Source organism: Camellia sinensis, chromosome 14 (assembly GCF_055761805.1).
Source record: "Camellia sinensis isolate YWXY chromosome 14, ASM5576180v1, whole genome shotgun sequence".
Taxonomy (NCBI): Eukaryota; Viridiplantae; Streptophyta; class Magnoliopsida; order Ericales; family Theaceae; genus Camellia; species Camellia sinensis.
Window position 1 is genome coordinate 7,739,991 of NC_138974.1, and position 72,089 is coordinate 7,812,079.

At 33.6% G+C, this 72,089-nt stretch overlaps 2 protein-coding genes across 2 annotated transcripts; one reads left to right on the plus strand and one right to left on the minus strand.

Annotated features, from left to right (window-relative positions):
* Positions 1 to 3,922: 3,922 nt before the first annotated feature.
* LOC114278652 (lignin-forming anionic peroxidase) lies at positions 3,923 to 6,004 on the minus strand. Its single transcript, XM_082905806.1, has 4 exons — positions 5,555 to 6,004; positions 5,239 to 5,427; positions 4,797 to 4,959; positions 3,923 to 4,610 (listed from the first exon to the last, which is right to left on the minus strand). Exons 1-4 carry the CDS (start codon positions 5,765 to 5,767, stop codon positions 4,177 to 4,179), a joined length of 999 nt encoding a protein of 332 aa, XP_082761932.1. The 5' UTR covers positions 5,768 to 6,004; the 3' UTR covers positions 3,923 to 4,176.
* Positions 6,005 to 24,419: 18,415 nt separating this feature from the next.
* LOC114292649 (thymidine kinase a-like) lies at positions 24,420 to 26,369 on the plus strand. The gene is made up of 3 exons (XM_082905807.1): positions 24,420 to 25,305; positions 25,561 to 25,705; positions 26,065 to 26,369. Exons 1-3 carry the CDS (start codon positions 25,193 to 25,195, stop codon positions 26,077 to 26,079), a joined length of 273 nt encoding a protein of 90 aa, XP_082761933.1. The 5' UTR covers positions 24,420 to 25,192; the 3' UTR covers positions 26,080 to 26,369.
* Positions 26,370 to 72,089: the final 45,720 nt, after the last annotated feature.

Genomic DNA, 72,089 nt, shown 5'->3' on the forward strand with positions numbered 1-72,089 from the left:
GGTTTACAAGATATAAAATATGACCAACTAGATCAAAAGATGCGGATTTGAGATTTATTGGTGCATCCCCCAAGAAATAAAGTCAGCAATCAATTCTTAAAAAATTAAGGATAAATTACATCAAAAGTCATTATATTTTACTTCATATTATTCTAATCTCTACATTTTTAATTGACTCAATTTTGACCTTTAATTTTAAATTTTGTGTCAATTTGGTTCAATGATAATATTGTTAGTGTTTTTTAAGAAAATTTATCACAAAATTGGTTGAGGTTAACTTACTAAGTTTGATAAATTTATAATTTTGCCTTTAAAAATATGGCACATGACATTTATGTGCATATTTTTCATATAAAAAAAATCTAAGAGTTATAAATAATTAGATCAAATTAAAATAAAGTCATAAATTAATGGTCGAAAGCGTGCTAATTAAAATTACCGTGACTAAAATGACACAAGAATCAAAATATAGGGACTACCATTGTAATATATCCAAAAATTAATGAAATGGATTATTTTTTATAATAACTTTGTTTATTTGCTATCACCGCCTTATTTGCAACCTCCATAATTTTAAAATTATATAATAATTACTCATTATTAGTAGTATATATCATTGTGTGAAAAAAATTGAAGAATTGATACGTTTATATATTTGGGATTATTTTCATTATTTATGAATTTAATTCGGAGTCTAGTTCAATCTGATTTATTCTATCCACACTTTTATGAAATTGAGTTAATCCAAATATTGAGAATTAATTTTTACTTTCTTAATCAAATGTTGAACTATTTATTCTTTTGGACATGAAATCCCATTCAATAATATAAAATATCTCTTAAATAGTATTAACACCATGAAATATTATAATTTGTACATGTAAGAACTCTTTTAAAGAATGTCTTGTTGAAAGACACGTTGTAAAAGACAAATGTCTTATTGTAATGCAATTTCTCCCTCACGTACCATTAAAATTTGGAACAAAAAAAGATCATATGTAAAATTATAGAGACCAAAGAGAAATGACATAAAATTACAATGACCACTAGTATAATATATTCATATACCAATAGTCTCTGTAGTTTGTTTTGAATTTCATTTTGATCTTTTTAATTTTGCACGTGATGTTTTTTCTGTTCAAAATGCTAACAACACTGATGGGGAGATCACATTGGAACAAAATTGAAGTGTAAGGACCAAATTATTTAAATTGAAACTACGATAGCTAAAATGAAATTTTGTTCAAAATAGAGAGACTAGTTGTTTATTTACCCAAGAGTTTTGTCAACGAGTGCTCTTATGCTGCATTTGATTAGAGAATTTGGAAAGAGATTTGGAAAAAGAAAGGAAAAAAGTGTGTGAAATTATGTAAAATGTAGGTAAATTTTATTCACATTTCACTTACCTTTTCCCTCTTCCTTTCCAAATCTCTTCCCAAATCTCTTAATTAAACACAACGTTAGAGTATTTGTTCAAAATGCTAACAACACAAATGGAGGGATTGCATTGGAACAAAATTGAAAATGTAAAGACTAAATTATTTAAATTGAAACTACAATAATTAAAATAAAATTTTATTGAAAATAGAGGGACCAGTTGTTTATTCACCCAAGGGTGTACAATCAATTTAAACATGACTAAACTCATTGTAAAATATGATTTTAAAACTTAGCTTAGTTATACATTTTGACGTTGGTTGATTAGCAACATTAATAATGAGGGAATTATAAATTCATATAAATATTATAGTTTTGGTTATCTAATTAGATTAATGGGATAATTAACTAGAAAAATTACCATTCATGAGGCATATTTAAAAAGAGAAAATTGGTGAAACATCCATTTTAAAGGTGAACGGCATTTGGTCCCATCAGTTTTTTTTTTTTTTTTTTTTTTTTTTTGTGAGAAGTACACTCTTTGTGAAATATTGTAGTGAGTACATTTTGTTATTTTGGAAGACATTTTATTTTCAATTTTACCTTTTTAACTTTTATTAACACATATCTATTGAAATTTTTATTCTATCTGTTGAAGTTTTTTATTCTATCTGTTGAAATTCTTATTCCATTTGTGCAAAATTCTATCTGTTGAAATTTTATTCTAACTGTTCAATTTTTGAATCAATCTCACCCTATCTATTTAATTTTTTGAACAAATATGAGCCTTTTGGAGAGATGAAAGAGCGATCTGTTCAAATTCACAAACTTGTTTTTGCTATCTGTTAAAATTCCCCACCACCAATACTCAAATATAACACAAATATACATAGAGAGAGGGAAGAGAGAGACAAAAAAAGAGAGTGAGGTTCTATTCATTAATTTGTTTTATCTGTTGCAATCAACAACAACAACAAGAAGGTTACCTTCCGATCAAACCTCTCCAAACCCTCTCAGATCAAAAATTCTGAGTTCCATAATCAACACTGGTTTAGATTTGAAAATTTCAGATGATTTAAGCAGCTTTGATGTGAAAAGTGTGAAGGTATCAATGGAAAGAGAGAGAGAGAGAGACAGAGAGAGAGAGAGAGAGAGAGATACACTACAACAAAATTAAAGTTATAAAGACTAAAATTTAAGGACAAAAATATTTTTTAGGAACCAAATATTTTTGTTACGAAAAGTGTCCTCATTATATTTTTAGTAACAAAAATTAGACATTAGTGATGAATTATCATCTTTTTTGGGACCACATTTTTTATCTTAAAAAATAAACCTTTTTTAGACAAAATTAATTTGTCCTTAAAAGTGTATTTATTAGTGACATTTTTTTAATTTTGTCACAAAAAGACTTGTTTGTAATTTTTTTAGACGACTTTTTAGCGACTATCCTCACGACGATAGAAATTTATCCTTAAATATCTTTTATAACAAAATTTTCACTTTTAGGGACCAAAAAAATTAGTCTCTAAAACTCTTATATGTTGTAATGATATGATGTTAATTCAAAGATATATAATACATGGGTAGTTTAGTCATTTCACAAAATTATGTCCTTATGGACTAAATAGTTTAACATGTAGGCTTTCGGACAAAAGAAATTCAATTTTGAATTTATGGGTTAAGTACCCTTTTAAAAATTATTACACATTAGTGAAAATGTTTATGATTTTATTAGGGTAAATTACATTTTATCACTTTTATGTTTAGTCATTTTTTCACTTTGATCCTCAATGGTTTTTTTTTTTTTTTTGGTTCAATTTAGCCTTTTATGTTTCAATTTTTTCTTAATTTACACTTAAAGTTAACGTACGTTTAAAATTAAACAAAAATATTACGTTAATTGTCACATTACATAGAAAATATATATATTATTATATTGGAGTTTAATTTATTTTAGAAGTGTGAGTTATATATATATATATAATAAATTATTTTTATGTCACGTGATTGTCAATATATCAATATTTTATCTAATTTTGAACATAAATTAGTTTTTATAGTAAACTAGGAAAAACATGAAACATGAAGGGCCAAATTGGGTGGAAAAAACTTTAAGTGTTAAAGCGAGAAAATGTCCAAAAATAAATGGGGAGAAGTGTAATTTATGCTTTTAATTATTAATATTTATAATGTTTACCACATTTTTTTTAAAATTTTTTTTTTTTTTACAACACTAATGTATATTTTTTTTCACTTTGACTCCTTTAACTATAAAATTGTACAAATAGACCCCTAAAATTAGTGAGAAATATTACTTTGCCCTTTAAATTATAAAAACATACAAATAAACCCCCAAAAAGTGTACAAATGAACCACTTACTGCATGCTTGCTCTTACATAGAATAATCTTAACGGTATTTCATGATTCCTGGGTGCATTCTTTATTTCCATTCATTTGACCAACCATTTAAATTCCTATCGTTTCATTAGTTGAAATATAGAGTTGACCATTAAATTGCCAAAATATGACAAAGACAAACGATTAAAAGTAACAAACCACCATATTTACTGGTGATGAGATTATTTTTTATTCTTAATTCCATAGATCAATTTGTTTCATACAATTCTTGCATGACATTTTTCTAAAAGAAAAGGAGGGGAAAAAAAACAAAAAACAAAAAACAAAACAAAACAAAACAAAACAAAAATACTAGAAAAAAAACAAAGCACTTGAAAATTCCAAACAAATAATGTATTCTCTTGTAAGTTGTGCTCCCATGATGTCAAAAGGCCAAATTAATTAACCCTCCTACAATTAGACCTTATCTCTCCATTATTTCCTGTCAGTGGACTTATATTTCCCATATTGATCATGGATTGAGCAAAGCTAGTGAAGAAGTCCCTTTGGCTGTTTCCAAAGCGGTTAACAATGGCAACGGTATCAGCGCCACTGGTGGAGAACAACTCTTGATCAGACTGGAGAAGCCCCTGCTTGTTCTGGAGGTTAGTGAAATAGTTTTTGTCAAAGCGATTAGGAGTAGTGTGATCAAGGTTGACTAAGGTCACATTAGTATTGACGCCTGCAGGAGTGCTGGGATCTGGGCATGTCTGCTGAAGTGTTTTCGCGTAGCTTTTGTCCATGGTTGGGTCTACATTTCCACTAATGTTGTTATAGTTGTAAAGGCGTGGGGTCACAGTCAAGCATCCCGCCCGTCCGAATGTATGAGCACCTGCAAATGAAAAGAAAGCAATTGTTGTTGGTTTTATATATGACGTGGTGTAAAAGAAAGTGCTTTTCCTCTTCATTTTTCTTATTCTTAATGAAGAAGGAATGAAATTAATGACTTGTTGAGCCCATAAATTTCATACCATGAGTAGTAATTGTAATCAAAGAAAATTAAATGTCTAATCTTTACCAGATAAAGCAACTAGATCGGTAGAGTCAAGTCCAACAGCTCTGAACTTGGCTTTAAGGGCACTAAGGTCTTCATTAAAAAGTGGGAGGCCACTAGTGCCAGCTTTATTTGCTGTCCTGCTATCTCTTCTTCCTAGTTGAACTTTCCATGATGGACCTTTCGACTGCAATAAATTATTTGCATTAATTTATATATTGCTATGACTAATTGACAATATATATAGGGCTTTATTAATCCCAACTTAAGTCCCTTATGTAAGATTCAAATAATTGAAGCTATTGAGCCATATAGTATTTGGGAGGAAAAATGATACATATAGTCTAGCACGTTAGGTATCGGGTGATATTTGAAACCCGATTGACAATTACATTGGTTTTGCAAACAAAGCCTTTTGTAAATTTTATTCGGCAATATTAATGTTTACCAAAATTAATTTACTTACCAAAACAACTGAAATTTCAGCTGCAATGGCCAAAATATCAGCACAGGAAACAACACCTGGGCAAACATTCTCCAATGCAGTCTTGATGTCATCAACAACAGTAAATCCATTAAGTGCCAAATTAATAGTTGCACCTTTCTCACTCACTATTCCATCTGCATCATCTAGCAAAAGGGACCCATCGCAGCCCTACATGTATGCACGCAAAGACAGCTAGTTAGTTATACATGAATTGGCATATATAAAGTTACATAAATTTGAGCTTCTTTTTTGCACAAAGACAAATACATAGTACAGGAAGAGAGGGTATTATTACATTGACAAAGCAGTCGTGGAAATGAAGTCGAGTGAGAAAGGCAGCATTTCGGATATTAACTTGTTGAGCCTTCTCCAGTACACCACGTACTATGCTGTAGACATTTGGGCATGTGTTATCATAAAACGTGGGACTCAAATGAGCATTTGATCCTCCAAACACAGCAGCAGCAACCAAGAAGAGTGCTGCAGCTATAAATTGAAATGAAGCCATGAGATGAGAGAACTTCAGGGTTTTCTTTTCACTTGTTTTTGGGTTGTTTCTTATGTTGGATGGATATGTTTAATTGAGAGACTCCTTTTATAGATATCTCATGCAATAAGCGACTCCAGCCACCAGGCTAGATATGGAAAATTCTTCTCTTCTACGTTTCTTTCGAGTTGAATAGTCGCATGGCTGACTCTTTCTTTCCATTTATTTGTTGGAATGAGTGAGAGATCATTTAAAAATAAGGTCAAGTTTGACTATTCTAAATAAGTACACATTTTTTATCTTTTTATCTTTTTTTATCACATCATTTCTTTACTTTTTTGTACATCTTTTCGTAAAAAAATAAAAAATACACTTATTTAGGTCATCCTAAACAACTCCTAAGTTTCCCCTATTATGATTTTCTTTATTTATTTATTTATTTATTTATATTATAAAACTGATTTTATATGAATATACAAGAAATGGATGCACAGTCAAATTAGGAGGCCCAGTCAATCTTTCACTAACATGTCTTATATCTTGGTGTTTATGTGACCTAGCATATCATGGCGCTGTGTGGTACAGTTTTTAAGAAGTGGTTATGATTTATTTTAATTTAAGAGTTTATGTTAGATTGTTTATTATAATTTTTATTTATAATTTATTAGGTATAAATAATTTAAATAAATTTTTTATAAAAAATTAATTATTTAAAAATTAAAATATAAATACTTTCCACTTCAACTTTTTAATTATTAATTTTTAATTAAAGAAAGCCCCACCTAGTAGGTCTACATCCTGTGAGTAGCTCCATGGCCCACTTTAGTGACAATTTTGGAGATTAGTTAGAGGGTTCCCAATCAGATTATGAGGAATGGGGTCCGGAGGCGTGGGATTCTTGCGTTGTCTTGTCATTTTCGTCTCGTGGTATTATAGACTCGTAATCAAATTAATGTTTTGGACAATGGGTTGCTAGAAGTTCAATAGCGGTTTGTGTCCATATTTCTGAAATTGTTAATCTATTTAGTGTAATTGTTAGATTATACATTTAAGTTGCTGAGTAGTATTTGTTAAATAAGTTATGAAGTAACTTTTTTAATTAATTTTTATTTTTTGTTATTTATTACTTGTTTACATTTCTCATAAAAAATAATAATAATAATCTATAGTCCATTTGGGTTTTTTTTTCTATTTTTAAAAAAATAAAAAATAAAAAAATTTAAGAGTATAACCGTAAATTAACATGTCCACAGCAGAAACTGATAATCAGAAGTAAGGGATGAGCAGCTTCTCAGAATCAATTTTTTTAAAGTTAAAATAAGTTGTTATAATCAAAATCTATTTGAATAAGTTTAACCAACCAGTCTAAAATAGTTTTTCAAAAATTAAAAGTTATAAGTTGACTCAAAAAAGTCTAAACAAAAAACCCCCAATAGGTCGTGTTTGGATTATACATATTCAATTATAATATGACTTAGTTTAATATTTGTGTTGATGGGGTCGTGTTATTCGTATTCGAGTCAAATGATGATCAATTCTAATTCTATAACTACGTGTACAATTTGAGTCATATTAATGGATTGTATCAAATTTCTATCCTAATTGATTGATCAGTTAATTTTAAAACATTTATTAAAAAATATACATGCACTTAATTTTATGGATAAATTATATCATTAATCCTTTAGTTTGAGTAAAATTTCATTTTGATTCTCGTATTTTCAATTTGAACAATAGATTTACAATTTTAATTTTGTTATAATATGATCCATCTATTATGCGTTAATAACATTTTGAATAAAAAAAAAATCATGTGTAAAATTATAGGAATAAAATTGAAATTCAAAACAAATAGCAGGTTTACATAATTTTTTTTTTTTTTTTCATTCCAATTTCTAATGGTAAGTGACGGAATAAAATTGAAAATGAAAAAAAACTAAATAATTAAAATTAAAATTATGAGCACCAAAATAATATTTTACTTAAATTATACAAACTAACAATATAATTTATCTTCAATTTGGGTCAATACACAAGAAAGAACCGTTCAATTTTTAATTCCGAGCATTCTAATCCGCGGCGGCTACAAATTGAAAGAAAGGGTATAAATTTTATCATTCGTTTATTTATTTATTTTTTTGCTACCACTCTTACTATTCCCCTAAAGAAATAAGGTCAGCAATCAATTCTTACAAAAATTGAGGGTAAATTACATCAAAGATCCTTATATTTTACTCTATGTTGTTTTTGTCTCTACATTTTTAATTCACTTAATTTTGATTCTTAATTTTAGATTTTGTATTAATTTGACCCAATGATAATATCGTTAGTGTCTTTTAAAAAAAATTATCACAAAATTGGTTAAAGTTGATTTACTAAGTTTGATAAATTTATAATTTTGCCATTAAAAATATGACACATGACATTTATGTATATATTTTTATAAAAAAAATCTAAGAGTTATGAATAATTGAATCAAATTGAGACAGAATCATAAATTCATAGTCAAAAGCGAGCCAATTAAAATTACAGTGACTAAACTAACACAAAAATCAAAATATAAGAAATACCATCGTAATTTATCCAAAAATTAATAAAATGGATTATTTTTTATATTAACTTTGTTTGTTTGCTATCAACGACTTATTTGCAACCTCCATTCCATAACTTTAAAATTATATAATAATTACTCATTATTAGTATTATATATCATTGTGTGAAATTTTTTTTTGAAGAAACGATAAGTTATACATTTGGGATTATTTTTATTATTTATAAATTTAATTCGGAGTCTAGTTCAATCCGATTTATTCTATCCACACTTTTATAAAATTGAGTTACTCCAAATATTGAGAATTAACTATTACTTTCTTAATCAAATGTTGAACAATTTATTTTGTTGGACATAAAGTCCAATTTTATAATATGAAATAACCCCTAAATAGTATTAACACCATAAGATATTATAATTTGTATACCTTAGAACTCTTTAAGAATGTCTTGTTGAAAGACACGTATTGCAAAAGACAAATGTCTTATTGCAATGTAATTCCTCCGTCGTGTACCATTAAAATTTGGAATGAAAAAAAGACTATATGTAAAATTATAGGGACCAAAGAGAAATGAAATAAAATTACAATGCTCACTAGTATAATACATTTATTATACCAATGGGTTCTGTAGTTTATTTTGAATTTCATTTTGATCCGTTTAATTTTGCACATGATGTTTTTTTTGGTTCAAAATGCTAACAACACAAATGGATGGATCACATTGGAACAAATTAAAAGTGTAAAGTCCAAATTGTTTAAATTAAAGTTATGATAACTAAAATGAAATTGTATTCAAAATAGAGAGACTAGTTGTTTATTTACCCAAGAGTTTTGTCAATGAGTGTCCTTATGTTGTATTTGATTAGAGAATTTGGAAAAGGATTTGGAAAGAAAAAGGAAAAAAATGTGTGAAATTATGTGAAATATAATTATATTTTATTTACATTTCACCTACTTTTTTCATTTTCCTTTCGAAATTTCTTCCTCAATCTCCTAATCAAATACAACGTTAGAGTATTTGTTCAAAATGCTAACAACACATGAAGGGATTACATTAGAACAAAATTGAAAATGTAAGAAAAAAATATTTAAATTGAAACTACAATAACTAAAAAGAAATTTTTTTCAAAACAGAGAGACCAATTGTTTATTCACCCAAGAGTGTACAAACAATTTAAACATGACTAAACTCATTGAAAATATGATTTTAAAACTTAGCTTAGTTATACATTTAGACGTTGGTTGATTAGCAACATTAATAATGAGAGAATTATAAATTCATATAATTAGTACAGCATTGGTTATCTAATTAGATTATAAATGGGGTAATTAGCTACAAAAATTATCATTCATGAGGCATATTTAAAAAGAGAAAATTGGCGAAACGTCCATTTTAAAGAAGGTGTAAGGCATCAGATCCCATGAATTTTTTTTTTTTTTTTTTTTTTAATGAGAAGTACACTCTTTGTGAAATATTATAGTTAGTACATTTTGTTATTTTAGAAGACATTTTATTTTCAATTTTATCTTTTAATTTTTATTAACACCTATCTACTGAAATTTTTATTCTACTTGTTGAAATTTTTTATTCTATTTGTTGAAATTCTTATTCTATTTGTGCGAAATTCTATCTGTTGGAATTTTATTCAATTCAATTTTTTGAACCATTCTCAACCTATCTGTTTAATTTTTTGAACAAATATGACCCTTTTGGAGAGATGAAAGAGATTTGTTCAAAATCACAAACTTGTTTTTGCTATCTTTTGAAATTCCCCACCACCAATACTCAAGTATAACACAGATATACATAGAGAGAGGGGGAAGAGAGAGAGAGAAAGAGAGAGAGAGGTTCTATTCGTTAATTTGTTTTATCTTTTGCAATCAACAACAACAAGAAGGTTACCCTCTGATCAAACCTCTCCAAACCCTCTCGGATAAAAAATTCCGAGTTCCATAATCAACACTATTTCAGATCTGAAAATTTCAGACGATTTAGGCAGTTTTGATATGAAAACTTTCATGGATGTGATGATTATGAGCAAAGAAAAAAGTGATGAATTTAAAGGTTAAATATTATTATTTTCAGATGAGGCTAGGGTTTGAACTATACGTCGTCATTTTCAAAAAGAAAAGAAAGCTTGCAAGGAGAGATTGACGAGAGTTCTGAGAGAGAGAGAGAGAGAGAGAGAGAGAGTACCAAAAAAAAATTAAAGTTTTAGAGATTAAAATTTAAGAACAAAATTATTTTTTAGGAATCAAATATTTTTGTTGCGAAAAGTGTCGTTATTATATTTTTAGCAACAAAAATTGGACATTAGTGATGAATTATCATCTTTTTTGGAACCACATTTTTTGTCTTAAAAAATAAATCTTTTTGAGACCAAATTAATTTATCTCTAAAAGTGTATTTATTAGTGACATTTTTAAAATTTTGTCGCAAAAGCCATTGTTTGTGATTTTTCAGGACGACTTTTTAACAACTATCTTCATGACGATAGAAATTAGTCCCTAAATATCTTTTATAACAAAATTTTCACTTTTAGGGACCAAAAAAATTGGTCACTAAAACTCTTATATATTGTAATGATATGATGTTAATTCGAACAAAAAACAGAGGAGTATATGATATGTAGTTTAGTCATTTCGCAAAATTATGTCCTTGTGATGGACTAAATTGTTTAATATGTAGGCTTTTGGACAACAGAAATTCAATTTTGAATTTATGAGTTGAGTACCCTTTTAAAAATTATTACACATTAGTGAAAATGTTTATAATTTTAATTAGGGTAAATTACATTTTATCACCTTTATATTTAGTCATTTTTTCACTTTGATCCTTAATGCTTTTTTTTTTCTTTCAATTTAGCCTTTTATGTTTCAGTTTTTTTCTTAATTTGCACTTAAAGTTAACTTACGTTTAAAATTAAACAAAAATGTCACGTTAATTGTCACATGCCATAAAAAATATATTATTATATTGGAGTTTAATTTATTTTAGAAATATGAGTTATATATATAATAAATTATTTTTATGTCATGTGACTGTCAATATATCAATATTTTATTTAATTTTGGACATAAGTTTGTTTTTATAGTAAATTGGGAAAAACATGAAACATGAAGGGCCAAATTCGGTGAAAAAAACTTTAAGGATCAAAGTGAGAAAATGACCAAACATAAATGGGAAAAAGTGTAATTTATCCTTTTAATTATTAATATTTATAATGTTTACCACATTTTTGTAAATATTGTTTTTCTTTTTTTTTCCTGACAACACTAATGTATAATTTCCCCTAAATAATTTTCTCTTGTGCACGTTTATTTTGCAATGCGTATGGAAATATATAATCTTAATTATATATTTGTTTTGTATTATTAGCTATAAAATTAAAAAATGAACTATTAAGAAATATCACTTTGACTCCCTTAACTAAAAAATTATACAAATAGACCCCTTAAATAGTGAGAAATATTACTTTGCCCCCTAAATTATAAAAACATATAAATAGACCCTCAAAAAGTGTACAAATAAACCCTTTAAACTATAAAAATGTCAATTTGTACACTTTTAGGGGGTTCATTTATATGCTTTTATAATTTAGGGGCAAAGTGTGATACTTCTTAATAGTTTAAGGGAAATTCACTAATTTTATTGGATAGAATGTCCATTAGAATCTAATTCAGGTAACAAAAACTACAACCAAACAATGAGATGTGAGTCCCATAAATTAATAATCTCAATCTCAAAATACTATATATGTTAAATCAAAGAAACCCTTAGAAAAAGACTACCATATGCACCATTTTGAAGTACAGATGTATGCATCTTTTACAAAAAGTGTGTGAGTTTCATCGTGAAAAAGGATTTTTATCATAAAAGGTATAATTTTTTATTATCGCAACTTATCATCACAAAAGTATATTTTTATCATAAAAAATATATAATTTTACTATTTATAACTTAGCCATTTATAACTTCTATCACAAAAATTTATAACTTTTATAATAAAAAGTTAACTTTTCTTATTATATATAAACACGTTTTTAAGGATACAGACTCTGGTATTTCTTATATATTTAACCTTAAATGGATGTCTTTTGCACCACATTTGAATCAATTTTTTTAAAACTTGGTCTATTTTTATTTTTAAAACGACAAAAAAGTAAAACTTTTGACCACAATGGATAAATATTTTTCTTATTTCACCGTCATTTGTTCAGTTAATTTTATTGGAACAAAACATGGGAAAGGGAATCTATTTTGAACGCATCAACACCTATTTTGAATGCATCAACACCTATTTGCATTAGAATTCTGTTGTTGATAATTTCTGAGAAAATACACGGACAAACCATGTTAATGGAGCCAGTCTATAGGATCGCTCGCTATTTATAATTGGATAAATTACACTTATAGCCCTTGAGATTTGGATTTAAACGTATCAATTCCTAACGTTTGATAAATTACACTGACCCTCCTGTCATTATAATTATTTAGACATAACTAACGTTATTATCAAAGAGACATTGAATTCATACACCCCCTCTTTTCTTGCTTTGCTTTACTTATTTTTTTCTTTGTTTTTTTTTTATTTTTTTTAATGTATTTTTTTCTATTTTTCTACCTGGAGTTGTTGCATTTTATATAAGTAGAGGGGTTTGTGAAAATAGACTATTAACTACAGGGTGACAATGTAATTTCTATAACGTCAGGGGGTGAGATATAATATGTCCAAACCTCAGGAGTGTCAATGTAATAGACTATTTTTTGTTGACGGTATTTTATCTTTTTGGATGATCAAAATATCATAATTTAAATGACTGTAGCCTGATAGAAAGAATCAAAATAAATAAATAAAACATTAATGATACATTTCTTAATTTTAGAACTTAATTGAGCTCTAATGATGTGATAGAGAATAAAAAATAGAAAAAAGAAAAAAAAAAAAGAAGAAGTCAAGACATCACCATCACTGTGGACCTGCATACTTAGAGCTCTTTTAGAGCCCTTTTAGAGCCCCTAAATTTAGAGCCCTTTTAGAGCCCCTAAATTTAGAGCTCTCAAATATTTTTGTTAATTTTCCGTGTTAATTAATTTTTTGTGTTAATTGATTTTAATTAATTTTCTGTGTGAATTTGGAAATTGCTTCAAATTGCTGTGTTAATTAATTTGAAAATTGTGTTTGGAAATAATGATGACAAAGGAAGGGAGGGACGGGGGAGGTTGGTTGAAGCTGATGACTTGACAGGTTTGGTAGCTGCCAAAGCTTGTGTCATATTTGACACAAGGTTTGGCATTTGCCAAAGATAGCAGCTGCTATAAGATACCATTGGAGTTATCTTTGTATCCACTGCTGCCATAATTTGACAATAGCAGCTCCAATGGGACACCATTGGAGATGCTCTAATATGGTGGGTGTCGTGCCAACCATTATGTTGTTGATGGAAAGAACTGTGTTGCAAATTATTTTTTAAATTTTGTTTTAAAAAAATCAGAAATTATTTTGACAAAAATAAATATAAAAACATATTTAATTTTTTTTTCATAAATTATTTTTTTAAGAAAATAAAATCATATAAAAATAATGAGTGCTTTATTTTTTATTTTCTAATTTTTTTCAATTTTTTCAAATAAACAATATATATACTAAAATGTCAACCAAATATATATATATATATATATACTGGTAAGATACTTCAAGACGTTAAGTCATTTACGGTGATGAAAAGGTCCAAGCGGATCATATGGGAATAGTGTAATGTAAGCATATATATCAAATTTGAAAGAAGGTGAAAAGGAATTAACAAATAAAGGATATGAAAGATAAAATAGAAGGGAAGAAAAAATGATATTTTGGTCTTATTTAACGTGAAATCTTATATAATAAGCCACACGTAAGGAGGAAGAGAAATTTTACGTATTCATAATTTAGACTTGTAAAGTTACATGTAATGATATGATAAGAGAATTAAATCTTACATCATTTGAAATGTAATACATCAAAAATTGACATTTCTTATACTATATCATTGTGTGTCAAATTATGAAATCTTGTTGAATCTCAAATATTTTTCAACAAGAAATTATGACATCAGATGTTATGGAGGAATTTTGTTTATTATCGAATTTATTTTGAATACATCATATCTTATGTATTCATTTATACAATAAAATTCAAAGTTAATTATCTTTTTAGCCTACAAAATTCAAGGTTAATTATCTTCTTATGATATCATATGATCTTTTTTAAAAAAAAAAAATTTAAGTATGGATTATGTAATTTCTTTAAATCATAAATCATAAACCATAAATAAATACACAAAAATGTGGGGATTTTTTTTTTTTTTTTTTGAAAAAAAAATCATTTTTTTTGAAAATATTTGATTATCTAATATGTAATATATATATCTATATAATAAGGCACAAAGCTTTTTGAAAAATGTATCAAAATGTATGTGAGATATATTTTGATCCAATGGCTGAGATCAATCCCAAATATATATCAATGGTTGGGATGTGTTTGATTCCCGCCCAAACACCCTCTCCTCTCTCTCCCACGCCTACCAAACACGGCTGCCTGTACCCAAACGTTGTCCTCAACTCCCTCTCCCTCTCTCTCTCTCCCTCTCCCTCTCCCTCTCCCTACTGTGCTTCACAACCGATCTGAGATCAGATAGCATTGCTGAAGGACGTCATCAATGGCTGAGATGTGTTCGATCTAGGGCTTGATCTGATCGATCTTCGGAAGGAGGTCGAGATCTGGCGTTCAGATCTGGCGTTCCGATCACATTGCCCATCAGAAATTTCGACTTCTTTGGTTATTGATTTGTTGATTTTGCAGACATGTGGTTCTACCTCCTGAAGTGCCCAAACTTCTTCCCAAGAATCGCCTTCTCTCTGAAGTAAGTAATTAGGGTTTAAAGAATCGCCTTATTTCTAGGTTTTCGCCTTCTCTCTGTGTTGTCATTAGGTATATGAGATAAATAAATCAAATTACTTGATTTTGGTTTTATTTCACATTTGAAATTTTCTACTGTGTTCGATCTGTTCACATTCCAGTAGAAATAAATCAAATTTTCGCACTGTGTTTGATCTATTCACATTCCTTCAATTTAAATACTTCATCGGTTCAAGAGTTTTTGTTGATGTTGTATGGCAACTGTGGTTTTAGTAATTGAAGGAATTTATACTTCTTTGCAATGTTTATAGTTCTTTCCGAAAAATGAGAGTGCAGAAGTCTAAGTCTAACATTGTGCTTAATTTGTCTCCTGAAAACAGTCAGAATGGAAAGTTCAGCTATGGTTATGCAAGCTCCCTTGGAAAAAGGTCTACAATGGAAGATTTTTATGAGACAAGAATTGATGGTGTGGATGGAGAGATAGTTGGTCTCTTTGGAGTTTTTGATGGTGTGTATTTCTCTCTCTCTCTGCCATCCACGTAACCTTTGGTTTCCTTGAAGAAATAATGTTATTGATGCATAGTAGACTATGTTTGCTAAATGTGAATAATTATAAGTTATATTTGTTTTTCAACATGAATGATTATGGCTTCATCATAGAAAGGTCAATTTTTGCACTTTTAATAGCCATTCATTTTTTTTTTTTTTTTTGTAGATGTTTCCCCAGTTTCATTTTGTCGAAGTATTATAATAGCAGTTAGTTTGCTTTATCCATTTGAACATAGGTTTCATTGATTTTTTATTTTGTAGAGATAGATGACTTCCTTTAGGTAGTTGTGTACCTTTATTTAGTTTTTATTCTAACGTTTCACGAAAATCTGGAATGGATGTCTTTTATATGCTAATAAGCACATTATGACTTCCTTCGAGCTCGAAAAGGTTTTCTTTCATTTGTCTATACACCACTCTTCTATTGCTTGCATTAGTTGAGTGGATACTAAATTGACAAGTTGGGTATTCACTATTTGGCAGTTATGGGATTGTATGAGAGCCAAGAGGAAGCAGTTAGTAGGGAGGAAGTTAATAAATTTATTTTAACAAGTTGAATTTGTTGAATTTGAATTTGTAGTTTAACTTTGTAATTTGAATTTGAATTTGTTAAAAGTTAAATTACAAGAAGTTAAATTACAGAAAGTTAGAAAGTTAATAAAGTTAGAAAGTTAGAAGGTTGTTAACTGCTAAATTAACGAAGAAAGAAAGTTTGAAGAAAGTTGGAAAGTTGTCGCAGGGAGAAACACCATATGTTGTTAACTGCTAAATTATAGAGAGAAAGTTGAGAAGCATTTGATTCCATGTGGGAAAAATATGAAACTTAGAGGAAATGGGTTATATTGGCATTCTGGAATTATTATGAGTAATTTTAAACTTTATGACTTTAGAGATTTGAGTAAAAATTCAGGTAGTCCTCCAAAATTATAACTCACGTACCCTTAGTTAGTTTCCTTTTATTTAATTTGTTCTTTATTACTTTCTAATTTTTCCTTGATACATTAAATTCATTTATAGAGTTCCAAAATATATTACTTTTTGAATTAAAAGTAAGTATAATATACTTCTTTTCCAGCTTTAAAGCTAAGTGATTAGATAAGACTGACGCTTTACTTAAAATACCTATAGAATGTAATCTAAATGTAGACCAAGACTAAGATTAGGTTAATTTCCAAACATGCTATTCCAAGTTTGGTCTTACAATGCTCAATTTGGGTCTAAAGTGCTTCTCTAATAGTTATATCTGATACTTGAGATTTCATAAGGTAACATAGATTTGAAATAAAAAGCCCCAATTTAGATTCAATTTAAATGGGCTTCATTTTTTAAATGGGTGTTTATTTCAGTTTGATTCCTGACATGGTTTTGATTTATGAAATGTTTAATTCTTTTATGGGAAATGGGTGCCAATTCATGAAATGGGTCCTAAATACTTTTGAGCTTCCTAAATACTGATTCTTTCTGTGTTTTTCTATTCTTTTTTTCTTTATTTGGGAGTGGGAATTGGTAAGCTGTGATAAAAAATAAATATAGTTTTAGCATTGCCTATTACTTTTTTAAGACCCTGTAAACAATTGTCCCCTTACTGTATGTTGTTCATTTGTTGTTTTATCCATTGAATTTTATCCCGTACTATGGTATAATATATTATAAAATATCTATACTATATAATTTTAATCTATGGTATAATCTATATAATAAGGCACAAAGCTTTTTGAAAAATGTATCAAAATGTATGTGAGATACATTTTGATCCAATGGCTTAAATTACTTCATCTAAATTTCAATGGTTAGGATGTCTTTGAGCATCAACGGTCCAAAATGTAATGGTCCAAAACTCTCCTCTCCGTCTGTCACAGGTACTCATCTTCTCTCTCTCTCATTTCAATTTTTGAACTCTCTCTTTCTCTTTCTCTTTCTCTCTCTCTCTCTCTCTCTCTCTCTCTCTCTTTCTACCGTACGACGACCACCAACCACCTCTCCTCATTGCGACGACCACAGACCATCGCAATGCGGACACCACCGACTGCCTCCTTTCCTCTCACCCTCCTCTTTCGGTTTGGTGGGTTTGGTTGTTTCTGATTTCTGACATGTGGGTTGATCTTCCAACTTAAATGGATTGATTACCATAATGGGTGCTCCGGCTGAGTCATGGTGGAGAAGTCAAGGCCGACGGGAATTGCGATTGACGGCGGAGATCATGGACGCCGGAGATCTACGGCGGAGGACGGTGAAGAGATTTATGGAAGATCTTGGATCTGTTGATGATGCGATAAGGCATGTGGTTCAGGAGGTCAAGTTATAATCATTCAAGGAAGGTCGGGAGGGTTTGGATTCATCTATCAACGAGCTTCTTCTTCTTGGAATGCAAGGGTGAATTTCTCGCTTTTGATTGTTTGAATGTGTGTTTTATTTTTATTTATTTTACTTCTGTTTGATTTTTGTGGAAATATAGGAAAATTAGAAGAAAATGTTTATTACATATCGAGCTGTTTCATTCTTCGTTGTTTGGATCAAGAATGCCAAAAAAATTCCATTTGAATGAGTAGAGTGCAATACCACTATGCTGTATATCTCTGTTAACCTTGAAACCGAATTTCATTTTTTTCCCTTCGGGAGCTTGCATATAGTCAGTGACAGGGCAGAATGATTTATTTATTTATAATGTAATCAACCTACCTGACATGGGGGTTGATCTTCCAACTTAAATGGATTGATCAGGCATTTTTCTGATTTCTGATTTCTTAAATGGATTTAAATTTAAATTTTTTGAAAGTTTTGGGTCTGAAATGGGTTTCATTTGTATTAAGGCTAGGAGGATTTGGTGAATATTGAAATGGACAACGAATCGAGCAGTGACAACGAATCGAGCAGTGATATAGACCCGAAACCTGAAAAGGGTTTCACTTGATAGTCCAGTGTATAAATGGGTTTCACTTGATTTTGTGGGTTTGAAGAACATGAGGATTTTCCTTATAAAACAGTGAATGAAAGGAAACCTGATTTCACCTGATAAAACAGTGATTGATCAAGTGTATGAAACAGTGATTGAAAAACAGTGAAGAAATACCAAGTGAAACCCATTTATTCTATATACAAAAAGGAACCCATTTATTCCATTTGTAGCTCTGTTTTTGTATAAATTTAAGTTTCTTAATAGGAAAATCAAGTGAATGAAAGGAAAACAGTGAAAAACATTAAATTTAATGAAACTCATTTATTCCATTTGTAGCTCTGTTTTTGTATATATTCTAATGATCAATCACTGTTTTTTAATCATTGAATCATAGTTTGAAGCAACAAAAACAGAGCTACAAATTAATGTTGCAATGATGGAGATTGGCCCACTGATTCACCTAAAATGCCGTTCTAATTTTGATAAATTCCACAATTTTGTAGGTATGGTATTAATAATCATAGGTATTTTAAATGCCGTTCTAGCGTATGCCCGCAAAAGGGAACAATGGTGGATTTCATGTAGGAGCTTCATTTTGACTTATCTTCTAATTATTTGTCACTTCATATTAGATTGAGAAAGAAACTAATTTCTGTTGTAAAGTACTTTCATTTTTTGCTTCCTCCTTATCTCTTGCATGAATTAGACAAAGGAAGTGGATGATTTTGAACTTCCTTTTCTCATCTATCAATGAGAAGTGATGGGACTTTGCAGAGGATACAATGCTGATGAATAAATTGCTGAAAAGCATCTTTCTAAGACTTTATTTTGCAAAAAACATCTTTATCTACCTCCTTTTCTTACTGGATCAATCACAAAATTGTTATGGCATGCAGATTTCTCTAAAGGATGGCATTTGTGCCAACTTGAGGTCTTGGATTGCAAGAAGGTTGCATGGCCGAACTCTGTAACTGAAGAGAAGTATTGTGTTGAGGACTGTGGGTGGCCTTTAAAAGAGTTTGCATATGAGTGGAAAATAAACCTTTTGACAGGTCGAACGCATCAGGTACTTTATTTGTGTCTTTTTTGGTTTGTTTGATGTTGTTTCCCTCATCTATAGCAATCACAAGCTATGATATTTAGAATTGCAGCGTGTGTTTGTGACCATTATTTTTATCATATCTGGTTTGTGGCGGTGAAGAATTATAAGTGGTTTCAATTTGCTCGACGTTTTTTTTATCAGTTTTATTAATGAATCAAATTAAGAAAATGAAGAACTTCACTTCAAAGTTGTTTCTTCTCGGTTGTCAAAATAGCACACACTCTTGGTTGTTGCACAGTACTAGAATAAATATCATAGTCAAAAAGAACAATTAGCATGATCAGCTATAAAAGCAAGAATGCATAAAAGATAAAGCTCACATTTCACACAGAGTAAGCACTCACAGTTTGTTTGGAACACGTAACTGCCCATTTGACTGACAAATAGAATCGTAGGACAAAAAATTAAGACCAGCTGAAGATGGGAAATATAATAATCAAAGAACAGAATAATAACCAAGATAGCTCACCTTCCAAAGATAACATTGAAGCCAGCTATTCTTACTTCCACAAGTGCATCAAAAGTCCCAGTTATATTGTATCATAGTTGTCAATTCAAGAAACAAAATCCTAATAGTGGAATTGTGAATCGAATTGAATCAAGAATCGTAAGATTACACATCAACTAAAAAAAATGATGATAGACAATTATATTTATTGAAAAACAAATTCCATATGTCACAGTGCTATGAAAGTAACAACACCAACTAATTTGAAAAATATTACCTTTATCAACAGGACATGTGGATCTAAATCCCACCAACAATAAAATTATTTAAAAACCAAAGCGATTGACAAATTAGACTTTACCCTGTCAGCTTAAAATTGCTAAAATTGCATGATTATTAGAAAAGTTAAGCAATGAAAGCAGTTAAGAGTCCACCATTTAAAATATTATAGAAATGTAAGTAATAGAAACACCAAAATAGTGTTTCAATAAAGAAAACATTGTTAAATAAAATAATGCAGGACTTAAGGTATTTTTGGGATGTATTGCTTTGAAAAAAAAAAAGGTATTTTTGGGATGCATTACTCTGAGGCGTGCCACTAAGTGAGCCTCATAAATTCCACCCAAGTTGGTTTGATCATGTACAAAGACCAATAATACACCAGCAAGCAGTCAAGGAACATGAACTGAGGTAGTGAATAAAGCATATGATGTAAGTGAAAATAAAGCATGACGTAACAACAATAAAAAAAACAGAATAAAGCATAAAAGAAATCCATGGGGTAATTTGAATAAAGCATAACTATACACCCATGTATACATATACATACATATGTCTGCTAGGGTTTGATTCCATGGTGATAGAGGGTGTTTGATGTATCTTGAATGTGTTTAGGTATTATGTTATTTGTTGTTGGTGATTTTTTTTTTGTTGATGTTGTGATCGAATTTTGTTTAAAACGATTTATTGTTGGATTTTCTTTTATAAAGGTTTAATTTTTATAGGTGGTAGTGACAATTTTTTGAGGCTTTTGTTTGGAAATGAGAGAAACTGCCACATTTTTGTAGGAAAAGTATGTTATTGTATTGTTTTTCAATTATGTTTTGATTTGCACTTTTTTTTAGCCAGATGTTTATTGTAATTTTGATGTGAAATAGTAGAAATGCTTCTGAAAACCCAATGCATGAATAACTGCCACATTGTAATGTGATCGCTGCCTCCTTTGGGTTTGATTGGTGTGATTTGGGTTTGATATTTTTTCCCCTTCTCTCTCTGTTCTTTTTCTTCATTTCATGAATACATACATTTTTAGGGTTGTTTATAACATTCTTGGGTTTGATTGGTGCATTTTGGTTTGATATTTTTTTTCCCTTCTCTCTCTGTTCTTATTCATTTCATTAATACATACATTCGTGAATACATTGATATATTTGATGAATCCTTTTTCTCTTTGTTTCACTTTTTCAGGTTGGTGATGATATACGGATGATGATCTAAGTTAGGTTTTTTTCCAATCAATCTGTTTCGTATGAATAAAAATTTCAGCATCGACAACCACCCTCCTTTCGAACTCGCACTCGCAAGGTTCAATTTCTGTCTCTCCCCTTCTCTCTTTGTGTTTGTTTTTACCCTAATGATAATGAGTCTTTCTGCAACAAAGCATGGTGCATTTCCCTTTTCAATGCATATCCTTTTTGGTTTTTTTCCTTTCTATCATGGACAATGGGATTTTTGAACCTTGATATCTGCTACAGTGGCCACAAGGCATCATTTGGCCATGAAATCCATTAGGACATCCATCTTCAGCTAACTTAATTTTGGTTTTGTGTTGTACAGACCTATATGTTTAAGTATGATAGTGTTTATGGTCAATGGAAAAAAATGAGCTTAAGGTTCAGGATTCTAAGACCCTTCTCTTTGGTGACAAACCTGTCACAGTCTTTGGTATGAGATATTATAAGCTGATTTTGCTATCTTTATGTTTCATTTTATTTTCAAAATGGCACCCTTTGATTATTAATAATTTATTTTTTGATTTTATTTAGGAACCCAGAGGAAATCCCATGGGGTGAAGCTGGAGCTGAATATGCTGTTGAGTCCACTAGAGTTTTTACTGATAAGGACAAAGTTGCTGCCCATTTAAAGGTTTGCCTTTATTTCTTTGCTTTATGGATTGGTATTTTGATTTATGTGCATACTTTCTCTGATATAGTTGAAGAGATATATTTGTCTTGCTTTCATCAATATTGATTTCTGGTTCTTTTATTTTTTTAAATGGAAGTGTTGCATGTTGAATCTGTTTTCTTCTTTGGCTAAAATACCAGTGCTGGTACAATGCCCCCACTCATGAATTTTGACTTGACATGTTATGCTCAATTGGGCAATGTTCGTTATTTTGTTGGCTTGCAAATGTTCATGACGGCATGGTTTGTTGATAGTATTGCTCTTGATTTTTTTTAATCACCAGGGTGGTGCAAAGAAGGTTGTCATTTCTGCTCCAAGTAAGGATGCTCCCATGTTTGTTATGGGTGTCAATGAGAAGGACTACAAGCCAGATATTGATATTGTTTCCAATGCTATCAACAAACCATTAACATTATCAATATCTAGCATTGGAAACATTATTATACCCAGTGTGTTAGTGTTTCCCTTCAATTACTATGCATTTGTCTACACCATTAACATTTATTGTACACATTATTTATTTATTTATTATTATTATTATTTTATGGTTAATTAATGGAATGCTTTCAATATATTTCAGGGAGGAATTTAAGGATGAGAAGATGGTTAATGTGAAGTCATTACACATCCGAAACTTTCTCTGAAGTTGAGTTTGTTGGTTAGTGCTTTGCTTTGCATTTAACAATTGTTAGGATACTCATATCCAGCAATTGTTTCTCTATCTTCTTTGATTGATATTCATTGATTACCTAGGGACCTGCCTTAAAAAGAGATGTAATCCTAGATTTAATAGTAAACCACTTGATTATCTTTTCGTCTATTGTTATTGGTCAGTTTCCAGACAAAAGAAATTTAAAAACTATGTCAATATACTGTAAGAATGCGATGGATCGCAGCCCTCTAAATCTCCATTCTCAAATTTTCACAAAATCTTAAAAAAGAGTAAATTATAAATATGCCCCTGATGTTTGTAAAATATTCTCACTCTGCGGTGTTGCCTTTGAGTCAAACTTGGTTCTAGATCATGACACAATGCAATTATACAATTGGATTTGTTGATTGGGATTTTATTTTATTTATTTGTTTTTATTTTTTGTCAGTCAAACTTGGTTCTTATGTAGTTATAATTTGATTAGCAGCAGTAGCACTAACTGGTGTGCATTTAAGTTTTAATTTCTTTTAAATTGCAGAGCACTGGCTGGTGTGCATTATTTGATATTTTAATTTTTTTTATATTTGATTTATTTGAAATTGTAGAGTACAGTCTGTTAAATATATTTTTATAAATGCAATTTCTCTGTGTGCGTTGAAATGCTCTTCAAATGGAGGTGGTGCTACTTGGATCCTCTGATTATGCGTCTCTCTCTCCTCCTTTTCTCCTCTCCAACGCACACAGAAACCCCAATTTCTCTCCCAAGGTAATTCACAGATTTATTTGGAATTGATATAGAGTACAATCTATAATTCCAAACAAATCAAATATAATACATAGGTTAAATTTTGATCTGAACCTATGTATTATTAAAACAGAACAGGTTTTGAAAAATATGTGAGATACATTTTATATCAATGGTCTATATCAATCCTGAGAATATATCAACGACTCAGATTTATGTGGCTCCCGCCCAAACATTAGACCTCCACCCACCCACGTCTCCTCTCCTTCTATCTTTATCTCTCTCTCCCTCTCACCCACGTCTCCTCCTCATTCCCTTTTTCTCTCTCTCTCTCTCTCTCTCTCTCCCTCTCTCTCTCCCTCTCTCTCTCTCTCTCTCTCTTCTTCTTTCATACCCTCCCTCTTTCCCGACGCTCCTGCTCTTCAGTCTCGGCTCCGAAGGTAAGATTTCTGCCTCTTCCTGTCGTCTTTGTAATCTGAGGTTGGGTTTGATTGTTTATTTGGGTTTATCTGGGTTTATATTGATTGTTTATTCGGTTTATAACTTGTTTATCAAACAGCTTCTGCAATTGGGGTAAATGATTTCTTTCCTGAGGTTGGGTTTGATTGTTTATTTGGGTTTATATCCATTGTTTATTTGGGTTTATTTGGGTTTATCTGGGTTTATAACCTGTTTATTTGGGAGCTTGATTTACTGTATTTGGTGCAGATTTTAAAGCTGACTTGAAATTGAACATTATAGGATTTTCAAATCGTTCAATATCAAAGTTAGAACTTTAAATCTGAACATAGTAAAACGCATGTAACATATTGCACAATTGGGAAAAAAACATACTGCCCAATTTGGATGTTCAGAACTTCTGCAACTGTATTTCTTCTTTTAAGGAATCAGTAGAGACACTAAACTCTATTGTATTGTACAGCTGTCTTTGATTGATCAAGGAAATAGAAATAATTTCATATACCAAGAATGTGTATTAGTTGATGCCCATATTTAATAATTTCATAGTTTTTTTGCATATTATTTGTGTCTATACATAGTAATTCTGCTAACTGTGTCTCTCAATCTAATTTTCTGGCTTGCTAATCAAACGGCTTCTGTGATTGGGGTAAATGATTGGCTTTTTTTTCAAACAGCTGCTTTTGCTTTTGGGTAATCTCTTTTGCCCAAAATAAACCTACATTGTTCTTCTTGCTCTGTTGGCTGTTTTGTTTCCAATTGTGCACTCTGATTTGTGAAGTGTTGATTTGTAAAGTGTTGATCAAATGTAAGGTAGATCGGTCGACGCAACCAACAAGAAAGATATCGGTATCCTCATCTCAATCAAACCCTACTTCCCTCTCTCTAAGTCCCTCCAATGTCTTCCTTCAAATCCCCACTTTCATTGGCTTCATCAGTTGATGGCAGCAGCAGCGATTGATGGGTCTGTCTCACCACTCTTCCGGTGAGATTCACGTCATTGTTGGGCCAATGTTCGCTGGAAAAACAACAGCTCTCCTTCGTCGAGTCGAATCTGAGGGCAACAATGGCAGGTACTTTGTTGACTTTGTTAATTTCGTGAATTTGAGGGTTTTGATTTGTAAAGTTGGGGGTTCTGAGGGTTTTGAATTTGAGGGTTTTGTTAATTTCGTGCAATTTATTCTCAACACTTTTATGGTGTTATGTAGTTAAGAAATTCTGAATGTTAATTAATTGTACATGATAACAATGTGTTAATTTTATGTTGGATGCATAAAGAATTTTATTTTATTTTAACTATTATTTTGGGGCCAACCATGTAAATGTAGAAATGTTGCAATAATAAAGTCAAGCAAGGATACGAGATATGCGGTTGACTCGGTGGTGACACATGATGGGACAAAGTTTCCCTGTTGGGCGTTGCCGGATCTGTTGTCATTTAGGCAAAAATTTGGAGATGAGGCTTATGCCAAGGTATTTCAAACTTGAACCATTTGATTTGTGTTTTTTTTTTTATAAAAAAAAAAAAAATTGGTTCAGTTTATGGTGTCCCAGTCGTTCTATGGGCTTGGTAGCTTCATAAGTTGGATGTGTTTGATATATTGTAAGTGATATTGAAGTGATGTTATTATAATCTTCATGGTTTTATGTAAGAAGAATTTGATTGTTTCTTGCGGCTTGACATTGTACAAGTTACTTTTCTAATTATTGGTGTTGGAGCTAATTTAACTGGTAGACAAGCAATCTTAACTGTTTAGGCTGTCTTTTTTATTTTTATTTTTAAATGTGAAACCAAATGCTATTCATGATTTTTTTTTTTTTTTTTTGAGTAGAACACAACAATATAAACATTAAACTAAGCAGAATGTCTTACATCAGTAGCAAGATGATGAGCATCTTGAACCACATCTCGGTCCACCTTTTCTAATACAACATGATGAAAAGGTTTACAATAAGACAAAAAGAAGTTAGAATGGATTGGAGACTCCAATCATATTCTTGATCATGGTGTTGGAGCAGCAGGATGAGGACTAAGCAGTCCGTTTGTAGAAGCAGATTGCTAATGCCATAATGCTATTCATGATTAACACCATTGCAGTCCTATATTTAAGTTTGGAGTTTTTTTTTTTTTTTTTTTAATGCCTTTTCTATTATCTTCTAAATGTTGGTTACATGTTGGCAGCTGGATGTGGATTGGCATTGATGAAGCTCAATTTTTTGGTGACCTTTATGATTTTTGCTGCAAGGTTGCTGACCATGATGGGAAAACTGTAATAGTTGCTGGGCTAGATCGGGACTACTTGAGGTTTTTCTTACAGATTAATTCATTTTTTTTTTCTTTTCCTTGATGCAAATTCGTGACGGGCCTTTGTTGTGGTGTTTTTGCTTGATAATATAAATATTTTTCGTATGCCTGTGTCTAGGCATACACAAAATTCATGTTAAAGTCAATAAATTTGATAAATTACATTTTAAATCAATACTTTTAAATTTAATTATATTTTAATCTTATAATTAATTACATTATTCCTTTTAGACACGGGTATACGCTAGGGTGACACATTACTTTCATGGGTGATACATTTTTTAATTTTTATGGGTGATACATTTTTAAACCTCCAGACCAACCCTGAAGACTTACCTGATTAGAAACCCATACTTTACGATAAATCAAAATTTTATACTCATCAAACACACCATAAATTAGATTTGTTCTATTTATTAGCCCATAAATCAGTAGTTTGAAGGTGTTAAAATCAGAAGGTGTTAAAATCTATTGCTAGATAAATTATAGTTGTTGCCAAGGATATGCGGGCGTAATGTGATTGGCTAGATGGAAAAAGCAAGCAAGAAAAGCGATAGAAAATGTAGTCTTAAAAAAAAAAAGAAAAAGAGGAAGCTTTGGGTGACCCACCACCAACCCGGGAAAGGAGTCCGAAAATTTCACGTCTTCTGAGAAATCACAATACTGTATTTATTATTATTTTTATTTTTAGAATCTTAATTTATTTAGCTTTTATTGTTTGTTGGACAAACTATTAAATTGAAATTCTTAAACAACATAATAATTATTTATTTGATAGTATTATATATATCAATTGGAATAATTGTTAGTTTTTATTGAAATTTTTAAACAAGAAAATTATTATTTGTTTACTGGCAGTGGGAGTATTTAGGTGCTTCTTCGTGGGCTGCATCACCAGAGTTCTGGATAATTTCATTGTTATTTTATTTGAGTTCTGTAAAACGTGTGGTATAAATAAAATTGTTTTAAGTTTTTAAAAAAGAATAGTATTTCTTTATATTTTTTCAATATTTTTGTCAAAACATATTACGGACTTTATAAATTTTAATATGATACGTATGAATTACAATTTTATTTTGATCACAATATTATTTGCACCGTGCCTTCAGGCACGGTCATACGCTAGTATATATATATATATCAAAACCGATTGGATGATACACTAGCCAAAAAAAAAATTAGTGACAAAAAATAAGTTTTGAGCGACATTTTTTTCCCACATTGCAAAAATTACATGTTTGTTTAGTTTGATTTTTCAAAAATTATTTTTAAATGAGTTTTAATTTATTTTTAGTTAATTTTTTATATAATTTAATTAATTAATTTTTATTCTTTTTAGATGCACTTAATAAAGATGTATCTAAAAAGTAAAAGAAATTGATTAAAATATTAAAAAAAATTAAAATAGACAAAAAATTGAATATTGTTTAGATTTTTGTTTGTTTTTAGTGATTTTTTTTCTTCATATTTTAGTTATTGTTTTTAACTTTTTAGATGCATGTAATCTTGATATATCTACAAAATAAATAAAAAAATGAATAAAATATGAAAAAAGTTTAATAAAGACAAATGAAAACCTTTCAAAAATAGTTTTTTAAAATTGAAACCAAACAAGGCCTTGCCTTAGTAAGAATATATTATTTACTACAAAAAATTAAGGTTTTAGAAACCAAAATTTAGGGACAATTATTTTTTTAGGCACCAAATATTTTTGTTGCGAAAAATATCATTATATTTTTCGCAACAAAAATTGGATATTAATCTTTTTGGGATCAAATTTTTTATCTAAAAAATAAATCTTTTTGAGACTAAATTATTTTGTCTCTAAAAGTGTATTTATTAGTGATATTTTTAAAATTTTGTCGTTGAAAGCCTTAATTTTGACTTTTTTGAACGACCTTTTAACAACTATTCTCGTAATAATATAATTGGTTCCTAAATGTCTTTTGTAACAACTTCACTTTTAGAGATCAAAAAATTTAGTTTCTAAAATTCTTATATATTGTAGTGGTTCTAATTGGAGCCTTTTATATTTTTTCATTTTTCGTAATGTATATTTATGGTTTTCATGTTTTGCCTCTAATTTAAATTGAAAAGGAGATGAAATTAAGTTAGAAAACCAAATAAAAACACTTTTATATACATTAAAGATTAAATTGACACAATCGAAACATTATAGGCTAAAATAGCACAAATTACATATTTTGGGGATTAAAAGAATATTTTTAAATTAAAAATTTATATTTACCCTTTTTTTAACAATATCTACTAAAATAGTTAGATTGGGAACCAAATCAAAATAATTTTATATCTTCTATCCTTTTGCCAAGTGACCTTTTCTTCTTGTGTCAAGTGAGGGGCACAAGACTTAAACTTAAGACCACCCATTTACTAAAAATATTTTCATTACTTAAACAATATAAAAAATATATTATCAATTTAAAATTAAAATTTATATTTTAAGCACACCTATCGACTGTATGGTCATATCCTAATATATATATATATATATATGTGTGTGTATGTGTTTGTGTTTTTTTTTTTAAAGTTGTGGGCTTTCCTTTCATATGATCAGATTGGAGGGTACTGTTGGATCTGTGAGGACCCTCTACGGGTCATGTTTCGATAATCTAAACCGTTCAATGTCTAGAACTTGTCGAGTGCTATATGTTTGTAAAAATCACGTTAATTGAATATTGATAGCTATCTCATCGAATCAGATTTCAGTCAATCGTTTATTTTTTCACCGTCTATTTTTTTTTTAAATACAAAACTGATTTGATCAAGTAGCTATCGATATCTTATCAATCTGATTTTTATAAATATATAGTACTCAACGAATTTTATATATTGAACAACTCAAATTATCAAAATAAATCTTATATTGAATTTCTATAGATCTAACAATAACCCCTGATCAAAAACAGCCCCTTTTTAAAAACTCACGTAAAAGTTAAAGGAGTTATGGCTGGAAAAATGAGTACGAAATTTCTTTGAAGCCAATTATATGATGGCGATCGTAATGATTTCATCGAGCCGTAAATGAAGGCTTGATTTGATTTTTGACCATGCAGCAAAGTTGTTTTAACTAATTACGTTACATTCTTATAGCCATTAAATCAAATTAATACTATTAATCACTTTTTCAATGAAGTCGGTGAATTTTGTCATCTTTGTCCCCCCCCCCCCCCCTCCCCATCTTTTTGAATACGTAGCCAATTTTATCACCATGTCTATTTCTTAAAAACAATAATATCATGACTGGTTCTCCAAGGCTTATATATATATATATATATATATATATATTAAATTTTAATCAATCCCAGCCTTATAATTTGACCCATTTTAAAAAATTATGTTGAGAAAGTTGCATTTTAAAGTTATATATTTTTTCAAATACATTTTAAAGTTGTATTTGAAAGATATATTTGAAGATGTGGATAAAAAAGAAAAGTGAAGAAAAAAGTGTTAAAAAAAAATTATATTGCATTCATTTTTCTTTTTATTTTTTCTAATTTTGTGCAAATATCTAATATAAAATTTAAATGTTGAACATGACGGCGGAATACTGGAGTATTTTTTATTATAATAATATATAGGACTGTTTTGACAATCAAATAAAAAGTTAATTTTTTACTTTTTACTCATTTTAAGTCATATCATTTCTCACATTTTTTGTTCATAAAAAGATAAAATAGAATAAAAAAATTAAAAATTTAACTTTTTATCAATTTTTCAAAACACCACATATTTTCTTGAATAAAGATTGATATATCTAATTTTAGAGCTCTAAAGTGAGCTCTAGTAATGTAACAAGGAGTGAGATCCACATGTGATGTGGTATGTGTGCCTATATTTTTATTTTTTGTCTTGTTTTTTTCTCATGTTACATCCTTAGAGTTATCTTTAAATATCATTATTTTATTTTATTTTCAATAATTTGGAATGGCTTGATATTGTGCACCTGCATAATCAATCAATCATATGTGATATGAATCTTTAAATAGCATATCTTTTTATAATAAAATATATTTTCTTTTCAATAATTTGGGATGGCTTGATATTGTGTACTTAAAGTACCATCACATAATAATATAATTTTATAAATTAAATTTAAGCATAAAAAATTATTTATTTATTATTAATAAAAATAAATCAAAATTTTATAATAATGTGAAATAATTCGATACGGAATGGTGATATAAGTTTACAATTTTAGCACAATTAATTATGAAATATTTATAGCATAAATTATTATAAAATCTATTTAATTTTTATTTGACATAAAAATAAAAAAAATATGACATTGTTTATAAATGATGTGTTTTGAATAAAAATTATTAAACAATCTTAGAGTACTATATGACATTGCCTACATGATACTCAAAGTATGAAAAATTACAAATCACACTAAGTGATTTGTCAATTACCTGAAAATAATGAGTTTATTATATTCAATTTATAAAAAATTTCACTACATTATTAGTTTAAATTATTATATGAATAATATCACATGACGCTTCCAAAATATTAAATAATTACTTATTGTAAATAATACAATAAACTTTTAGAGTTCGTTTGGGATGTGAGTTGACTTTTTGATTTTTTGATTATTTTAGCCTAAAGTTAAAATTCTTCGTTTGTGATAGATTTTTTTAACTTTTTTAACTTTTGTAAGAGAAAAATAAAATAATTATGAATTAAATGTGATATTTTATTTTATTTAGTTAAAATAATCTATTTTATCTTATATAACTATTTTTGTTCTAACAAAACATCCAAAAAGAGTTATTAGTCCAAGAATATGTGGGTGTTTGGGAAATGAGTTTTTATGCAGATTTGTTTAGTTGTAGGATATTATTGGATAAAATTTTTTTAGTGTTTAGAAAGATAGTTAGGGTTGGTTTGGCAAGGGCTCATTGGGCTTTTTTGGCTTAATGAGCCATAAAAGACAGAATAAGCTCATGATCCACAACAGACAAAACATCTCATCCAACCCCATAATCATTACATTCTTCTCTCACAAAAAAATCAAAAAAGTCAAAAAGCCAAAAGCCCTTCCCAAACTAAGCTTTTGAGCCCAGGCTCATATAGTCAAAAAAGCCAAAAAGTCAGTCCACTTCCCAAACGGAGACTTAGATTTTTTTGAAGTTGGATGTGATGTTTGTGAGAGAAAAAATGAAATGATTACGGAGTTAGATGTAATATTTGTTTGGATTTATTTTTTTTAATTTTGTAAAACTTTTGTTTTTTAGTGAAAAAAATTAAAAAAAAAATCTCAGAAACACGTGACACCTGGCCTTTCTTTGTCTCTGTCCTGTGTACGTGCATAGTCCATCAATCAAATCTGATGCGAATCTTTAAATAATATATCTTGCATTATTGCATAGTTGAAATTGAAAGACATGCAAGTTGGTGGTCCTTATCTTGCATAGTTGCAACATTTGAACACAAAATCGGCAGATACGCACCACTTTCTTATTATTTTTGGTGGAAAAATGCTTGGGAGCATTAAAAGGGGATCACTAAAGAGAGCATTAATAATGTGGCAGTAAGCCCTGCTCACTTTCTATGCCTTATTTTTATTTTTTTATTATTTTTTTGTTATTTCTAATATATTAATGCTATTAATGATGTATTTTTTAATGGTCTAAATCATTATCGTTTTTGGTGGGGGTTCGGTGGTGGGGTGTGTGTTTGATTTTTGTGGTTTGGGTCAATTCAATGCACGAGACAGTGCTGAATCCATTTTGAACTAGTCAACACGTATTGGCATTAATACATAGGAGTGTTTGGAAAGAAAAAAAATAGTCTAATTTAGGTTAAAATTTATAAAGAGATAAAATATGTTGAAATAGTTAATAAGATAAAATATCATATTAAATTCATAATTATTTCACTTTTTCTCTTACAAACATCATATCTAACCATAAAAAAATCTAATTATCTTTCCAAACATAAAAATTTTAGCCTACTAAAATAGCTAAAAACTAAAATAGCCTACTAAAATAGCCACTTCCCAAATGAGGCCATAGAACACTAACAAGGATAAACCAAAACAGATGTGAAAAAAAAATAGGTGGATTTGGTTTTAGTTTTTTGAATTTAATTTTTTTATTTTTTGTTATTTTTTTATTTTTAATGAATATTTTTAAAATTTTAAGAATTTTTTTTTATATTTTTAGATTCACCTTATTTAGATGTATCTAAATAGTAAATATTTATGAACAAATATTTTTAAAAAATAATAAATATACAAAAATACGAAAAATATATTGAATTTTCATATATATATTTTTTTGGTATTTAGTGTATTTTGTAAAAATTATTTTTGTAAATATTATACTTTTTAAGTGTATTTATGTTATGTGTGTTTAAAAATTTTAAAAAGTGTTTAAAATATTAAAAAAAATTCATTCAAAACATTAAAATGCGAAAAATTAAAAAATAAAATTTCTGAAAACTATTTTTTGAAAATTAGAGCCAAACAAGCTGTATAATTTTTTTTTATCAATTATAGTTTGTTAATTATAGTCAATTCCCATTTAATTTATTGTGAGTTGTCGATTATGGCCAAAACTAATTTCATTGATTATGGCCCACCGATTTTGGTTTGTCAATTTAGACCATAAATTATTTTTAATATAAAATTATGACTACATATATTATTATTATTGTGATTGTTATTGTTGTTGTTTTTGTTTGTTTTATTGAAATGCAGGACACATACAACGAATGTGCAAATAGTGGGCTAGTAGGTGATACAACATGTGTCACAAATGAGGAAGTTGTAACTTCTATTAACTTTGCATATGGATTGGAAAACTATCTTGGTGAAGTTAGTCGAAAATCGATGCCTATAAATTGACTAGAAGAAAGCGAACAGTGGAGAATGAATCATCAACACTTAATATGAGGTTAATTAGGAGTAGATTATTTTAACATACAAAAATATTTTGGAGCTCTAAAACATAGCTCTAAAGGAGCTTCAGGGGTGGGCCTCATTCCATTGATGCAATGCTTTGGGGTTCTTTTTTTAAATTTTTTTTCTAACCCTTACCACATTACTAGAGCTCTCTGTCATTGTTGTTTAACATATCATAGGAGTAGTTTATTCTCTCTATGAATAGTTTTAATTTAGTGTTTCTGTGATGGTTTTCTGGTTCTTGTAATCAATAAACTTTTTTTAGTTCTTTTGTATTTTTGTTATTTGTTTTTGTTCCCATCTTTGTAACAAGTAACAATTTCAGCAATACGATATCAGTTTTTAATTTGTTTCTCTTTGTCGATAACCTCCAAAGAAGTCCTTAAATCTATCAAGACATAGGACACCAATCACATTGTTTAATTAAATTATTATTTGGGAAAATTAGTTTTTCCTGTCGACTTTTCCCTGTCAATTTAACTCAAACCAACTTTTTGCTAACAAGATCATATTAAGATCATGTGAAGTTACCTAATTAAGCAATAATATAAGTTTCAAATTGTATTTGTTACAATGCTTGATATTATATTGCTATACCTGAAAATTTCTTGCCTAAGTAAGGATGTTTTTCGTTGTCTTAAAACATACAAAATCTATATACAATAATATCTACCTACCTATCGATGTTAACCATTAAATTTATCACAATCGAGTTATTTGACTGTAACCATTACCACTTATCGATAAAGACATACAATAATATCTATCTACCTGTCGATGTTAACCATTAAATTTATCACAATCGAGTTATTTGACAGTAACCATTATCACTTACCGATAAAGACATAAATCAATGGTTTAACCTTTCATCACAATGGGACTATTTAGTTTAATTTTTGCTAAGTTAAAATTTAATAATCAGATAGACAAGTGATAAACATCATATTAACTTTTTAGAAAATCAATATTTTTTTAAAATTTATTTAAACTATTTTTGCATCAAAGCTATAGTTGAGCATTGCTCAAGCAATGCTTTCGATTGGTGTAGGGTAGAGGTGTAAATTTAGCTCGGCCCGGCCTCGGCTCATATCGGGCCTCGCGGGCTCCCGCCAAAATTCTGGTCGGGCTGGTCCACAGGCCAAAAAACTCGACACAGGCCTTGGGGGTATTTAGTCCTTCGGCGGGTTGGCGAGCCAGGCCAGTGGGGATGGGCTCGGGCCTGGGTGGGCCTAAACAATTTTTTTAATTTTTTAAAATTTTTTTCACCAAAAATTTATTATTTTTCATTAAAAATAAGACTGGGTCTCAGGCGAATCGGGCCTCGGGTGGGCCTTGAGTGGGCCCATGGGTCGGGCCAAGTAGGCTGAGCTTCAAAACGATGGCTCAGGCCCTGGCCCAAGGCCTCGGGCTAGACTGGGCTTAGGCCCGAGTTGCGGGCAAGTTTCGGGCCATGGGCCATTTTTACACTCCTAGTGGAGGGCCTTGGCCCCATAAGGTGTAACGTTCCAGTTTTCAGAGATCGATTAGATGAAAATTAAATAATCTAAGTGCGAAGTTTTCCTTTTTATTTTTTTTTAATTTTTTTTAAAACTCTCTTTATTACTTAGTTTCTTCTCAAAACCCATTTTTCTTAGTCAATTCTCATTAAGTTTTCAAAATTAAGCTTGTCTAGTAAAACGTATCTCAAAGGTCTAAGACTAAATGGCATTGAGAAACGTGTCCATTTTCCTTTTTCAAGCCTAACTTGATGTTAAAATGGAATGTTTTTGATAAATTCTACTTGTATTGGGAAAAGTGTCTGTAGTGTCTCAAATCTTAAACTTGATTTGAACTTGATTGTGTAGATGCCTTGTCAAATTTTTGAATCCTTGTTTTGATGAGTTACACTTGTTATGTTGGTAGAGTTGAGGTTGATATTTATTTAACGTGCGTCTTTTTAAAAAAAATTCATTTCGAGCGTAAGGATGAAAAATAAGCACTTAGAAATACTTCAAATGGAAACCTAACCAGAATTTGGCCGCACGAACGGCCAAGTAGTAGTGGAGATGGAAGGAGACACCATACATGTGACCATGGTGGAGCAGCCAATCTTGAGGATCATTCTAATTGAATTCTGCACAAGTAGCCAGAAATCACTGCATGAACAGCGAGGCGGCCACACGAGCGGCTAAGGCTAACAAGCAGTGAAGTGGCAACCCTTTAGCCTAGATTTTTTTGAACCCTGTTTTGATATTTTTGTAGCCAACTCTTCTCTCTCTCTCTCTCTCTCTCTCTCTCTCTCTTTCTTATTCATTACTTCATTTGTCTTTTTCTCTTTATCTCTCTCTCCACCATTGTTACCCATATCCAAGCTCATGATTGAGGGCTTTAAAGTGCAAATCTCCCCAAAGCTATAATGTTAACATTGTAGAGCACGACGAGTACTTTGATTTGGTTGGTCAAATCTTGATTTCACCAATCTTCACTTTCTCTTCCTTCTAATCTTCTCTTCAAGAGGTAGGATTTCTTTTCATTAGTGCAATACGGGTTTATAGATGTATTTGTGGTAGGGAAAACTCCACTTTACCTCCTGTGGTTTGGGCCAGGTGCGGTTTATCATAATCACATAACCCCCATGTGATTTCTGGACCAAAATGCACCGTTAACTTTTCTAGTTAAGTTAACGGAATGTGAGGCTCACACATCTATAAGGAGAGTAAGTGAATTTTCAAGACTAAATTACCCCTCATTCACCTTCATATTTACAAAAAATCATTCTTCTTCCTTCTTCTTTCTCTACTATTTCTCTCTCTATTCACCCCCCCTTACTCTCTCCATACCAATGTCCCTTTCCTCTTCCTTCTACCTTGCCAAACCTACCTTCTCACCCCAAACCATTGATCCACACAAACTTTCCATCAAGATTAACATATATATACAATCTGTATATATATATATATATTCTTGGGGTAAACTTGTAAATGCATATATACAATCTATATATAATCTTTATTTTTATTTTTCACATAATTTTATAACATAATCTCATATTAACTAATTAAATTACATATTAATTCAAATATCCCTAATTTATAATCTAAAGTACAATTTTTTGACATAATTACTTGTTCAATTTCATTTCTAATTATGCATGTATGTATATAGTATACATACACATATAACTGTCATTGTAACACCTCACTACTTGCTGGCCCAAAGTAACTTGTGGGTCGACCAACAATACCCAAAAGCTTAAGTCCAAGGTATTTAGTAGCAAGGTAGTGGTGCTTTCTATGTCCAAGATCACTCATGCAAACTTTCGATGTAGGATAGGGTGTTACAAACTCCCCCACTTATAAATCCTCGTGTCCTCACGAGGGTCTGTAATCAATCAGCATACCACGACAAGCTCGTGGCCAGCTTAGAATAAGTAGCCCACATGGTTGTGTGCACAGGGCGGCTTTGATACCATTTGTAACGCCCCACTACTTGCTGGCCTAAGTAACTTATGGGTTGACCAACAATACCCAAAATCTTAAGTCCAAGTTATTTAGTAGCAAGGTAGTAGTGTTTTATATGCCCAAAATCACCTATGCAAACTTTCGATGTAGGACAGGGTGTTACAGTTATATATCATGCTTGAACAAATTGTGGAGATTAAAAAAATATATAAGCATATACCTAATAAATAAGGCCATCATTGAGTTTGTTTATGGGTTGTCCATGTATAAACATGTCTGAACATAATTTGTTTCCTAGTTTGCATAGTTTGATTATTGTCAATGGAATTGAACAGTTTTCTACTACTTAGGAAGGAGGTGGTAGAGGGTGTTGTGGGAGGGAAATTGACCCTTCCTAACCAAAATCGGTGAGACACGAAATAACAAACAAGGAAGAAAAAATGAATCAAACAAATCACATACACAAGGCCACAAAGAATTACGTGGTTCACCCCAAAATAGGAGTGAAAAGTAGGGTTGAGTGAACAGTACTTATCAGGGTCCATCGACCCAACAAAGAAGAGGCAGTAGCCTTTATCAGATTAGACCTTTTTCGGCGAACCAAATTGATGGTAACAAAGGCTGATGAACGACAAGAATGAAGGAAAGAATGGTAGTGGCACACAGCAACGACGACAAGTTAGGCTTGCCATGGGTGCATAAATGTTGGAGAATAATGGATACGAAGACACTGGAGAAGGGATGCAAGCTTTAGCGCAGACAACTCAAACTTTAACATTGACAAAGCTTCCTCAACGTTGGAGATGGCAATGCAAAACAATAGCAAGAGAACAATCACACCGTAGGGAGTAACATGCCAATGGATTGTTTGAAGTAGAAAACGGTCGGAGGGGGTGTAGGGTGTAAAAGTGACTGAGATGTAGTGTGTATATATGTATTTACAAGTTTAATTCAAAATAGAAAAGAGGAAGAAGATTAGGGCATAAAGGTCAATTTACATATTCTGTTAACGTAAGTTAGAGTGTGTTTTGGTCCAAAAACTATAGGGGGTTATGTGGTTATTTTCAAACGTTAGAGAGGTAAACCGCACTCGCCAAAATCACAGAGGGTAAAGTGAAGTTTTCCCTTTGTGGTATTTTGTTATAGAAACTTTGAGTTATTGTTGAGGGTTTTGTGAAATAGTATGATAGGAAACTAGGGTTTGGTGATTAGTTGTTGTTTCTCTATAATTTTCTTAGTAGATGTATTTTTATTTTATAAACTTGCATAAGAGAGAAAAGATTTGAAAGAGCTGCAATTTGTGAAAAACCCTAAATGTTGAGATTCCATGAATTGAGAAATTGGTGTTGAAATATTGAAATTGATAATGTCATATAGAAATTTATGATGCCAAATTGAAATTTGTGATGTTATATTGAAATTGGGAATTTGTGAAATTATATTTTGTTAGAAATAATGGTTGGGCCATTGGTGAAGAATGGTGTTGTTATAGTTATTGATACAATAGGATAATGAAAACTCACGTTCATTGTATCATTAAATTGTTGATTTTATGAGGATGAAAACCCATTGTTGAACAGAAGTGGATGGAGCATGTTTTACAAGACGTTACGTTGGTTGCATTAAACATCATGGTTTAATTGAATGTTAGTGGTGAATCTAAGTCATGTATAAATAAGATTGGCGTTAATTTGGCTTAATAAGCCATGGTGAAAGACCGAAAACTTGCACGGTGTAGGTGCTAAGCTCCTTTCGGTTAAAAGCCGGAAAATTTGGTGGTATTTAGGTGATGCTTAGCCATAGTCACTAGCAGAGTGTAATTTTAGGTAGTGCACTAGATTAGGTGGTACTTAGTGATGACTACTAGCAGATAGATGTACGTGAGAGAATTCACCGAGTCTTAATAATGATAATGGGAAATGTTGATGTAAAGAAAATGTTTTGAGCATGTTATACATATATATAACATCATGATCATGTACATGTATAAGAACATATTATCTTCTGAAATATTATCCTGTTGGACTATATATTCACCCTACATGGTTGAAATCTTTTTCAGGTGTTGATGGCATGCCTCGACCTTAAGGCGAGACATTGGGATATGTGCATGAGCTAGGAGAGCTCTTTTGATTTGTAGGGCCATCTATTTTGTAGGTTGTATACTATTTTTGTAAAGGTTGCAACTTTTATTAGATGTACGCCTAAGGGAACTTTAATTACATACAATATCTGTTACTTTTGAATTACATATTGTATATTCAATCCACCTAAATGTTGAATATATAATATATGTAATTGGTAAATCCATGTAATGAAGGAAATTGATATATATATATATATATAAACCCCCTTTTATATTATTTAGGGTAAACTTCATTTTACTTCCCTAGGGTTTGGGTTGGGTGTAGATTACCCCCCTGATATTTGGAAATCACTACATAACCCCCCTCCCATGATTATTGGATTGAAGTGCACACTAACTTCTATGTGGATTATACCCTCATATTCTTCTTCTTCTTTTTTTAATTTATATATATATATATATATATATATATATATATATATATATATATTTTATAACATTTCCCAATCTGAGAGAACAAAGAAACACTGGCAACCTCCATTTCCAGGGAAACCCACATCCTTGTTCTTCCCCTTGGGAAATCCCCCACTTCGCCCCCACTTCGCCTCATTTCTACCTCTAACGTCTATTTTTGGTAGGCTCCACCCTTCCTATTTCCGTTCGGCAGCTGCTCACTGCTCTACTGTCCCTCATTTATTCTTTTTTTTTCTTTCAATAATTATACAGTAACTACACCTATAGATATATAACAAAGTAAAATCAAGACAGACAAAAAGTGCTCAAACAGTTGAATTTTTTTATTCATCAATCATTACCAAATTATATTATATTATATTATATATATGTATATATATGCACAATAAAGAAACTGAAATCAAAGAACACGATTCTGAATTTTCAATTCATCAAACACATCATCAAATTATCTGGTTCGTCACATGCGCGCACGCGCACACACATAGATGCACAATGAATCAAAGAACACAATTTTAAATTTTTAATTCATCAAATATCACCAAATCATCTAGTTTATCATACATTCCCAATATTATATTTTATGCACACACACACACACATACACACACACACACACACATATATAGATGTACAATGAAAATTGAAAAAAAAAAAAAACTTTGTATGCTTATGTTTTATCTATCTATCTATCTATCTATATATATATATATTTGTGTTATGTTTTTTTTTTTTTAAAAAAAAAACTTTCATTGTTCTATTGGTTCGCTCTCCACACCTTTCTCTTTCTTCTTCTTTTTAGCTTCCTCCTCTCTTTTAGCAGAACTTGCAATAATGGCGAATGAAGGAGAGAAGGAGACACAAACAATTGAGAGTAAGAAAGAAGGTAATCAAACCCACCAAAAACAAAAATTGAACAAAGAAATCAAACCCACCACCATAAAATTAAATATCTAAACAGACCAAAAATCCCAAACTCACTATTTATATGAGATTTAAACAGACCAAAAATTCCCCATTTTTATGAGAACCAAAGATCCAAATAGACCCCCCACCCCCCAAAAAAAAAAAAGATAGAAAGTTATAATCTTTAGTATATATGAAAGTAGAGAGAGAAGAGAGAAACTGTATATTGAATTGAATAATGAAATACAAGAAGCCTGTATTTATAAGCTGAGATACATCAGAGATAAGTATAGAAAAGAAGATGAGATACATCTATAATACAGATGGATAAGTATAAAATAATAATATACATCTAACACCCGGCCTCAAGCTCAAGGTGATAAGTCAGAGATCAACTTGAGCTTGGAGAGGAGATCAGAGAAGCATCTTGGAGGATGAGCTTTGGTGAAGAGGTTGGTTGTCTGATCAGCAGAGGTAACACAGAGAAAACGAACATGGCCACTAGTAACATGCTGTCGTATGAAGTGGCCATCAATCTCAATGTGCTTGGTGCGATCATGGAAGACATCGTTATGTGCAATCTGAATAGCACTCTGATTGTTAAAATAAAGATTGGTGACAGCAGAATGAGAGACACACATGTCAGAAAGAAGCCAACAAAGCCACACAAGCTGCTGAGTAGTGTTAGCAAGAGCACGATACTCAGTCTCGGTACTAGAACGAGCAACAAGGATTTGCTTCTTGCTATGCCAGAAAATAAGAGAGTTACCTAAGAAGAAGTAGAACCTAATAGTAAAACAACAATCAGTAGGATCCCTTGTCCAATCAGCATTAGAAATGGCATGCAATTGTAGAGAAGAGTGAGGAGAGTAGTGAAGACCATGAAACAGAGTTCCATTAAGATAGCGCAAAATGCGAACCAGAGCAGCATAGTGTAGAGAATGAGGAGCAGTCATAAATGGACTAATGATGCGAATAGCATAAGCAATATCTGGACGAGTAACTGTGAGATAGACAAGACTGCCAACTAGTTGACGATATAAAGTGGCATCAGACAATAGGGGACCGCCAAGAGGTGTAAGACGAGTTTGAAGATCAACTGGAGTAGTGATAGTCTTACAATCGGTAAGGCTAGCACGAGCCAAGAGATCAGAAGTATACTTGGCCTGTGTAAGAAAATAACCAGAGGAATCTTGAGAAATTTCCAAGCCAAGGAAGCAGCTAAGCGAACCCAAATCTTTTATCTCAAACTGGCGATGAAAAAACTGTTTGAGACTAGAAATACCCACTGTGTCATCTCCAGTGGTATTCATATCATCCACATAGAGGAGAAAGAGAATAGTACTGCGCTCCATCTTACGGATAAACAGGGCAGAATCATGGGCACTAGAAGAAAAACCAAAGTCACGAATGGTAGAGCTAAACTTGGCAAACCAGGCACGCGGAGCTTGTTTCAAACCATACAAAGCACGATGGAGTTTGCAAACCTTATTTGATGGAACAAAAGAACCAAGAGGGGGTTACATATAAACTTCCTCAGTGAGATCACCATTGAGAAATGCATTATTGACATTCATCTGATAAAGACTCCAGTAGCGAGCAGTAACAACGGCAAGTAAGCTGCGAACTGAAGTAAGACAGGCAACAAAAGCAAATGTTTCCTCACAGTCAATCCCATATTCTTGACTAAATCCCCGGGCGACAAGGCGAGCTTTGTAACGCTTAATGGAACCATCAGAATGAGTTTTGATCTTGTAAACCCATTTGCAACTAACAAGACACTTTCTAAGAGAAAGATCAACCACATCCCAGGTGTGAGTGTGATCGAAAGCTTGCAGTTCATCAGTCATAGCTTGTTGCCAAAGAGGGTTAAAAGAAGCTTCTCGATAAGAAGTAGGTTCATAAGAGCAAAAGGCAGTATAACCAACAATATAATCACAGAGAAGAACAGAAGGTTGCCTTACCTGTGTAGAACGACGCTTAGGTAGAGGAGGAACCTCAATGGGAGGTGGAAGATGGAGGCACCTCCATCGAAGCTGGAGAAGGCCAAGGGCCATCAGTAGACGCATGATCCTCAAGATGAATGATAGGCGTAGGCGGCTGTGGAAGCATGGGGCCAGAATCTGCATCAAAGTCATCAGAAAACAGGTCTATAGAAATATTAGTGAAGACTGGTGAGTGGGTGGACGGTAGTAGGTGAAACTTGGAAAGAATGGAGAACATTTTGTGTTCCCAGAAGACCACATGGCGGGAAATATGAAGACGCTTGGAGATAGGATCCCAACAACGATACCCTTTATGTTCTATACCATACCCCAGAAAACAACAAAGACGAGAATGAGGTTCTAGTTTAGTGTGTTCATGAGGCTAGAGTAGAACAAAACAAGTAGAACCAAAAAATTTAAGAGTGGTATAGTCAGGAGGAGAACCATACAAGCGCTCGTAAAGAAAAGTGTTAGCTATGACAGGGGTAGGGACACGATTGATGGTGTGGATGGCAACGAGGGCAGCTCCCCTCAAAAATTTTTCAGGACAAGAAGAAGAGATGAGAAGAGCCCAGGTAGTGTCTAGAATATGACGGTGCTTCCTTTCAACTCATCCATTTTGTTAGGAGGTGCCTACACAAGATCGATGAGAGAGGGTACCATGAGCCCAAAGAAAAGAAAGAAAATTAGAATCTAAATACTCCTTAACATTATCATAATGAAAAATCTTAATAGTACGAGAAAACTGAGTACGAACCATAGCAAAGAAATCATAGTAAATCTGTTTAAGTTCAGAGCGATTTTTGAGAAGAAAAAGCCAAGTATAGCGAGAAAAATCATCAACAAAAATCACAAAATATCTAGATCCCCCATGGTCGATGTGGGGGAAGGCCTCCAAATATCTGAATGCACAAGATCAAAAGAAGGAGTAGAAATAGAATTACTTTTATTAAAAGTAAGGCAGGTTGTTTAGCAATTTGACAAAATAAACAATCGACATCTTCAAGACGGACATGAACTAATTGACCACTAGAAACTAAAGTTTTCAAACGACTAAAAGAGACATGTCCTAAGCGACAATGCCAAAGATGAAAAAAAAGCCCTAGTAGATGCAGCAACAACAGTAGATAATTTGTGTGGACTGCGAAGATGGACAAGCTCGAATAGACGTCCATGCTTACGGCCTATCCCAAGGATCTGTCTCATCTGAAGGTCCTACAGTAAACAACCATTAGCAGAAAAGGTAATAATTAGACCAAGTTCACATAACTGGCCAACAGAGATAAGGTTCAATTGAAAAGCAGGAATATGGTAAGCATCAGAAAGAGACATAGTGGAAGTAGGGATTTGGCCAATGTGACTAACAAGAATACGAGAACCATCAGAAGTGTGTATAGTAAGAGCAGAAGATGATGATGATAAAGAAGAAAATAGAGTGGAGTCAGAAGTCATGTGATTACAGCATGCGGAATTTAAATACCATGAAGAGTTACCGGAGGTTACTGAAAGAGCAATAGAGGGAGGAGTACCAGATTTGGCGAGCACCTGTTTGATAATGGACTCAACATCATCCATAGAGAAGGAAGGAGAAGAAAAACCCTCAGAGGCAACAGTAGTAGAGCGAGAACTGTGGCCAGATTTGGACTGATACCAAGAACGAGAAGCTCCTTTCTTGGATGAAGCAGTGGAGGGAGCTCAAGGATAGTTGCTTTGGAGATGGCCTAGAGCAGTCTTATGACAAGTCAAGCATTCACGAACCTGGCAGTGAACAAGAGAATGATTGGTTGGCAGGCATCGGTTGCGAAAATAACTACATATGATTGGCTGTGAAGATGAGGCACTCTAAGAAGATAGCGTAGCAAGAACAGAATCCATGTCTTGAGATTTGAGAATCCCAAAACGAGTCTCCTCTAATAGGAGCTCAGTAATGGCTTGCTTTAAAGTGGGCAAGGGCAAACGATGGAGCAAAGAAGCACGCACAGGCTCAAAAGTGCTATGAAGAGCCATAAGAAATTTTAATAGTCGCTGATGATTTTGATAAGTAATAAATAGTTGTGCATCTTCAGAATGAGCCCATGGAGATTCAGAAAGAGCGAGCTAGTCCCAAACAGACGACATCTAGGATAAGAAGTCATTGAGAGACTGACCAGGTGCCTGGCGCATGTGATGAAGAGTCTGCAACAATTGATACTGATAAGCATGTCCAGTGGTTTGATCACGTTCCTTCAAGAAATCCCAAATTGCTTTGGCAGGAGAGACAAGGGAATCATCATCCTGAAAGCGTCCAAACTAAAGGTTGGTAGAAGAAACTAAGGTAGCCCGGAACCATGTGATAATTTGATAATTCTTACTTTCCAATTCGTCAAGATGGTCATCGAATGCAGAGTCAGTCTTATCCTCATTTTGGTTAGGTTTGGAAAAAGCACCAGTAATGATCCGCCAAAGGCGTTTGCCTTTGATGAAGCTAGAGAGAGCTTAGGCCCAACTAACATAATTGGACCCATCAAGGATAATAGAAACAAATTGGATGTTCTCAGTACGATCCATAATTTCCAAAATGGAGGTCACCAATAGAATCCGGAGGTTGGAAAACCTTAGGGACAAATGGGGTTGATGTCAGCACTACGGCTGTGATGATGTCAGCAGTGAGGTAGTGGCTGAGTAGGGCTGACGTCAACGACTGAGGAGGGCCAACGTCAGTAGTTGAAGAATAAAGAAAATGGCTGAGGAAATCGGACAGAAGCCGAAGCAGCGACACGAGGCTAAGAAAAGCCGGACGGAAGCTGATGGTGATTCGGCTAATGCGGAAGCCGATGGTGGTTGATGCGGAAGTCGATGGGCAAGCTGAGGTTGAATCGGTTGAGGTGGAAGCCGAGAGGCCGAAGCTGAGGGAAGCCAGCTGAGACAACGCGTATAGGAGCGTGCTGAGAGTGGAAGCAACGTCAATCGACACACCAGTATTTGGGAGGCACGTGAGGACGCGTGGACAGTCCGATGGAGGTGAATCTGGTGGTGTTAGTTTCATCATGAAGAGGCGAAGAGGTTAGTATAGTCCAAACGTTGAAACGAGGATGGACTAGATACGCCGAAACCAACAGAAATCGACAAAGGACATAAGCAATCTGCCAGAAAAAAACATAAGAAAAAAAACTATGAGAGAACCCTAGGCTCTGATACAATGTTATGAAAGTAGAGAGAGAAGAGATAAACTGTATATTGAATTGAATAATGAAATACAAAAAGCCTGTATTTATAGGCTGAGATACATCAGAGAAAAGTATAGAAAAGAAGATGAGATACATCTATAATACAGATAGATAAGTATAAAATAATAATATATATCTAACAGTATAGATATACAAATCCCATTTCATTGTTTGTATATATGCACACACATGTGTTGCACTCATTTCGGCTACAAATCTCATCCTTCAATTATAAATATATATATATATACATATATGTTAAGAGATCAGTTGTTATTGATATCAAGTTAAGATAGATTTTAATGGATATCATTTAATTTCTATGTATATATATATATATATATATATGACTACTATTATTTAATTGCAAGAGTAGAGAGAGAAACAATAGATATAAGGGAAGGGGGAAAATAATGGCATCTTTGGTAAATTTAAAGATGTAAAAAAGGTATCTTCGTCTTAAAATTGACTTACTCTCTATAAAGGCATGTGGCTCTCACATTCTGTTATTTTGGACGAAAATGTTAACTGTATGTTTTAGTGCACAAACCGCATAGGAGTTGTGTGGTGATTTTCAAATGTCATAATCTTCACTCAACCTAAAGTACAGGGGATAAAGTGAAGTTTGCCCTTATGATTATTATTGTCTTTTCTTTTGTTATTTGTGATTCATTCTCGTGAGTCGGATTTTATAAATTCTTAGTGTGACAATGTTAGTTAAGAGTTTAAGAAAGAAAAAACAAATCACCTCTTAAGTTTAAAAATTCAAGTGCTCTTTTTAATACTACATAAATCTTGATTTGGCACGCAACCCAATGAAATTAATTACAATATGCAATAACAACAATATATGTTTAAGCTACAAAATAAAGATTAATTAATATAGCAATCCAACAAAATAATAAAGGCTCACAAGCCCAAATTAACCTAAAGTATAAACTTAACATCAAAATAAATATCCCCATGCTCAAACTAGTGAGCATCTATAGTACCTACAAATGCAGGGTAGGTGAGTAATGATACTCGCCGAAATCTCTCGTTTCTTACAAATAAGCATAAGAGTGTGATGATGAAACGTATAATGCAAACTTGGATTTTTTTTTTTTTGCTTAATCAAATTAGGTTAGATTTCTTTAATTAACTCACACTGCATAATTAAATATAAAAAATAATAAATAAAAAAAACCTGAAAATCAATGTTTGCCAATAAGGCAATAATAGGTCTTGCCAACACATATTGTGTTCAAGTCGTAAAGATATATATATATATATATAGTCTTACCCTAAGGTTGCAAATGAGCTGAATTGAGCCTAGCTGAGCCAAGCTGTAGTATGTTTGGGTTTGTTTATTAAGATTTTAATGAGTTCGAACTGGAGCTCAAACTCAATAAAAATTTAACGAATCGAGTTCAAGCCAAGTTGGCTCAAGTTTAACTTGAACTGAGCCTGTTCACAAGCCTTAACGAGTCAAAGATGTAACACCCCAAATACTACTTCTGACAAAAATTATACGATTATTTTTTAATAAGTTAAGCTAAATTAGTTACTTCATAATATAAAATAGTTAATTTGATGCTTGGAAAGAATATTTAATTTTATAATTGTATGTGCTAAGATGTAATTTAAAATTTAGGGACATTGTATCTTACCAAATGACAATAATGCAATTAGTTTAATATTTAGCCATCGGATCATTAGCCATTTGTTTCTTTGCCTTTGTTAGTGGACCAAGGATGAGGATTGCACTATTGATGCTGGATGAGATTGCACTATTGGTGCTTGATAAGAGGGAACACAAATCTATAGTGGGAATTGTAGTAGTTAAGCTCAATATAGTGGCAAAAACCATGTGGCCACTCAATGTCAATATCAATTGCTTGCTAAGGATCTTCGATAAATAAGGGATGTGTTGGTTAGGAAGAATATAAGTAAAGGAAGTAAAGAGCTTCAGAAAGGGGGGAAAAATGGTAAGTTTGTATTAAATTCTTTTGCTTAGAAAACTAGTGGTTTTGGTAGATTAATTAGTGTATAGTACTTAAATTCTGTTTATATTTATAAAATTTTAGGAAAGTAAGAATTCGGAATCGATACTGAAGTGAGTTTTATTATATTTTGAGCTACCATAAATTGTTTTATGTACATTATGTTTTGCAAATTATATTGGTTTTTAAAGTATATTATTTGTTAAATGAACTCTACTTGCTTAAAAAGAGAAACCAATGGATAAAACTATTTATTAAATGTGTTTTTGAGTAATGATTTTGTAAGCACCACCACAGAGATCTTATACCTTGGGGGACTTAAATAATCATTGGCCCTTGGAAATGTCATTGTAGTGACCCTCTGACAGTCCCATGCTTTGGAGGCCTTAAATAACCATTGACCATCTGATTAGTCACTTTATGACCCTCAATTGTCATGGATCCACTGATCCTCCAATTTCTGGTGTGGAACAAAGTGTTGTGCGGAATTAAGTGCTACATTATTATGGGAACCACCTCGAGCAAAGTGTTGTCGGAGCTAAGTGCTACATTATTGTGGGAGCCACCTCTAAAGTCCTTACGAGCCACCTCTTGAGCTCATACATCCATTCTGTTCTGTACCGTAGTTATGATTATTTGCTTATCTGATTTTTCACATTATGCCTCTGTTATTTGAAATGATTTATATATTTATGATACTAAAAAAATCTTTGTTTAGCCCAAATAATTATCCATGATGACTTTTATGCCTTCATTCTCTCAGTACAATATTTCTCACTCTGCCATGCGCTTATAGCTATTAAATACTTTCAGGTGATGAAGCTTAGAGGGAAATCTCAACCCCTTGTCCATAAGTTGGATGTAACTAGGCCATGACTTAAAGTAGACACAGGCCACCATGTGATAATACTCTAGCTCTAGCAATGTAAATAAATAAAAGCTCTAATGTATGTTTTAATAAAATAAATATTTGGATACTTTTTTATTTTACTCCGCTACACTATTAATTTATTGTGACTTCAGCCATTGTCTTATTGTGATGCCGAATCTTTGGGTACTGAGTTTGGGTCATGACAAAAATGGTATCAGAGCAATGGTTTTCAAAAAAAAAATTAAAATAAAATAAAAGCACACATTGGAGCATAGGACACACGCACAATTAATAAGTAGGGTAGGGAGTGTTTTGTAGGAATTCACCTTGTGTAAAAATTGTCATGTTTGTCCCCCTTCAATCACTACTTTGTTGTAGGCAAAGAAAAGCTGAGAAGATATGTGTTGTCCTCCTTTAATCACTACTTTGATAAAGCAAAGAAAGGCTGAGAGGACATTTCTGTGAATAATGTGTGCATTCTATTTTGTGTGAATTAAGTGTAATGATTAGAATTAGTATGAATGAATAGAATTGTGAACTGGATTCATTAAAACGTTTATTATGTAGTTATGGCTAATGATGGAAATGGAACCAGATCAACGTCTGTTGGAATTGAATCAATAGAAAGAATAGTAGAAAGAACTATTGATAGCTTCTTGCAAGTCTTGCAAGATAACGTAACTAATGGCATATCAGAAAACCGAGAAGGACCTAGTACAATAAAGCAATTCTATGACCTAAAACCTTCAACATTTGCAGGGGATTCAAACTAATTGTTGGCAGAAGCTTGGGTTAGGGACATGGAAAAGATTTTTCGTGCGCTACCCTGTACTGAAGCGCAGAAGGTGTCTTTCGCCACCATCACCCTTAAAGAAGATGCCCAAGAGTGGTGGCTACTTAACCTGGAAAGAGAAGAGATTACAAGTTGGGCAAGGTTTCTAGAAGTTTTCTATGAAAAGTATTTTCCAGACTCACTATGAGAGCAAAAGGCATCAGAATTCTTACACTTAAAGCAAGGAACAATGTCAGTAGTTGAGTACGAAAACAAGTTCACACGGCTGGCATGATTTGCAACGTATGTTATTCCAACGGAGGCTTAAAAGGCAAGGAAATTTGAAGCAGGCTTAGATGAAGAAATCAAAGGCAAGACCGAGGTTCTAAAATTACCAACCTATGTGAAAGTGGTAGATCGAGCATACATCGTGGAGAAAGGAATCAAAATCTCACGTTCTGGTGGAATTGGTCAAAAGAAGCGATTCTGGGGAGAGCCAACTAGAGGATCCAATTCTTCACCATCAAAAAGAACGAATACGAGACCTAGTGTCATAACCAGTTCAACCAACCAAGGCGTTACTATCACCAGAGGTAACATCATCCCTAACTGTTCAAATTGTGGAAATGCTCATCGGGGACAATACCATCGGGTGACGGGAGCATGTTTTAGATGTGGTCAAATTGGTCATGTAGTGAGAGATTGTCCAAACTTGATGACTACCCTAGATTAGTCCAGAAAACTGGAATAGGGAAGAAAGAACAGAGACATCAAGGGAGAACATTTGCTTTAGTGTTTAGAAACCCTGATGTTACGAAAAACATTGTGTCATGACCCGAACCCCCCCTGTAGGTTAAGGTCATAACCGACCAGTAATCATAATATTACCTACGGCCTCATACAAATAAAGGAGCCAAAGCGGAAGCAGACTTAAAAATTTCGTCCAAAGAGCTGTGTTTACATGGCATGGCAAAATCATTTCATAAGCATCCATAATAACTCACACATATAGACAAAGTTAACATCTTGTACATCTAGGAACTTTCAGACATGTAGTCAGCCAAACAAAAAGTTTATATACATAGGTGATTTAATGTAATCACCAAAATAGCAAAAGGGGAAAACAAAAGATCAAAAACAAAGTCTTGTGCGTGAGACATTAGGGTTGACTTCACAAAAAATTGGATTCCTCTCATATCCTTCACTGAAGCTGGGTTTGGATATCTCCTTGCTCACCTACATATATATAAATAAAAGTGAGCGAATGCCTAGTGAATAATACCAAAGTAAAGAGATTATATGAATGAAATTCTCTAATAGGTAATATCTTTGTCAAACACATCAAACGACCTTAGGCCCATTCATATTCCTATCAAATATATCAAACGGCCTCAGGCCTAAACATATCAAATGGCCTCGGGCCCAATTCATTCTTATCAAATGGCCTCGAGCCCAACTCATTCATGTCAAATGGCCTCGAGCCCAATCATCGTATCAAACGGCCTCTGACTTATTATTTTCACATTCATATCTATGCGCATTTTATACTTGTGATCATACTCATATTCATATACAAACAGCCTTAGCCCCATTTATATCCTTATAAAAATATATATAACAAACGACCTCAAGCCCAAGTATGACAAACGGCCTTGGGCCCAATTAGAATGTACCAAATGGCCTCGGGCCCAATTCATGTTATTCACAGACCTTATACAAAAATTTAGCATATAGAATACTCATTCATAATTCAAACCAACAAATCCATGAAGCTTATACAGAAGTAGCATTTGGAAAACAACATACTTGAAGATATCTTTACTAAGATATTACTCACAGTGTTCAGCCGATGGATTTGCCCTTGCGCTTGACCTTACACATTTCATAACACATTGGGTCACAAGCAATTTAATCCATTCTTAACTTGTTTATTTCTCTTAGGCCTCTTTCTTATCTCTTTACTTTATTTACGATGCTCAATACATGCCTAAAAGTGCTTAGAAATGAATGAGAACGGAAAATGGAACATAAAATAGCTTTTCCAGAGTTTCAGAAATAGGGCTTTTCGCTCGAGCAGAACTTTGGTCACTCAAGCGGTCTAATTTTATGCTCGAGCGAGACTTCTGATGCTCGAGCGAGGAGCCTTGCAAAACAGAGTTTGCTCTAGCGCAAGGTTTGTCACTCGAGCCACTGTGCAAATCTCTACAAAACTTCTAGAAGCTGAATTTTCACGCTCGAGCGAGACTTTCTTCGCTCGAGCAGACAGATCAAATCCTAAAATTTTTAGAATTCTATTTGAGCTCCAAATACACATTCAAAGGTTCAATTCCATGCTAAACTCACTCAATTTATGCAAGAAAACTCCTAAATTCATATACTTGAAGATAACTTCAACTATAGTTTAAAATTCCATGAATTTAACAAATTTCAAATCATAATGGCTAATTAAATCACTAATCAAGGCTTAGTGTTAGTTAACTAAGATGGATATAATTAAATTAATCTAACTATTTTGATCCGAATTAATTTTTAATTAAATTCCACGGTAGGCTCTATGAATTATGCTAGTCACAATGACACAGTCAATTCCAGTTTTTGTCACCTCTACGGCCGTTAATTTTCAAATTACAGCAGTAAGTTGGACAGATTATCCTACGGTGAACAAATATAACTTCACAAACTCAAATAATTAAGCAATTAGCTTTCAAAGTTAAATTAAACACATATTCACAAACATAATTATGATTAATTAACATAACGCGGGACAGGGTTATCACATGTTTTGTCAGGTACACTTTCTATATGTGGACACTCAGCTTATATCCTCACTGATTCTAGATCAACTTATTCTTTTATTGCTCCACACTTTTCTCACAATTTAACACCGACTCTTGAGTCGCTAGGATATGCTTTATCTATGTCTTTTCCATCTGATGGCTCTGCACTTAGTATTGATGTCTATAAGTCCTGTGCTATATCCCTAAAAGATGATATTTTATATGCAAATTTAATTCCACTTCGCATCAGTAGTTTTGATGTAATCTTAGGAATGAATTGGCTAGCTGCCAACCATGTCTCTATTAATTGTATGACCAAAAAGGTCTTCCTTCAATTACCAAACCAATGTGAACTTGTTTTTTATGGAATTGGAGTTTCTACCCATCCACATTTAATATCCTCTATGTCAGCCCAACAACTTTTCAGAAAAGGTTATTGTGGGTATATCTGTTATGTGGTAGATACTCAGCGAGTGGACCAAACACTCAATTCAATATATGTAGTCTGAGCATTTCCTGATGTCTTTTCTGAAGATTTATCTAGTACCTTACTTGATTGAGAAGTCAAATTCACCATTGAAATCCAACACAGTACGTAACCGATATCAAAAACTCCTTATTGCATGTCGATTGAAGAATTGAAAGAGTTGAAAACACAACTTTAGGAATTGCTCGACAAGAGTTTCATACAAACAAGTACCTCACAATGGGGAGCTCCAGTACAATTTGTGAATAAAAATGATTGTATAATGAGATTGTGTATTGATTATCGAGAATTGAACAAGGGTACCATCAAGAATCGGTACCTTCTACCCCGAATCGATGACTTATTTGACCAACTTCAAGGCATTTAAGTACTTTCGAAGATTGACGTGCAGTTGGCTATCATCAAGTGAAATTCGAAGTAGGAAACATTGAGAAAACTACCTTCAGAAAAAATTACGAACACTACGAATTTCTTGTCATGCCTTTTGGCATCACAAATGCTCCAACGACTTTTATGGACCTCATGAATCAAGCATTTAAACCCTATCTCGATGAATTTGCTATCGTTTTCATTGATGACATCCTCATATATTCTAATACACCAGAAGACCATGAACAATACTTAAGATCAGCTCTGCAAACTCTATGTGATCACAAACTTTATACCAAGTAGAAGAAATGCGAATTCTAGCTCACTGGTGTGCACTTCATTAGCCATGTCATTGACAAGGACGACATCTATATTAATCCGCAAAAGATTACAGCAATCGTAGATTAGCCGCGACCTACTAATGTATCTGAGGTTCGAAGTTTCCTAGGATTGGCAAGATATTACCGATGTTCCGTTTGGGATTTCTTGAAGATTGCATCGCCATTCACTCAAAAAAACATTCCATTCATGTGGACTAACAAAAGAGAACGTTGCTTCTAGGAGTTAAAAAGTAGACTGGTGTTAGCTCCTATCCTAGCACTCCCAACTGGAACAAATGGGTTTCTAATTTATAGCGATGCCTCAGATAATGGACTGGGTTGCATCCTTATGCAAGATGAGAATGTTATTGCATACACCTCACATCAATTGAAGACTTATTTGATCAACTTCAAGGCGTTCAATTATTTTCGAAGATTGACTTATGGTCTGGCTATCATCAAGTGAAGGTTGAAGTAGGAAGCATTAAGAAAATTGCCTTCAGAACACGTCATGGACACAACGCATTTCTTGTCATGCCTTTTAGCATCACAAACGCTCCAACGGCTTTTATAGACCTCATGAATTGAGTGTTCAAACCCCATCCTGATGAATTTGCTATTGTTTTCATTGATGACATCCTCGTATACTCTAAAACACCAAAAAACCATGAGCAATGCTTAATACCAGCTTTGCAGACTCTATGTGATCACAAACTTTATGCCAAGTAGAAGAAATGCGAATTCTGGTTCACTAGTGTACACTTTGTTGTCCATGTCATTGATAAGGACGACATCTCTGTTGATTCACGAAAGATTGCAGCAATCATGGATTAGTCGTGACCTACTAATGTATCTGTGGTTCAAAGTTTCCTAGGATTGGCAGGATATTACCGACGTTTCGGTTGGGATTTCTCGAAGATTGCATCACCATGACTTAATTGACTCAGAAAAACAGTTCGTTCATGTGGACTAACAAATGAGAATGTTACTTCTAGGAGTTAAAAAGTAGACTGGTGTCAGCTCCTATCCTAGCACTGCCTATTGTAACGAATGGGTTTGTAATTTATAGCGATGCCTCATATAATGGACTGGGTTGCATCCTTATACAAGATGGGAAGGTAATTGCATATGCCTTACATCAATTGAAGACTTATTTGATCAACTTCAAGTCATTCAAGTATGTTCGAAGATTGACTTACGGTCTGGCTATCATCAAGTGAAGGTCGATGTAGGAAGCATTGAGAAAACTGCCTTCAGTACGCGTTACAGACACTATGAATTTTTTTTCATGCTTTTTGGCATCACAAATGCTCCAAACGACTTTTATAGACCTCATGAATCGAGTGTTCAAACCCTAGCTCAATGAATTTGTTATTGTTTTCATTGATGACATCCTTATATACTCTAAAACACCGGAAGACCATGAGCAATACTTAATATCAGCTCTGCGGACTCTACGTGATCAAAAACTTTATGCCAAGTTGAAGAAATGCAAATTCTAGCTCACTAGTGTTCACTTCCTTGGCCATGTCATTGACAAGGGCGACATCTCTATTGATTCGTGAAAGATTGCAACAATTGTGGATTAGCCGCGACCTACTAATGTATCTAAGTTTCAAAGTTTCCTAGGATTGGAAGGATATTACCCACGTTTTGCTCGGGATTTCTCGAAGATTGCATCACCATTGACTCAATTGACTCAGAAAAATATTTCATTCATATGGACTGACAAACGAGAACGTTGCTTCTAGGAGTTAAAAAGTATACTGGTGCCAGCTCCTATCCTAGCACTCCCTACTGAAACGAATGGGTTTGTAATTTATAGTGATGCCTCATATAATGGACTAGTTGCATCCTTATGTAAGATGGGAAGGTTATTGTATATGCCTCACATCAATTGAAGACTCACGAGAAGAACTACCCAAGTTATGATCTGGAATTGGTTGTGGTAATATTCGCTCTCAAAATTTGGCGCCATTACCTCTACGGAGTAGCGTGCAAAATTTACACCGACCACAAGAGTGTTAGGTATCTGTTTACACATAAGGAACTAAACATGAGGCAACAACGATGGTTCGAATTTATGAAAGATTATTATGCGAAGATTTAACACAACCCAGGCAAGGCTAACGTGGTAGCAGATGTGTTGAGTCAAAAGACTACTGGAAGTTTGGCATGTATCTTCAGTAACAAAAAACCACTTACACGAGAACTGAAAAAGCTAGATTTGGAGTTGGTTCCACATAAGACTAATAGATTGCTTGCTAATATATACATGGGACCCACAATAATCGACGAGATTAAGGCACGCTAGTGTAAGGACAAACTTTTGAAGAAAAGGCACGAGGAGCAAGAAAGTATGCCTAATTCTGATTTTGCTATATGCAATGGGATACTGAAGTTTTGAAATTGAATTTGCGTACCAAACAATCTCGAGATCAAAAAGAAGATATTGGTAGAGGCCCATAGCTCGAGATTCGCAGCTCATCCTGGAAATACAAAGATGTACCATGATTTGAAAATATATTATTGGTGGACAGGAATGAAAAGAGACATAGTAAGCTATGTTTCTAAATGCTTCCAATGTCAACAAGTTAAGGTAGAGCATCAAAGACCTGCAGGGCTACCGCAACCACTCCCTATTCCTGAATGGAAATGGGAACACATCACCATGGTTTTCGTTGTCTGAATACCATAGTCAGCCTCAAAGAACAATGCGATATGGGTCATAATAGATCGATTAACGAAGTCAGCACATTTTCTGTTTGTCAAAGTCACGTACTGCCTTAACAAATTTGCCACATTATGCATCAAGGAAATCATTCAACTACATGGTGCCCCAGTGTTGATTGTATCAGATCGAGACCCTCATTTTGTATCTTAATTCTAGAACAAGTTACAGGCAGCTTTGGGAACAACACTAAAGTTTAGCATTGCTTATCACCTGCAAATTGGTGGACAATCCAAAAGAACAATTCAGACATTGGAGGATATGTTGCATGTATGCGTACTGGACCTTAAAGGTAATTGGGATGAGCAGCTACCCTTAGTGGAATTCACTTATAACAACAGTTATCAAACGAGCATCAGGATGGCACTGTTTAAAGCATTGTATGAGAGAAAATGTCGATCGCCTATATGTTGGACAGAGGTTGGAGACAGGAACTTATTGGGCCCTGAAATCATGTAAATGACAAGTGACAAAATCCAGCTCATCTAACAGCGAATTCGCACTACCTAGAGTCGGCAAAAAAAATATGCTGATACTCGGAGATGAGATTTGGAATTTCAAGCAGGAGATCATGTTTTCTTAACAGTTTCACCAACAAGAGGAGTCATTCAGTTTGGAAAGCAAGGAAAGTAGAACCCACATTATGTCGGACCATTTGAGATACTAGAAAGGATTGGCCCAGTGGCATATCGTCTTGCATAACCACCAGAGTTGTCCAATGTTAACAATGTATTTCATGTTTCAATGCTCTGTCGATATCTTCGAGATTCAGAAATGTCATTGATCACAAAGACCTGCAAAGCAACCGGTACAAATCCTTGACCGTTATGATCAGATTCTCCAAAACAAGACAATACCTCTTGTAAAAGTCTTTTGGAGAAATCATCGTGTCGAAGAAGCTACGTGAGAAACTGAGAATCAAATGCGAGCCTAATATCCACATTTTTTCGAAAATCAAGGTATGGCAAGTTTGGGGACAAACTTCCATTTAAGAGGGGAGATTGTAACACCCCGAATAATACTTTTGATGGAAATTATAGGATAAACTATTTTTGAATACTTTAAACTAAATTAGTTACCTTATAATATAAAATAGTTAAATTGATACTTGGAAAGAATATTTAATTTTATAAGTGTATGTGCGAAGATGTAATTTAAAAATTTAGGGACATTGTATCTTACCAAATGATAATAATGCAATTAGTTTAATATTTTGCCATAGGATCATTAGCCATTTGTTTCTTTGCCTTTGTTAGTGGACTAAGGATGAGGATTGCACTATTGGTGCTTGATGAGAGAGAACGCAAATCTATAGTGGGAATTGTAGTAGTTAAGCTCAATGTAGTGGCAAAAACCATGTGGCCACTCAATGTCAATATCAATTGCCTGCTAAGGATCTCTTATGAATAGGGGATATGTTGGTTAGAAAGAATATAAGTAGAGGAAGTAAGGAGCTTCATAAATAATAAAAAAAAAAGAAAAAAAAGAAAGAAAGAAATGTAAGTTTGTATTAAATTCTTTTGCTTAGATGTCTAGTGGTTTTAGTAGATTAATTAGTTTATAGTACTTAAATTTTGTTTATATTTCTAAAATTTCAGGAAAGTAAGAATTAGGAATCGATATTGAGGTGAGTTTTATTATATTTTGAGCTACCATAAATTGTTTTATGTAAATTATGTTTTGCAAATTATATTAGTTTTTAAAGTATATTATTTGTTAAATGAACCCTACTTGCTTAAAAAGGAAACCAATGGGTAAAACTATTTATTAAATGTGTTTTTAAGCAATGATTTTGTAAGTACCACCATGGAAGTCCCATACCTTAGGGGACTTAAATAATCATTGACCCTCTGAAATGTCACTGTAGTGACCCTCTGACGGTCCCACACCTTGGAGGACTTAAATAACTACTGACCTTCTGATTAGTCACTTTGTAACCCTCTGTTGTCATGGATCCAATGATCCTTTGATTTCTAGTGTGGAGCAAAGTGTTGCATGGAGTTAAGTGCTACATTATTGTGGGAACCATCTCGAGCAAAGTATTGTGCGGAGCTAAGTGCTACATTATTGTGGGAGCCACCTCTAAAGTCCGTACAAGCCATCTCTTGAGCTCATAAATCTGTTTTGTTCTGTACCATGGTTATGATTATTTGTTTATCTGATTTTCCACATTATACTTCTATTATTTGAAATGATTTATATATTTATGTTACTAAAACCCAAATAATTATCCATGATAACTGTTATGCCCTCATGCTCTCAGTAGAATATTTCTCGCTATACCATGTGTTTATAGCTGTTAAATATTTTCAGGTGATGAAGCTTAGAGGGAAATCTTAACCCCTTGTCCATAAGTTGGATGTAACAGGGCTATGACTTGAAGTAGACACAGGGCACCTTGTGATAACAGTCTAACTCTGACAATGTAAATAAATAAAATCTCCAATGTATATTTTAATAAAGTAAATATTTTGGTATCTTTTTATTTTACTCCGCTGCACTATTAATTTATTATGACTTCAATTATTGTCTTGTTGCGATGCCAAACATTTAGGTATTGGGTTCGGGTCGTGACAAAAGAAATTATAAATTCATACTTGAATAGGAGACTAAAGTTACATTTGAAACTTTAATTATATAATTATATATACAATACATAAAACATACTAAAAGAAAAGTCAATATCTTACCAAAGTAATAATATCTACTACCTCTATATAAATGTATTATATATAGTTATCTATTATTTATATTATTTAATATATAAATAACATATTTATCCTATTTTCTATACATATTTTTACATTATTTAATAGATAATAATATATTTATTGTGTTATTTAAATAAATATTAGACAAACAATTAACGAGTCGAGCTTCTATATGTTTGTGTGTGTTTGTTAAGATATTAACGAGTTCGAATTCGAATTCGAATACAATAAAAATTTAACAAACTGAGTTTAAATGAGCCCTTACCAAGCTGAACTCGAGCTTGTTCACGAACGGCTCTATTCATTTGCAACCTTATCTTACCCTAATCACACTCTAGGTTCCCTCTAAGCAGTGTATCAGAAAGAAACTCCATCCATATTCTACTCCTCTAAATTGCATAGTGTCCATGGGTCTAACTCATAGATGGTTGAATCCACTATCTCTCAAGCATATTGGACCATAATACTGGCTATAAGCCTATAACTCGGGTCAAGCCCGTAAAATCAATGATACTGAGACTCTCAAAAATTAACTAAGTGTAGTAAATACCAACACCGGTTATTTAACACTTAGATTTTCACTTTTTCATATTTGGAGTAATTTCCAACGCTATGCCATTTTTCTCAACAATGCTCTTTCTAACCAATTTTTCCATCTTGTCCCTATGGTGATAATAATAATATACTTGAAGTGTAAAAAGACCAATGTGCCCCTAAGGCATAATTTTACCAAGTTACCCCTAATGGTGCAATTGCCAAAATGCCTTGAAGACATGAAATTGCTAATTTATCTCTCATTAAACCCAAATTAATTTCCTACATGGCAGTTTTAGTAAAATAATTTAAAATATTCCCAAGGGAATATTTTACCCCTAATGGGTCAAAATTTATTTTTCACCCTCATAAGCTTCAAATTCATTTAATAATTCAAATAACTCATAAACACAACTAAAACAATAAAATAGTCATGATAATATATATTTTTTGAAAACTAGCAAGGAGAATTAATAAATCAACTCTAAATCACACAATCTTTTAAACTAACTCATTTTACCCATGATTAATCTAACTAAGCCTCTTTTTTTTTTCTTTCTAATTTCTCGACACTTTAAAGAATTCAAAAAAAAAAAAAATTAAATTAAATTCATAGTTGTCCAAATTACATGTTCTTTATACCATTAGTTTTCATATACTCCATAGATTACAAATTTTGAGGTTTGAACAAAAAAGCCTCAAATTAATCAAACAATAAATTTCATAATTTCAAGATAAATATGACAATAGTATGCTCAAAATTCATGAAATCTCATAATAAGAACACTTTTTGGAATTTCAAGGAAAAAAATCTAACTTTAACTCAAAATGTGGCTCAAGAAGGTATGCATCAAACACATAACTTATGAATTTGAACAAATACAAAACAAATCATGGTTTCATATTTCAAATCATGCCATTAACTTTAAAATAAAACCCCACCATGCTTTCTAAATGAGAGATGAGAAAACTCCTACTTTGAAATCAAGACTTTTCAACACCAAGAAGGAAAAATGAGGTAGAAAGGGTGAATGTTACAAGAACAAGCCTTGTTCTTCAACTTTTTGATCTTCAAACTCACTCAAAAGTTCACTCAAGCTCTCTAATTTAACTCACCCAAGGGGATTCTAGCTCACTAATATCTAATATAAGTAACAATGCTGGACCAAGGGCTTTGATTCAAGCCTTAATCAAGTAAAATATAAAAGAAAAAGATAAGAGAGGTAGAGAGAGATATGCACAGCATAGTGGAAAAATCATGAAAAAGATGATGACAAACAAATCTCAACTATCCAATCAATTTAAACATGACTATAAGTAAGTGAAGAGCCTTCTTCAAGCTTCTTTCAAGTCTCTAATGGTGTCGTGGATCTTCCAGTCTTAGCCATGGATCAAGAGAGAGAGAGAAGTTGTACATGTATATATTGGTGTATACATGAGAGAGAGTCAGGAATCTAAGGTTAAAAGATCAAGATCAAGACTAAGGGACCAAGGACCCCTTTTCTCTACCCAAAGAGGTGTATATATATGTGACGCCCCAAATTTTCGAAACATTAAAGCTCCGTTTGATTAGTAAAAAAAATTGATATAAAGTAAAAGTGAAAGAAAGGAAATAGAAAAGAAAATTTATTTTCTTGTAAGCATTTGATTAAGATAAAAATTTTGCAAGAAAAAGACTTGAACAACCTGTTGTAAATATTTGATTGAGTTTAAAGTGAAAATAGTTTTTGTATTACATTGTTTCCATGACTATGCTATTCTATTTATACATGGTATGAGATAAGGATGGATACAAATAATGGTAGGGAAAGTCTGGAGGACTTGCCAAGAGGACAAGCATGACACAGTGGTGTTCGAGTTCGTGGATGCTGAACAGGAAGAGTGTGAGATTGAAGGATAGAATGAATAACACGCTCATGCGGATGACCAAGTCGACGGTGCCAACAGAGAGAAGCCACAACTTCAGAGAAGAGAGTTGTGGGAGGTGTAGGAGAGGTTGGAGAAAGCCGATAGAGACCACCTTCATTCTTGCCGTGAAGAAGAGTTTTCTTGGTGAGTTGGTCCTTAATAAAAAAATAGGTGGGATAAAATTCAAAAAACACATTATTATCTTTAGTAAATTGATGGACAGAAAGTAAAGATTTTTGAAAAGTAGGAACATGAAGAATAGAATTAAGACAAAATGAATGAGAGGGGGAATGAAGAGTGGAGGAACCAATATGTGAGATCGGAATGTCCATACCATTGCCAACGTGAAGATGGGATGTACCATGGTAGCCATCAACATGAGATAGAGAAGTGAGATCAGGAGTGACATGGTGTGTGGCACCGGTATCCAGAAACCAATCAAGGTGGGAGGAAGGAGGAGAACTCAAGCCACCATGTGTACTGGAAGTGGGTTCGGAACTGTAACTGGTGAAATGAGCACTTGGAGCAACCATGTGATCAAACCGGTGATAGCATTGAGGAGCAGTGCGATTGGACCGATTACAAATTTGACAGTGGAGACGTTGATCAGCAGGTGGAGTGGGGAGGAGGCTCGAACCAGCAGAGAACAAGGTAGAGCCTGAAGAGGAGCCAAAGTTGGGAGTAGTTTGGTCTGGTCCATCGCGCCCACAACCATGACCACAGCCACGTGAATAACCACCACACGAACAACCACGAGATGTGGTTTGAGCAAAGTGGGCCGGCAGAACAAGTGTCGAAGCGGGGGTGGTCGTGTTGCGATGAAGGAACTCATGACTTAAAAGGAGACTGTGGAGTTTCGAGAATGAAACAGGGTCTGGGCGAGCCGTAAGGGTCATGACAAGATCCTTGAAATCAAGGTGAAGGCCTTGATAAACATACAGGTTGAACTCGGAAGGGGAAAGATGAGTGCTGACAGCAGCAAGTTCATCGGCAATAGTTTTGGCGTCATGGAGAAAAGCAATGGCTGGGCGATCATTCTGTTTCAATTGTTGAAGACTCAAACAGAGTTGGAGAAGACGAGTATGATAAGGTGAGACGAGGGATTGCTCAAGTGTGAGCCAAATATCACGAGAAAAGTTGCATCCGACGGCAAGAGGGAATATTTCATCCGAGAGAGAGGCAATGAGAAGGCTCATGATGAGTTGATCTTGACACTGCCAAGTTGCATGTGCGGGATTGGGAGTGGAGACACCATCCATGTCAATAGTTGATGGCGGACAAGAGGAGGAACCATCAATATATGGGTAGAGTTGTTGGCCACGAAGGTAAGGAAGAAGTTGAGTTTTCCAATAGAGAAAATTATTGAATGTGAGTTTAAGAGAGATAAAGTGATGAGCATGAGGAAGGGAGATGGGTGAAGGGGCTTTGGCTGAGGGAGTGGCAATACTGGAGGACGAAATTTCAGAGGCCATTGGCTCTGATACCAACTTGAACAACCTACTGTAAATATTTGATTGAGTTTAAAGTGAAAATAGTTTTTGTATTACATTGTTTCCATGACTATGCTATTCTATTTATACATGGTATGAGTTAAGGATAGATACAAATAATGATAAGGATAGAATCATGGATGTATATCTGTGATATATATCTGATATGGGAAGCATATCTCAACAAAAAGATAGAAAAATTTAAAAGTTTAGTTATAGATAACTCACGTATTCAATTTTTTATTTTTTATTTTTTTTTTGGCAAGAAATAAAAATTTAATTACAATGCTAATATGGATTGTACAAGAAAATTAGTTTTCTTATACTTTCCACCACTTTCAAGCTAAACAAACTCATAGAAGTTAATTTGTTTTTTTCTTTCTTTCACTTTCTATTTATTTCACCTTAAAAAACTAAGCCTAAGAGAAATTAAATAAACAAAATGATTTACTAAATTAAAAGTTAACATTTTAATTGGAAATTTCAACTCTCGTACATAACCAAATGTTTAGACAATATTAAATAATAAAAAAATTAAAATTATCCAAATACGATATCAAACGAAATCATAAATCCTTAATAGCTAATACATAAAATAATAAAATTTATTTCGCTTTAGTCATGACTTCAAGTCAGCTAGGGCTCTATATTATCATCATCTCCGTTTCAGCTTCCATATTCTTCCTCGTTAAAACCTGACATATAACGCCAGGGCAATGAAAATAGCCATGAGCTATGAAGCCCATAAAGAAAACACAACAAATCTACCTTTCTTTTTAAAGGAAAATAAAGAGATTATAAATATGATATTCTCAACATAACAATATAAATGCAAGCATAAATTACACAATAAAATAATTCAACAAATTTAGGAGTTGTTTGGAAATATGTTATTTTAGTAGCATCCCAAACAACCCTTTAATAAATTAAGTGACACTTAAAATCTCACCATATAGATTTAACTTACCAACTACTAAGCCATGACCACAGTTGATTTGAAACCCCCCCTTGGTTAAATATTCAAGTGTTAAAAATTGTAACTAGTAGGGATATTTACGTTCAGAGTTACATATCCAAGTAGTGGCATCTGTGGTCTACCCCAAGGGAATGGTCTGCCAGGAATATGTATCCTCCTTGTTGTGCCACTAGTACATTCATCCTTATCCCAAAATCGAATACCGGTAAGAGTTCAAATACGTCTTGTGTCATCTTAGGGTTTTGTGACATGAATTGCATAAGAATATTAAAAAATCAGTGCTCACCTTGAACAACCGATATTAACCGTCAACCGTTAATTTCGTACACTTCGTTGATCATTTTAATTAATTTCCATAATAATCACTAATAATTTCAAATAGTCATGTCATAATAATAAATTAAATAACAGTATCACACATGCATGAACTACTATTTTACAAGATTAAGGTAGATAGATTAACACAACACTTATTTTTAATTCTCATAAATAATTGAAGTTGCAGTCTTGGTTCTTTTAATTTTCCTTCCAGAAATTTCAAACTTAAGATTTTATAATTATAATTACAAATAAATTATTTAGACAATTCTAAATTTCGTGATATTTTCAAAAATATTCAATAAATATGTTATGGTCATTTTACAAAAAGAATTTCCCAAAAATAGATTGTATTTAATTCCACAAAATTTCAAGAATTTACATGATAAAGATTGACACACCTTATTAAAAATTTGCTACACTGATATTTACAATTCAAAAGCATAATCTAAATATAGAGGATGAAATCAAATTTCATTTTTAACTTAGAAAATACTAGATTTGATTTATTATAGAATATTTAGTGATTTTTCAAACATAAAGCAAAATCTGTCTCAAAATCCAGATTTAATTAAAATTTCATATAAATTCGTACAAAACTAAAATAGTTGATACACAAATTTTTGAATGATCTAGACATCATTTTTAACAATTTTGTAGAAGAAACTATCTCGAAACTTTGAGTATAAAAATGTCTAAAAAGTCGTACAAAATTTTGACAAATGTAAGAATAACATGATCAAACCAAATAAAATCTTCAAGTATCTATTACATATCACATACAAGCTTAAATCTAAAATTATATCATGATTTTCATACTACTAATATATAAATAAATCTTTAAACAACTAATACAAATCACCAATTTCACATGTAGTTACGAACAAGTACTATATGAAAAAAGAAATTGCAAGGTATTTTGGTGAGGCATTTGCTGAAAGCTGGATGATTAGACCTAAGATAGGTGGTGATTTTAAAACCATTGCACCCTCTCAGGTTAAATTGCTTGTACAAGATTTTTCTTAATCAGACTTACATGATACAGTCAGAGAGTGTGATAGGAATAAAGCGCTAGGGCCAGATGGATTTAATTTGATTTGTATTCAAAAGGGATGGAGGTTCATGAAAGATGATATATTGAAGTTTGTGGCTGAGTTCCATGAGCATGGTAGGTTGGTGAAGGGACTGAACTGCTCTTTTGTAACATTAATTCCCAAGAAGGAAAATCCAACTAGCATCCAAGACTTTAGACCAATAAGTCTCATTAACTCCATTTATAAGATCCTCTCAAAGGTCCTAGCCTGCAGATTAAAGAAGGTGCTTCCTAGTATCATTAGCCCAACAAGGAATATAGTTGATGGGATATTAGTTGCAAATGAGGTGGTGGATTGGTGGAAAAGATCCAATAAAATTGGGCTAATACTCAAACTCGATTTTGAAAAGCCCTATGACACAGTAAATTGGGGATACTTGTTTGATATGTTGAGGAAGTTTGGGTTTGAGACAAAATGGGTGGAATGGATGAGGACTTGCTTAATGACAACTAAAATTTCAATTCTTGTTAATGGTTCCCCATCTGAGGAAGTGGTTCCTTGTAGACGTGCCCGAACGTCCCGGCCCCGCGCGCGAGATGACGCGAAATCCGTTTTGTTCATTGGGCTGCTACAGTTCGGACTCAAATGTTACGGTTCTAAATCTAATCTCGCAAAGTGCAATGCAAGACCGATAAATCACCAAAGAGTCCAAATCCGGCAAATCGTTTTGGAAAACTGATTTTTATAAAGAAGTGCCAAACATTGACTGCTTTGCCGGATACAGAGTCGCCATCTAAATATTTTGTTTTGGGGGGAATTTAGGAAATCCTGACTCGTGCCTAAGGCCACGTATCTGTCACCACCAAAGTTGCGTCGGCTCGGGAACTTGGGTATGAGAGGGGAAGGTCATGTAATGAGCACCCCCGCTCGCCCGATCAAAGATCGGCCTTTACTAACATGATATCTTGTTTTTGAAAACATATGCATTCTTATTCTGATTTTTAACTAGAATTACTATGTGATGCTGTAGACACCCCATTTTTGACCGACCTTAAGACTCAGACGTCATCGATTGAGCGCTTGGTGATGTCGCATATTGTGCTCGTTCTGAGGTCGCGGAGTCTCGGCTGCGAGCCTTGCCTCCGGACTTCCGGGCTCTTTCGTGTTTTGCCTCGGTTTGCAAACCAGGTCCCGTTTTCTCCGTTTTCTCTTCCCGATGGGAGGGAGAGGTCTCGTAGATCATCTCTCAGTGGTCGTAGGCTAAGTTTCATGGTCGTAGGCCATTTTTCCCGTTTGGAGCCCGATTTCCGGTTTTCGGAGCCGTCGGCCGTGTGCCTCGGTTCAGGACCGCCTAACCACCTCCGTTTGCTCCGGTTTTTGGTATACACCTTATTTTCTCCCTTTTGAGGAACACTGTGGCCTGAGAGACCAACTTCGTGGTCGAATGCCACCTCCGGTGCCTAACAACCTGTTTTTAGGGCCCCAGGCCGCGCGTTTCGGTCCCCGAACCTCCGTTTTGCATCCGTTTTGGTTCATTTTTGGTGGAGACCTTATTTTCATTGTTAGGAAGCTTGTAGGAGGGTGGGAGGCCAGCAATTTTTTTGAAAAGCCAGCTTTATTTCTTCATCGCTCTCCGTCGCCCGTTTTCCTCACTAAAAAGCTAATGTTGACCACCCTTAGGCCACTTTCTTTAGCCCTAAACCCCATATTTGTGTTGTACACATCTGGGAGGCCACCAATATGTATAGGGCGGCCAGTAATTGTCCTTGAACCTTTTGAACCCCTCTAAAAAGTTGGCTTTTCTCTCTCCTGGTTCACATTTTCTAGGTTTTAACCACATAGTTGTGTTGTGCATACATGGAAGGCCACCTTTTTGAGGTGGCAGGCCAGCAATCTTCATTGACCCTTTTGACCCCTGGTTGGCCGGCCATGGGAGGTGGCCAGCCAGCCACCTGAACCTTTTGAACCTGGCCGGCCATGATCCTCTCTCCAAGTGTATTCCAGTTGTACCCTCTGTTTTCCTCCAGATTTTGTATTCGGGGGGGCTGCCTTTGGGGGGGAAATTTGAATTTGATTTTCCCCCCCATTCCTCCACTCTCTCCCTCTATAAAACCAGCACCTCTCCTCCATTTCTAAGGGTTAGAAAACCAGTTGGAGCATACACCCTTCCCTCCTCCATTGCTCTCCATTTTCAAGCACCAAACACCCATTGTTCTTGACCTTTACACACCACCTCCAAGCCTACAACCTCCACACTCCATTCCAGAAACTTGAGGCTATTTTTCAGAGGTTAGGAGCTCCTCTTCTTGGACCAGAAGCTGGTGGAAGTTTGGACTACAAGGGTGAGCCTTATTTCTCTCTCTTTTTGTTCTATTTTGCATGCAATCTTAGCCTTTGTTACTTACATTTTTGGGCTCCGACCTAAACTGTAAATAGTCATATTTTGAGCTCCTTTTCATGTTTGATCAAGGACCTCTTGCTGTTTGAGGTCTCCTACTGCCACTTGCCTCTTTATCTCTCTTTTAGGCCTATTTTTGCATGATATTTTAGGCTTATTTGTGAGCTGTTTTGGACTTGGTTATAAACTGTGAAATGTCTTTTTTTCAGCCCCTCTTCAACTTTTTTGAAGGGCTCTCCTCTGTTTGAGGTCAGCTACTACCACTTGCCTCTTTATCCCTCTTTTAGGCCTTTTTCTTGCATGCTGATTTAGCCTCACTTGTGTTTATTTTCGAGACTTGATATAAACTATAAAGTGCCTTATTTTAAGCCCCTCTTCAACTTTGTTGAAGGGCTCTTCACTGTTTGGGGCCAGATGCTGTCCCTTGTCTCTAATCTCTCTTTTAGGGCCATTTTTTCATAATAGATCAGCCCTATTTGTGTTCACTTTTGAGATTTCTTATAAACTGGAAAAAGTCTCCTTTTAACATCATCTTCATGTTTGATTAAGGAAATTTTATTGTTTGAGGTCATATGCTTCCTTGTATGCTTGATTGTCCCTTATTTTGAGCCTTACACCTAAGCTCTTGTTTCATGCTTGGTTTGGCCTTCTAGCCACTGAAATCTAGTGGATTTTCAGTGGCTAGCACACTATTTTGAGCCTCCAAATCAGAGGGGGGTGGCCGCCTCTCACCTTGACTTGTTTGGTGGTCATTTTTGGCCTTCCAAAAAGACCCTATCTTGCATGCTTTGAAGTCACTTTCCAGGGTCAATTTGGTGAGTTTTGAGACTACCATATTTGATTTTCATAGTTTTTTATGCCATGCTAAATGTCTACCTTGCATGTGCTTAATAACTCCTTGCATGGCCCTCCAAAGTAACTAATTATTTTTGCATACCATGGTTGCATATCAGTGGTTATTTGGGCCTATTTTCACATGATTTATTCACTGATTTTTGCTGGTTTGGTGAGATTACATTTGCTTCATATACTTGTCATGTAAACCATGATTGCTAGTCAAGATTGCATGCTATTTTGTCCACCATGCTAGCATCTTTTGGCCATGCTTTGAACTGGAAATGTTCATGTTTTGGGACTGCCTTGGCTCTGTCTTCATGCTTCATGATCAAATAATGCATGCTTTGTATAGCTATAAGTCATTCCATGTGCCTAGTTTCGAGTTTTGGGGTTCATCTCATGCATCGGATGCCACTTTTCCATGTTTTGGGGCTGTTTAGCATCATATTTCAATGCTGAAATTTGTGAGTTTGTATGCCATCTTGCATCCCTTGCCATGCCTTGGGTTCAGTCCTCGGTTTGCGTGCATGCGTGCACGCATTTCGAGAGTCTCATTTTCATCTAATGGCTACTGATGTGAGCGTGGCTGAGGTCCACTCATGTTAGTGTAAGTCCATTATACATTGTGTATGCCATTTCATTTCATAGCATTGCGTATGCAAGGTTGTATGTTAGAGCATTGTGTATGCCTCGTTACATTATGCATTGTGTATGCCATTTCATTTCATAGCATTGCGTATGCTAGGTTGCATGTTAAGATTGCATTCATGCATGTCATGCATATTGCATTATGCTTGAGATAGGAGTTAGCCCAAGCACGGGAAACGAGGGACGTTTCGTACTCCGAGTGACGGAACGTGTCTCAATTCCCGGTCGCCGACACTCCGGATTATTCATGATGGAGTCTAGGCCTTGTTGTGTCCATATGTGCATTCATTTCATATTGAGTCATGCAATTCGACTTCTCGGCCATCATGCATTGAGATGCGTGATTGGTGGCACGAGGATCGAGGACTACACTCCCTGAAGAGTAGTCATGCATACATATGTGAAAATACTTTGCCATGCCCCTTTGTTGCTCTCTGTTGCAGCAAATCAGAAATCAGCAACCTTCCGGAGCCTGTTACGCATCCTAAGAATAATTGTAAACAGAGGCAAACCGGGGCATCGTAGTGGATTTTCGCGCAAGGCGACTCAAGCATGCATCATCCATCATTCGGAACAGAGCTGAGGCAGTCCATGGATTTGCGTGCCAATTTACTGCTTTCCTAGATTAATTTGTTAATTAATTAGGATTTTGTATTTATTCGGACTGTACTATTTATTGGGACTGTATATTATTTATTCGGACCCTCCGAGCGAGGGCAATGTTGTAATAAGTGTGCGTGCGTGTGATGTATGTCTTCCAACCCCACGTCTTTCTCCCTTTTATTTACCAGCTTATGATGGTTAGTTTAGGGCATGTTTTAATTAGCATACAGTATGATAGCATGTTTGCATTCATTCATCTGTTTTGCATGCACCGGGCTCGGCGCATCATACTAACTGCATTTGTATTTCAATTCCAAATTGAATACGTGTTAGCCGTAGCATCATCATATGCCATGTTTAGAATAGCCGAGCCTATTGTAGTTGCATTTTTGCACGTGTTGCATTAGGCATTTCTATATAGTTAGGATCATGCATAGATTTCTAACATAGCTTCTGTTTTGGCTTGGAGTACTCGGTAAGTGTTTATGCTTTAGCATCCTTGTATGTATGTGAGTGACTGCCATGATAGCATGCTTACCATGAGGCTATGTGCTTATGTGATATAAACTGCCGGAATGCCTGTGGGTGAAGGTTGGATTATTTGAATTGGAATAAATGCATTGATTGTGAGTTTTAAGCCCACTAGATAGTGGCAAATCATCTTGTTTTCTAAGCCCACCTGGCAAATCCACATTTTAACCTACTTGCGAGTAGCAAACCTTTTTTTAAAAACAAACATGAGATGTTTCGTTCTAATTCAGGCGACCCAGTCTATACTTGTATGCTGTGCGCATCACATAGTAAATCTAGGCTAATAACCGGAATAAGAACGCATAATGTTTTCAAAAATAGATATCATGGTTAGTAGAGGCCGATCTTTGATCGGGCGAGCGGGGTTACTCACAAAATGACCTTCCCCAATCGTACCCAAGTTCCCAAGCCGAGGCAACTTTGGTGATGACGGGCACGTGGCCTTAGGCAACGAGTTAGGGTTTCCTAAATTTCCCAAAAATAAAATATTTAGTTGGCGACTCTGTATCTGGCAAAGCAGTCCATGTTTGGAACTTCTTTCAAAAAAATCTGTTTTCTTAAAACAATTTGTCGGATTTGGACTCTTTGGTTCAGATTAAGAACCGTGACAATTTGAGAGTCCGAACATGTAGTGAGCCCAAATGAACAGAACGGGACCCATCCTCCCGGGGCGTTCGGGGACGTCTACAGATGCGCACAATACACAAGTATAAACTAGATCACCTAAGTTGGAACAAAATATCTCATGTTTGTTTGTTTGAAAATGGTTTGAAAGTGCTACTCGCAAGTAGGCTAAGATGTGGATTTGCCACCTTCAAGTGGGCTTAGAAAACATGATTTTGCCATTCTCAAGTGGGCTTAAAACACACATTTTAATGAATTGTTCCAATTCAAGCAATCCAACCTTCATCCACAGGCATTCAGGCAGTTATATCATTTAAGCAAATAGCCTCATGGCAAGCATGCTGTCATGGCAACACTTACACGCATGCAAGATGCTAAAGCATAAACACTTACCTAGTACTCCGAGCCAAAACAATAGCTAGTTAGTAATCAATGCATGATCCTAGCTATGATAAGATGGCTAATGCAACACATGCAAAATGCAACTAGAAATAGGCTCGGCTATTCTAAGATGGCATATGAAATACGACTTGATAACATGTATTCAAATTGGTATTAAATACAATACAGTTAGTATGATGCACCGAGCCCGGTGCATGCAATACAAATGAATGGATGCGAGCATAAGAATGCTAATTAAAACATGACCTAAAACTAGCCATTGAAAGCAGGTAAGTAAAATGGAGAAAGACGTGGGGTTGGAAGACATTCACACACGCACGCACACTTATTACAAAATTTGCCCTCTCGACGGAGGGTCCTGTAGACACCCCATTTTTGACCGACCTTAAGACTTAGACGTCACCAGTTGAGTGCTTGGTGATATTGCATAATGTGCTCGTTCAGAAGTTTCAGAGTCGCGGCCGTGAGCCCTGCCTCCGGACTTCCGAACCCTCTTTTGTGCTTTGCCTCGGTTTGCGAACCAGGCTCGATTTTCTTTGTTTCTTTTCCTGAGGGGAGAGAGAGGTCCCGTAGACCATCTCTCAATGTCCGTAGGCCATTTTTCCCATTTCGGAGTCCGGTTTCCGGTTTTTCGGGATCGTTGGCTGTGTGCCTCGGTTCGGGACCACTTAACCATCTCCGTTTGCTCTGATTTTCGGCATACTTCTTATTTTCTCCCTTTTGAGGGACACTGGGGTCTGAGAAACCCACTTCGTGGCCGAACGCCACTTTCGGTGTTTAACGGGCAGTTTCCGGGGTCCCGAACTGTGTGTTTTGGCCCCCGAACATTCGTTTTGCATCGGTTTTCGTTCATTTTTGGCAGGTACCTCTGTTTCATCACTAGGAAGGTCATGGAAGAGTGGGAGGCCAGCAATTGTTTCAACAACCAGCTTTTTACTTCTCCGGCGCCCTCCGACGCCCGTTTTTCGCACTTCCGGGCCAATGTTGAACACCTTGGAGCCATTTTCTTCAAACCCAAACCACATATTTGTGATGTACACACATGGGAGGACCCTAAAAGTTTATGGCCGGCCATTAATTCAATTTGACCCTTTTGAACCCCTCCTTCCGGGCTAATGTTGAACACCTTGGGGCCATTTTCTTGAACTTTGAATCACATATTTGTGTTGTACACACATGGGAGGATCCTAATATCATATGGCCGGCC

Excerpts from the sequence above, each read along its gene's own strand:
- LOC114278652 (XM_082905806.1), bottom strand. The coding sequence starts at position 5,767 with ATGGCTTCATTTCAATTTATAGCTGCAGCACTCTTCTTGGTTGCTGCT. Across the intron at positions 5,428-5,554 it reads TCCACGACTGCTTTGTCAAT|GGCTGCGATGGGTCCCTTTT; the intron begins GTAATAATACCC and ends GCATACATGTAG. Across the intron at positions 4,960-5,238 it reads CTGAAATTTCAGTTGTTTTG|TCGAAAGGTCCATCATGGAA; the intron begins GTAAGTAAATTA and ends AATTTATTGCAG.
- LOC114292649 (XM_082905807.1), top strand. The coding sequence starts at position 25,193 with ATGGGTCTGTCTCACCACTCTTCCGGTGAGATTCACGTCATTGTTGGG. Across the intron at positions 25,306-25,560 it reads TCTGAGGGCAACAATGGCAG|AAATGTTGCAATAATAAAGT; the intron begins GTACTTTGTTGA and ends ATGTAAATGTAG.